The sequence below is a fragment of the Erythrolamprus reginae genome, chromosome 1, assembly GCF_031021105.1.
Source record: "Erythrolamprus reginae isolate rEryReg1 chromosome 1, rEryReg1.hap1, whole genome shotgun sequence".
Classification (NCBI taxonomy): Eukaryota; Metazoa; Chordata; class Lepidosauria; order Squamata; family Dipsadidae; genus Erythrolamprus; species Erythrolamprus reginae.
The window spans coordinates 143,577,711-143,649,140 of NC_091950.1; the positions used below are offsets into that span (position 1 = coordinate 143,577,711).

Here is a 71,430-nt window from a genome sequence, read left to right on the forward strand (position 1 = left end):
TGTGCATTCTAGATGGGTTGGCAGAGCCTCTTGCCACCAGCGTTACCAGTTCTAAGAACCAGTCTGAACCAGGTGCTGGTTTGACACACTTATTCATCTCCGTACCCTACCTTTTATCCCCAGAGATAGGGTGGGGCGTCGCTAGCAGCTCTTCCTTCCCCAGGATTGGCTCACGCCTTTCCACTGCTCTCCTCTTCTCTGCCTTCTGCCTATTTGCATATCAGAGCACTGGACCCAGCTGTTCCTCCTCTTTCTCATCAAATAGCTCCAAACCTGGAGGCTGTTGACTACATCTGAGCGATGATGGATGGTCCAGGCTCTGCCTCTCTCTCTGCCAGCTCCATATCATCTCTCTCCCCAGAGCTCTTGGGTTGCCTTGATGCTGACCCTAACTGTTCTTCTGATTCAGTTGGTGAGGGGCCGGTGGATGACAGGTCACAACACACTGACTATGCGAAAGAAAATCTTGTTGGAGTGGTCCATATCTCCAAGCTGGGTACTCCCTGGAGCTCCAGTTCTTGAAGGTCAGGAGGAAAGAGGTAGACCTGCACCAACATAAAGTGCTTAATCAGTTCAATAATTTATAATAATTTTAATAATTTATTGGATTTGTATGCCACCCCTCTCCGTAGACTCAGGGCGGCTAACAACAATGATAAAAACAACATGTGACAATCCAATAATAAAACAACTAAAAACCCTTATTTATAAAACCAAACACACACACGAACATACCATGCATAACTTGTAATGGCCTAGGGGGAAGGAATATCTCAACTCCCCCATGCCTGGCGTTATAAATGAGTCTTGAGTAGTTTATGAAAGACAGGAGGATGGGGGCAATTCTAATCTCTGGGGGGAGTTGGTTCCAGAGGGCCGGGGCCGCCACAAAGAAGGCTCTTCCCTTGGGGCCTGCCAAACGACATTGTTTAGTCGATGGGACCCGGAGAAGGCCAACTCTGTGGGACCTTATCGGTCGCTGGGATTCGTGCGGTAGCAGGCAGTTCCGGAGGTAATCTGGTCCAATGCCATGTAGGGCTTTAAAGGTCATGACCAACACTTTGAATTGTGACTGGAAACTGATCGGCAGCCAATGCAAGCCACAGAGTGTTGAAGAAACATGGGCAAATCTTGGAAGCCCCACGATGGCTCTCGCGGCTGCGTTCTGCACGATCTGAAGTTTCCGAACACTTTTCAAAGGCAATGCTGACCCCACTCCCTGAATGGGATCCATTGAGAGCATCACTGGCAGAATATTTAGTGGGTGTCTCTGATTGTATCTAGGGCAATGTTTTTCAACTGGTGTTCTGCAGAATCCAAGAGTTCTGCAAGGGCCAGTCAGGGGTCCCACAACTTAATGAGAAAAAAAAATTACCAGGAGCAGAAGCAGCCCTCGCCGCCCCCTCCACCTTACTTCGCTGTTGCCTCCTCCCCCTCCTCCTCCCAGAATGCTTATTCAGGGACACTGTTCCCTTTAAGGTGCACGACCATGCAGCCGCCCACCCAAAAATAAACTCCCACACACCATTTTCAAATACTGCTTCTCCCCACCCAGCAACTGCAACCAGCAACCAAGCTGTCGGGTCAGAGCTCCGTGCCACCCAGCTGCTCTGGCTCTCTGGACCATGCCCACTCCTGCCAATCCTCCATTCACTGTTTCTTTTTGGCATGGGTGCCGCCCTGAGAAGAAGAGGTGCAGGGAGCCCCTGCCCACCATCCCCGGGCTGAAAGGACCTGAGCGATGTCCACATTTTCTTCCCCCTTCTATACACTGCTGCTGGCTACATGAGGTAAAGGGGGGGGAGTGAGAAGGGGAGGGAATGAGAGAGAGAAAGGGAGAAAGAGAGAGAAATGAGAAAATGATGGAGGGAAAGAATAAGGGAGAGAGAAAAAGAGGCAAATAAGAGAGAAGGGAGAGAGAAATGAGAGAAAGATTGAGAGAGAGAGAGAATGGGAGATGGAGAAGAGGGAAACAAATGAGAGGGGAAGAGAGAGAAAGAAAAAGGAAGAGGAAGAGAAAAGAGAGAGAAAAAAAGAAATGAAAGTGAGAGAAATGAGAACAAAAACAGAGGAAAAACAAATGAGAGAGAGAGAAGGGGGAGAGGGAGAAGTACACAGAAATGAGAGAGACCTGGAGGGAAAGAATGAGAGAGAGGAAAAAGAGGGAAAAGAGAGAGAGAGAGAGTGAAGTGGAGAGAAAGAAAGAAAAGGGAAAGAGAGGGAGGGAAAGAGAGAAGTGGAGAGGATGGAAGGAGGGAGGGAAGGAAGGAAGAAAGAAAGAAAGGAGAAATGGAGGGAACAAGGAAGAAAGGAAGAATGGAAGGAAGGAAGGAGAAATGGAGCGAACAAGGAAGGAAGGAAGGAAGGAAGGAAGGAAGGAAGGAAGGAAAGAGAAATGGAGGGAACAAGGAAGGAAGGAGGAAGAATGAAATGAATGGAGGGTGGAGGGATGGAAGAAGGAAGGATTTTTTGGGGGGAATTTTTAAAAAACTTTTCTCTCAACATACAGTGGTACCTCTATCTACAAATGCCTCTATTGATGAACTTTTTGAGATACAAACCTGGTGTTTAAGATTTTTTTGCCTCTACTTCTGAAGCATTTTCTACCTATGAACCCTGACTCCTCTCTCAGCTGCCGCTGCTGCGAGCAGTGGCTAAAACAAGCGCTTTTAAGTTTGCAGGCTCTGAGGATTGCAAGGGAACTGGAACAAGGCTTTTCTGTGTGGGGACTCTACCTCCCCATCCCTTCAGAGGTGAGTGGAAGAAGTGGTGGGCGAGAGAGGATTTCTCCATCTCGCTGCAAAAATGTGGGGAGCGGTGGAACTTTCGGCTCCTGGACAGGCAGGAAAACCCAGAGCCACTGCCTTCCCACCCTGCTGCCTTGCTCGTCTCCCCCCCACCCTCAGCCAACAAGCCCACCCTGCCTGCTCCAAAAGCTGCACCAAGGCCACCCGGGAGCCCCCACTGCCAGGATGGGTTGGCAGGGTGGGGCAGAGCAGGGGCTTGAGCTGCTGCCAGGATGGGTTGGCAGGGCAGGGGGCCCAGCCTCCAGCTGCCTCCCCCATGCAGCCCAGGTCCACCAGCAAGAGCTTCATCTCGGTTGTTTCTTCTGAGGGTGGCCTGCTGTCTTCTTTCCTGGGTGCAGAGATGACGCCCCTCTGCCGCCTCCTCTCTGCTGGGCTCCCAGGGGGCCTCTGTGCGACTTTTGGAGTGGGCAGGGTGGGTGCTGTTGGCTGAGGGTGGGTGGTTGGGAGACCGGCAATGCAGCCAGGTGGGAAGGCAGCAGCTCCGGGCTCTGTCCAGGAGCTGAAAGTTCCACCCTTCCCCACACCTGGCTTTGGTCAAGTAACAATCCAAAATAAAAATTGCTGGACTGAGATTGTGCATACATTTCCCCCATGCCATTTATAGACCAAGCGGGCTTCTGGCAGGATGGGGTGGCGGGTGATGGATGGCTGGGGCTCCCATGGACACATTTTGCAGGGAGATGGGGAAATCCCCTCTCACCAACTGCTTCCTCAGTTTGCCACCTTTTTTTTAAAGTCTTAAAGTTGTGGATTTTCCTAATGTGTTTGCATGTATTATTTGCTTTTACATGGATTCCCATGGTAAAAATTGCTTCTACTTATGAAGGTTTCTACTTACGAACCTGGTCATGGAACGAATTAAATTCATAAGTAAAGGCACTACTCTACTTACGAATACAGTGTACCATCCAATTTTCCATGAATAAAATGCAGTATTTTGTTAGTAACTAATATCAATCATCAAAAAAGTTGCAAAAGTTTTTTTTTCTATAATTTTGTCATCTAGTTACATATATTACTGTTTTTATCGTGTTGTGAGCCGCCCCGAGTCTTCGGAGAGGGGCGGCATACAAATCTAATAAATTATTATTATTATTATTATATTTTCTTTTAATTAAATTCCCTCCTTAATGTTCCTTCAAAAAGTACAACACCAATTATATTTCTAACTTATTAACCATTGTGCCAAAGTGCTTCTTTCCTTTCTTCACACATTTTTCTATAAACCAAGAAAACCTTCTATAGCCAATCAGATATTAACAAAAGAAAATTAAAAACAAAACATCCTGTAGTTTTTAGATTGAAAAAAATTGGGGGCTCGCCTTGAAGGGACATAAACAGTACCGGTACATGGAACAGGTTCCACCAGAAATCTGACGGTACCAAAGGGTTCCCCTGAAGACAAAAGGTTGGAAAAAACTGATCTAGAGCAATATCTTTTCTATTATTGGGGGGGGGGGCAGTTAAACACCCCAGGTAAAATTTAAGGTTACCTCAGTATGGAGATCAGTGGATTCTCCAGAGAGACTATGTAGTTGAGGCCACAGCAGAAGCGTTTCACAAAACACAGATGGGCAACAGTTAGATACAAGCTTCTTAACTGAAATCCCCTCCCGCCAGTGGTCTCAAGTGAAAATTAAAAAATAGAATGAATGAATGATTCTGCAGGACCTTTCTCCCATCTTGACCAACTTGACCATAGGCATATGCAAATGACATATTTCTAAAAGTGAATAATAAATCCAAGCAAAAGCCAGATTGTGAGGGACGGGGGAATAGCTGAGGGTGGCACTTGACTTTTGAACATCATGACAGAGGATACATTGAGTCAAAATCCAAGCAGTTTTCTTGCCTTCTTCCATGAAACATTTTTGACAGGCTAGCCAAGAGTCCCAACTGGCTGAGGAATTCTGGGAGTTGAAGTCCACAAGTCTAAAAGTTGCCAAGTTGGAGACTCTTGCCCCAGACTGGTGGTTTTTAGGCAGGTAAAGACTGTGAATCCCTGGCAGGATGAGATCAACATTCTTTATGGAACATTATGTAAAACTGTATGTGCTGAAAATATTGCAGTTCATTAATATGGGGGTGGAGGAATAAGAAAAGTGAAATAAATATTAGCTTCAACAAAATAATTAGCAATCATAGAATTTTAGGATTAACTTTATTGATTCCACAGTATAGCCGCCCCGAGTTTTCGGAGAGGGGCGGCATACAAATCCAAATAATAAATAAATAAATAATAAATAAATAGTTATGTAACTACTGCAAAATAAAAAAATATATTCTGCACAATCTTAGTTATTAAAACCTTACCTGTTGTATTTTAAAAGCAAAAAGTCTAAATTTTATTTGATGTATTATTAAACCTCTATGCCCCCCATCTCGTTGCCACAACTCTAGGCATATTATAATTTAAAGGTACTCATACAATTTAAATCATTATTTTCCTTTTGGGAGAAAGATTCAGCACTAGCTCAAGATTGATGGAAGTCTTTTTCTTCTGATCACTCTCCTTATGGAAGCTTGTACTTCCTTGTTCCTTATGCTGTAGATCAATGGGTTTAACATGGGGATGACCACTGTATAAAACACAGAAAACAGCTTGCCTTGGTTTGGTATAAAACTACGGGTGGGTCGCACATATATACAGAAGAGGGTGACGAAGAAGATGGAAACAGCAGTGAGGTGGGTGGAACAGGTGGAGAAAGCCTTCCGCTGACCCTCCACTGACCGGATCTTCAGGATGGCACAAACAATATATATGTAAGAGATAACAATGAAAATGCCGCTGATGGAGCCCTGAGCGAAGGACATGAAAAAAAGGACCATTTTGTTGATTTGTGTGTCAGAGCAGGAGAGGGATATGACAGCAGGGATATCACAGAAAAAATGATTGATCTCGGATTTGCAGAACGTTAATTGGAAAGTCATAACTGTATGTGTCATGGCATTTAATAGTCCAGCAAAACAAGGTGGAACTAAAAGTAGCAGACAGGTTTTCCTAGACATTATAACCATATAAAGCAATGGATTAGAAATAGCTACATACCGATCATATGCCATGGAGGCTAAGAGATAAGCCTCAGCAGCCACGAAGAAGGCAAAAAACCACATTTGCGCTGCACATTTGCTTAAGGAAATGCTCTTGCTTTCTGTTACAAAATCTATCAACATCTTTGGGGTGACCACAGAAGAATAGCAAAAGTCAAGCAATGACAGGTTACTAAGGAAGAAGTACATGGGGGTGTGAAGTCGAGAGTCTATCTGGATTAACAGGAACATCCCAAAATTTCCCAGCAAGGTAATGAAATAAATTATGAGGAAGAAAATGAAGAGCACAATCTGTAATTCGGGTGACCCAGCAAATCCAAGTAGTATGAATTCATACACTAAGGTGCAATTTGTCTTTGCCATTTATCCTTGCCTGCAAATAAATGTAGAAAATAAGTTCAGCTATACATGTTCCCCCGAAACAATGAAGACAAAACAGGTTTCATTCCCCCAGATAGCACACAATGTTTTTCTCATGCAAAAATTAAATATAATTAAAAATAAACAAAAATTTCATCTCTTACTTAAACATGATTTCAGAAAGAATTGAAACTTAATGATGATTTTTTAAAAATCAGACTACTATCGTACTAAGCATGCCAGTTAACCTTTCCATATTTTGTTAGTTCTATTGTTTATCTCCCCCTTGTTCTGAAATCATATCTCATAATCATGTTGATTCAATAATTTTGCATTATTCCCCCCGCCCATTTATCTCAATTATGAAATGATGCTTTATTTATTTATTTCTCATTGCTGACAGCTATCCTAGCACTTCTTACCTGAGACTAAATTGTATTTTGCTGAGAGAGAAAGCCTCCAGCAGTCATGCATGGGCTTCAGAAAAAACTTCTTAGGATAGATATCTGGTCTTGCAGCACAAAAAGACATCCTTATATTTGCTTGGGTCTTTCAGTTTGCTTGCTGGAGTGGAGTGGGGAAGTGTATTGCCACCATCAGATGGTAACCAGCAATTTTTTTTTTGTTCCCATGAGTATAAAGATTACTTGCACCGGAGAAAAACGTGTTTAATCTGAAGATGCTTCAATTTTTGCCTGTTAGTGCATTATTAGCTTTTTTTGCCTTGGAATCTGTGGAACAGGTCAGATCTCAAAGAGTCAGGACAGTTGTCCTTATGGTTGACATACAGAAAGTGGGTTATAGTAAGAGATTATGTTAGGAATCACCAACTTGGGATCTCTAAGACAGTGTTTCCCAACCTTGGCAACTTGAAGATATCTGGACTTCAACTCCCAGAATTCCCCAGCCAGCATTCGCTGGCTGGGGAATTCTGGGAGTTGAAGTCCAGATATCTTCAAGTTGCCAAGGTTGGGAAACACTGCTCTAAGATGATCTCCAGGGGATCCCCTCCAGCCCTTTTATTCTGAAATTCTCTCAGTAATTTTATACACACTTTTCACACCAATGTCCTTAAACATTTTTTTTTTAAAAAATGTTTTCTGGGAAACGTTGAACAGGTTTTTATTTTACAAAGCCATTTTGAAATGGGAAGGGCACATTCCTGCTTTCTTTCTTAAAGCAGATATTCCATAATTTGGCCAACAGCTAAAGCGGCTCCTCTGCCTAAGGGAGTTCAGCATTGTGCAAGATTTTCTCCTTTAAAACACGGGTGGTGGTTAATTATGGAGATGAGATTGAGATGTAATGGGTGAAACCAGGGATGAAATGCTCCTGGTTTGTTTGTGCCTGGTGGTCATCAGAGAGCCAATCATGAAGGCAGCGGAAGGCTCCGCCCACCCAGTTGGAAGCTACCATTTGGGTTCGTTTACCCTAGCACAGAATATTTTGTGTGTATACGGAGGGTAAAATAATTGAAATGGTGCGGTCCAGGTGGGTGGATGGAGCCTTGATCTAGCTTCGCGAATGGCTCTCTGACAACCAACATTACGATCGTGATCATGAGCAAACTGGGAGCATTTCACCCCCAGGTGAAACCATGTGAGAGATATCTTTGCCTACAAGTTTTGTCAATGTTACTCTGTCTTTAGTCAAGGGAATCTTACTTTGCAATTTGGAAGAAAAAAAGTCTAGTCAAGTCTTTCTTCACAGCCAAATTTTTTTCATCTGCATTTAGATTGGTTGGAGTGGAGAGTCATGTAGGGCATCAAATTTAAAAGATGCCAAACCTGTAAAAATTCCAATGTGTGTCGATTTCCACAAGAAAGGTAATAATGAAATGTTTGAATATCCAGATCTATATAGATCTGTAATAGGCAGTCTTTTACACCTAGCAAATTATAAAAGGTCGGATATATCTTATACTGTATGCTGTTTGTGTTGAGTAGGAGAGTTTCAAAGTCAACAATATGAGATTGGTAAGGAATTAAAAGAGTGTTAAAAGAGTATTAAGATACTTAAGAGGTGTTCTGTCTGGGTCCCCCCAGAGGCCAACCCCAACCAAAAAGAGTATCCAGACACACTGGTAAAAAGCAAAGGCAGTTTATATACTTCAAAGCAAACACAGGTAACAAAAACTGTTCTTACAGACAGGAACACTATGAAGCTTCACAGAGGTTTCATGAAGGCCAGGCAATAAAACAGGATTCTTGCTGGCAAAAACAACGCTGGAGATAATAAAACCCACACCTCCCCCAAGTCTTCCAGACTTCTAGGCCACAAGCCAAGATCAGAGACGCCGAGAATCTAAGCAAGGTCACAGGACTCCTAGTTGATAACTCTCCACAAGACTGTAAGGGTGGGCCTGCTGATCCAAACCCAGCTGTTGCCAATTCAGGGATGGAAATACCTTTCTAATTGGCCCCGTCTTTGAGCTGCACGTCGCTGCTTCATGTCTATTATAGCCTGTGCGTCTTCATCCAATGAATCCAGGCTACTAGCTGGGGAGAGCCCCCCCGGGGGTCTCAGGCTGCTCTCCCTCCTCCTCTTCCTGACGTTCCTCTCCCCCGTCTGCCTGGTCCCCCCCCTCCTGTTCACTGTCCTCCTCCTCTGGGCATGGATCCCGCAGAGCTCCAGACAGTCCCTGAGGAGCCTCAGGCTGAATCACAACAAGAGGTACTTCAGAATATGGTTTTAATATTTCACCTAAGTGTTGTGCTTGGCTCTGGGCCAGCTCCTGCAACGGGGAATTTGGATGTTGGCTTAGGAGAGTCCTCAGGTTCCCAGAGACTTGTCTTACTGCCATCAGTTTTGGATAGTGAGGATTACATGCCAAGGTTAGATGCTGGGGAAGAAGATGAAGAATCAGATAGAGAGATGGATGTAGCCAGCCCATTAGTTAATGACCCCATTAGTGGGTCATTGGACTTGGAGGAGGAGGATCGGTGGATAGATGCCAGAATGTGCAGGCTCATAGCTAGAAGGGACCAACTGCGTAGGTATCGTTGGATATAAGGGAGAACACCTGTGGCTGAGGCAATTAGGCTAATGGGGCTGCTGTTAAATTGCCAGCATTGCAGGAAGTGCATGTGGGAGATTATCCATTTGGAGAAGGAGACGTCGTGTTTGCATTTTGTTCCTGGTTTTTCACAGACTCTTGGGGATATTTCACAGCTAAGTAAAAACTTGTGGACTGATTGGAAGAGGTCTGGCTGTGATGCTTCCACAGCTGCTCTTATCTGCTTTGCTTGTTTTAGTTCTCGCAACTTTCAAGGACTGTTATCTGTAATTTGCTCAGTTTAAAGTGTGTGTGCACAGCTTTATTTTGGATAAACGGCTTTTCTGTTTACTTTACAACAGCGTGCGTGTTTGAATTTACATTTCTGACTTTATTGGGGCTTGTAACGTGAAGCCCGGCATAACACTAACCAAGGAAATGAGCTACATTGTATGATAGTTCATTTTTGAGTCTGGAAGACAGGAAATTATGTACAGGTTATGTAATAAAATATGCAAATGTGCCATTTGTTTGGAAATTAAGAAAGCAGACTTCCATAAGTTTGTCAACAGCTGAATCGGAGTTTGCAGCATTATCCAAAGCATGTTGTGAGTTATTGTTAAAGGATCTTGGTGAAAACATTGTGAAACCTATCACTGTGTTTGAAGATTCACAGACCTTTATATACTTGGCTGAAGCAGAAAATTTAAAAGCCAAAATGAAGTAGTATATTGCTGTAAAGTACCAGAATGTAAAACAATGAATTCAAAATGGAGGTATCACACTGTGTTCTATAGAATCAGAGTTTAATACTGCAAATGGATAAACAAAGCCATTGTCTGATGTAAAACACAATAGTCTGAACTATATATATCACTGCACTTGAATATTAGAATGGGTGTCAAAATTTAAATGAGAGGTAATGTTGCAAGTACAATGGAAATGCTGTAATTACTGTAAAGTAGAAGGAATGCTGAGTCATGGTGCATCAACAGAATGATGAAATCTGTTCTATGACCTGATATTGTAATACACCTTTGTATGGGTGTGGTTTTGGTATGTTATGTTATGGTTCTGTGTAGTTTGCTGGGATAGGGTGTTTAGGTGTTTGGTATAGTGGTTTGTTTTGTAATATAGTGTAGAGTAAATAGTTTTTGTTACTACTACTGAAGAAATAAAAAAACCTGCTGAAGAATTTCCTGTTGTAGTGTCTTTATTAAGGAAACTGTGTAGAGACTGGTATCCTCCACATTTCCAAAGCAAGTTCAAAATAACTCTGACAGAAAGTAGATAAGGGTCAATCAAGGAAAACCTAGGTTCAGACACTGTGTTCTGACCCAGCTCTCCAAACAAGACAAACCCTCTGAAGTTAACCCAAAGATTCCTTTCTTAGGAGCCCCAGCAGCCCCAGCAAAAGGTTTCTCTCCCAAAGCGGACTAACAAGTCCGGATGGGTGGAAGATGAATATGTCTGCCACAGTAACGGCAGTTCTAAAACCCTTTACTATTGGTTCATGTGTGAGCTCGTACTTGATGCTGCTGTGCATGGCAGGTGGGTGGGTTCTAAGAAACAGTCTAAACTGGGATCAACTCAATGCTGGTCTGCCACATCTATTCATCTCCACCCCCTGGGGAAGAAAGAGCCACCACTGCTAGTGATGCCCCACCCGATCTCTTGACAGAGAAATCCTTAAGCAGTCAGGTATGCATGGGCTACAGAAAAGGACTTCTTAGGAGGGATCTCTGGTCTTGCACCAGTGGAAATCCATGGGCCAATCCTTGGGAAGGAAGAGGCCACTGCTGCTAGTGATGCTCCACCCTAACTCCCCCTGGAGATTAGAACTGCCCCCACCCTCCTTGCCTTTCGTAAACTTCTTATTTATTTATTTTTTATTTTATTTATTGGATTTGTATGCCGCCCCTCTCCGCAGACTCGGGGCAGCTAACAACAGTAACAAAACAGTATAATCCAATACTAAAAACAGTTAAAAACCCATTATATAAAAACCAATCATACATACAGACATACCATGCATAAAATTTTAAAGGCCTAGGGGGAAAATGTATCTCAGTTCCCCCATCCCTGGCAGTTTACGAAAGGCAAGGAGGGTGGGGCAATTCTAATCTCTGGGGGGAGTTGGTTCCAGAGGGCCAGGGCCACCACAGAGAAGGCTCTTCCCCTGGGTCCCGCCAAGCGACATTGTTTGGTTGATGGGACCCAGAGAAGACCCACTTTGTGGGACCTAACTGGTCGCTGGGATTCATGCAGCAGAAGGCGGTCCCTGAGGTAATCTGGTCCAGTGCCATGAAGGGCTTTATAGGTCATAACCAACACTTTGAATTGTGACCGGAAACTGATCGGCAACCAATGCAGACTGTGGAGTGTTGGTGTGACATGGGCATATTTGGGAAAGCCCATGATTGCTCTCGCAGCTGCATTCTGCACAATCTGAAGTTTCCGAACACTTTTCAAAGGTAGCCCCATGTAGAGAGTGTTACAGTAGTCGAGCCTCGAGGTGATGAGGGCTTGAGTGACTGTGAGCAGTGACTCCCTGTCCAAATAGGGTCGCAACTGGTGCATCAGGCGAACGCCCCCCTCGCCACAGCTGAAAGGTGTTTCTCTAATGTGAGCTGTGGATCGAGGAGGACGCCCAAGTTGCGAACCCTCTCTGAGGGGGTCAATAATTCTCCCCCCAGGGTAATGGACAGACAGATGGAATTGTCCTTGGGAGGCAAGACCCACAGCCACTCCGTCTTGTCTGGGTTGAGTTTGAGTTAAAACCCACCTCTGCTGCCAGGCATGGGGGAATGATACATCTCTCCTGGGCCTATACAGTTTATGCATGGTATGTTTGTGTGTATGTTTCTTTTTAAATAAGGGGTTTTTAATGACTTTTAATTATTAGATTTGTTATATATTGTACTATTATTGTTGTGAGCCGCCCCGAGTCTATGGAGAGGGGCGGCATACAAATCTAATAAAACTAAACTAAACTAAACTAAATCTGGCTGTGATCCAACCACAACAGGCACATGCATCTTACATATTTATAACAGACAGCAATAAATCTAAACAACAACATGGGGGGGGATAGCTGAGGGCTGCACTTGACCTTTAACATCATGACAGAGGATACGTGAGTAAAAATCCATACATCCATGCAGGTTTTTTTGGCAATCACAAAAAAATATGGCTTCCCATTGCCTTCTTACAGGCGGACATTTCTTTCCTCTAGATCTGGGGTCTCCAACCTTGGCAACTTTAAGACTTGTGGACTTCAGGTCCTAGAATTCCTCAGCCAGTCGGGTGAATTCTGGGAGTTGAAGTCTACAAGTCTTAAAGCTGCCAACATTGGAGACATTTGCCTTAGACCGGTAGTTTCTAGGCAGGTAAAGATTTTCATTCCCTGCCAGGATGAGATCCACATTCTTTATGGAACATTATGTAAAACTGTATGTGCTGAAAATATTGCAGTTTATTAATATGGGGGTGGTGAAATAAGAAAAGTGAAAAAAATATTAGCTTCAACAAAATAATTAGCAATCATAGAATTTTAGGATTAATTTTATTGATTCCACAGTATAGTTTTGCAACTACTGCAAAATTAAAAAAAAATATTCTGCACAATCTTAGTTATTTAAACTTTACCTGTTGTATTTTAAAAGCAAAAGGTCTAAATTTTATTTTATTTTATTTATTATTAAACTTCTATGCCATCCATCTCGTTGAGGCAACTCTAGGCAGCTTACAATTTAAAGGCACTCATACAATTTAAATCATTATTTTTCTTTTTGAAAAAAGATTCATCATTTAGGGAGACTAGCTCAAGATTGATGGAAGTCTTTTTCTTCTGACCACTCTCCTTATGGAATCTTGTACTTCCTTGTTCCTTATGCTGTAGATCAATGGGTTTAACATGGGGATGACCACTGTATAAAACAAAGAAAACACCTTTCCCTGGACTGCTAGAAAGCTACGGCTGGGTCGCACATATATACAGAAGAGGGTGACAAAGAAGATGGAAACAGCAGTGAGGTGGGTGGAACAGGTGGAGAAAGCCTTCTGCTGGCCCTCCACTGATCGGATCTTCAGGATGGCACAAAATATATATATGTAGGAGATAACAATGAAAACGATACAGAGGGAGCCAAGAGTGAAGGACATGAGAAATAGGACCATCTTGTTGATTTGTGTGTCAGAGCAGGAGAGGGATATGACAGCAGGGATATCACAGAAAAAATGATTGATCTCAGACTTGCAGAAAGTTAATTGGAAAGTCATAACTGTATGTGTCATGGCATTTAATAGTCCAGCAAAACAAGGTGGAACTAAGAGTAACAGACAGGCTTTCCTAGACATCATAACTGAATAAAGCAATGGATTAGAAATAGCTACATACCGATCGTATCCCATGGAGGCTAAGAGATAACCTTCAGCGGCCACAAAGAAGGCAAAAAACCACATTTGCGTTGCACATTTGCTTAAGGAAATGCTCTTGCTCTCTGTTACAAAATCAATCAACATCTTTGGGGTGACCACAGAAGAATAGCAAAGGTCAAATAATGACAGGTTACTAAGGAAGAAGTACATGGGGGTGTGAAGTCGAGAGTCTATTTGGATTAACAGAAACATCCCAAAATTTCCTACCAAGGTGATGAAATAAACGATGAGGAAGAAAATGAAGAGCAAAATCTGTAATTTGGGTGACCCAGCAAATCCAAGTAGGATGAATTCATACACCAAGGTGCAATTTGTCTTTGCCATCTATGCTTTTCTGCAAATAAAAGTAGAAAGTAAGATCAGCTATAAATATTCCCCACAAAAAGAAAATGAAGAAAAAACCCCCAGATTTTATTCCACCATATAGCACACAGTGCTTTCCTCATGTAAAATAATAATAATGAAAATAATAGAAAATAAAAAATCCCAATTTCAACTCTTACTTAAAAGTGATTTGGGTAAGAATTGAAACTTGATATTTTTTAAAAAAAATAAACTACAATACTACTAAACATGTCAGTTAATCTTTCCAGATTTTGGTAGTTCTATTGCATGTTAATCTTCCCCTTGTTCTGAAATCATATCTCATAATCACTTTAGTAAAATATTTTTTCATTATTCCTCCCGCCCGTTTACCTTAATTATGAAATGATGCTTTATTTAGATTTCTTTCTTTCTCATTCGTGACAGCTATCCTAGCACTACTTACCTGAGGCTAAATTGTATTTTGCTGAGAGAGAAATCATTAAACAGTCAGGTGTGTATGGGCTTCAGAAAAGGACTTCTTAGAATGGATCTCTGGTCTTGCAGCACAGAAAAGCTTTATATTTGCTTGGATCTTTCAGCTTGCTTGCTGGAGTATGTGTGTACGCGGGAGTGTATTGCCACCATCAGATGGTAATCAGGAAAATATTTTTTTGTTCCCGTGGGTATAAAGATTACTTGCACTGGAAAAATGTGTTTAATCTGAAGGGGCTTCATTTTCTGCCTGTTAATGCATTATTAGCTTTCTTTGCAAAATACACCTGTGCCTTGGAATCTATGGAACCGATCAGATCTCCAAGAATCAGGACTGCCGTCCTTATGTATTTGAATGGTTGACATCTGGAAGATGAGTTACAGTAAGAGATCCTGCACTGTTAGTAATCATCAACTTGGGATCTCTAAGATGATCTCCAGGATTCGCTCCAGCCCTTTTAGTATTAGTATTAGTATTTATTAGATTTGTATGCCACCCCTCTCTGAAGACTCGGGGCGGCTAACAACAATATAAAAAGACAATGTAAACAAATCTAATATTAAAAGACAAACTAAAAAACCCCCAATTTAAAGAACCACTCATACAAACAAACATACCATGTATAAATTCTATAAGCCTAGGGGGAAGGGAAATTTCAATTCCCCCATGCCTGACGACAGAGGTGGGTTTTAAGGCAAGGAGGGTGGGGGCAACTCTGATATCTGGGGGGAGCTGGTTCCAGAGGGTCGGGGCTGCCACAGAGAAGGCTCTTCTCCTGGGTCCCGCCAAATGACATTGCTTATTTTATTATAAAATTCTCTAAGAACTTTTATATACACTTTTCACAGCAATGTCCTTAAACATTTTTTAAAAAAATGTTTTCTGGAAAATGTTGAACAGGCTTTTATTTTACAAAGTCATTTTGAAATGGGAATGGCACATTCCTGCCTTCTTTCTTAAAGCAGATACTCTGTAATTTGGCCAACAGCTAAACCCTAGCCAATGGCTGGATGGACTCTATTACCCCAACTTTCCCCATCTTTTCCTCCTATCCCTTCTCTCTTTGTTACCTTCTTCCCCTTTTCCCTCTTTTTTCCTTCTATCTTTTCTATCGTTTCCTTCCTTTCATGCTTTTTTTCTTTTTTCTTTTCTTTCCCTTTCTTCTTTATTGTCAATAATAGTAATACAACTATATATTTTATATGTTTTATATATTCTATGCTTTTCAATAATACTAATACCACTATGACTTTACTTGGTATGAATATCAATCCATATGCATTATTGACTTCCCTTTTTTTTTGTTCGTTACTTCTTTCTGTCATATTTGTAATAAAACTTAATAAAGATTATTTTTAAAAAAAGAAAAGAAAAGAAATGGGAATGGCATGTTCCTGCTTTTTTTCTTAAAGCAAATACTCCATAATTTGGCCAACAGCTAAAGCGGCTCCCCTGCCTAAAGGGGTTCAGCATTATGACATATTTTCTCCTTTAAAAGAAGGGAGGTGGTTAATTATGGAGATGAGATTGAGATATGATTGGTGAAACCAGGGATGAAATGCTCCTGGTTTGTTTGTGCCTGTCGGTCGTCAGAGAGCCAATCGTGAAGGCAGCGGAAGGCTCCGCCCACCCACTTGGAAGCCACCATTTGGGTTCTTTTACGCTAGCACAGAATATTTTGTACGTACACATTTTGCATATATGCAGAGGGTAAAATAATTGCAACGGAGGTGTCCGGGTGGGTGGGTGGGTGGGCGGAACTGGGAGCGTTTCACCCCTAGGTCATCCCCATCTTCAAAAAAGGAGACCCCTCTCTTGTCGATAACCACAGACCAATTTCACTGCTGCGTCCGATGCAAAGTCATGGAATCAATTATAAACAAATCAATTACTCTCCATCTAGAAACTAATAATTTGCTCTCTAACAAACAATTTGGATTCAGAAAAAAAACTATCCTGCAAACTGCAGCTCCTCCACTGCAAAAATATATGGAAAACTCATCTAGATCAAGGGAAATCTATAGATGCAATTTATACCCAGTCCTAAGCCATGAAAATTTTAAACCCTGAACTGCACTGTGAAACAAATGGGGGCCAATGCAGCTTGTAGAGCAAGGGTGTCACATATGCCAAATAACTAGCACCAGAAATGGGCCACATTGTTTATCAATTGAAACTTCCAAATACTCTTCAAGGGCAGCCCCACATAGAGCAATAGTCCATTCAATAGCCCAGCCTGGAGGTCACAGGGAGATGTGTGACTGGGATCATGGTCCCCCAGTCCAGCAACAGGAGCAACTGACATACCACCTAAAGCTATGCAAAGGACCTCCCACCCATGGCTTCCATTGGATTCATGAAGCCAGGCTTCAGAACCCATGGAGGTTAAAACTGATTTATAAGGCATGCTAAGCTATTAGTTTCTTTTTTTCCCTTAGTGCAGTTCTTCTCCATTATTTTCTGTTGCACATCTCCTAGGAAAAAGTAAACATTTCACTGGAGCTCCAGTTCTTGAAGTTCAGGAAGAAAAAGTTAGACCTGCATCAGCCTAAAGTGCTTATTCGGTGCTATATTGATCTCAATCTCTGAATGGGATCCGTTGAGAGCAATGCTGGCAAAACAGTTAGCCATTTGTATCTGATTGTATACAGGGAAATATCTTTTCTATTATGGGGGGGGGGGGACAACCCAGTTGGACATCAGGACCGCTAAGGAAAACTCAAGGTTACCTTAGTATGGAGATCAATAGACTCTCCAGAGAGACTATGTAGGTGAGGTCACAGAAGAAGAGTTTCACAGAACATGGATGGGCAACAGGTGTGTTCTGGTGCAAGCTTAGGAAAGCTTTTCTCAATCAGATAAAACTCCATGCAAATGGGTAAAACATACAGATTACATTTATTGTCTGGCATCCTCATAGACTTACATATTCAGTCTAAGGTTCTTCAGAGAAAATATATTCACAATCTGTCCCATTACATGTAGGTGAAAAGAGACTAAATTCTCTGCAGGCTTTGCATAGTCCTGTTGGAGAGCATGGCAGGGTTACCCAGTTGCCTAAGTATAGCTTGATGGCCAATAAGAACATACAGAAGGGATTATATGTCATGAAGTACATTACCAGAGTGTAATTTCCAGCTATGTTCTCCTAATATAACCTCTTAAAGAAACAGCTCTTAATCTTTAGTGTGTCAGCACAAGGAAGATACAAGCACAAGGCGGGTGTGGTATCAAGTGAAAATCAAAAAGAGGATAAATGAATGAATCTCCAGGTACTTTCTTCCATTTTGATCAATTTGACCAAAGACATATGCATCTTACCTATTTATAACAGAGAATAATAATAATAATAATAATAATAATAATAATAATAATAATAATAATACGTTCCACTGGAACTTGTGCCGGAACTGCCATTTACCAGTGGCAAAGAACTGGTGGGATCATAAGCCCGAAAAAGTGGTCGAAAATGAGCAAGGAAAACTATTGCGGGACTTCGGACTTCAGACTGACCGAATTCTGAAGCATAACACACCAGACATCCATATTGTGGAGAAAAAGAAAGTATGGATCATCGACATCGCAATCCCAGGGGACAGCAGAATTGAGGAGAAGCAGCTAGAGAAATTAGTGAAATACAAAGATCTAAAAATCGAGCTGCAACGACATTGACATATGCCAGTGAAAATGGTCCCAGTGGTACTTGGCACACTGGGCGCAGTGCCAAAGGATCTCAGCGCACATTTGAAAACCATTGGAATTGACAAAATCTCCATCTGTCAATTGCAAAAGGCCGCTTTACTGGGATCGGCAAACATAATTCGCCGCTACATCACGCAGTCCTAGGTGCTTGGGAAGCACCCGACCGGTGATGAAATATGAAATCCAGCATAGTGATCTCGTTTGCTGTGTTGTATTGACATAATAATAATAATAATAATAATAATAATAATAATAATAATAATAATAATTATTAATAATAATTATTATTAATAATAATAATAATAATAAATAATAGTATTCACAGAATAATAAATAATAGTATTTATTAGATTTGTATGCCACCCCTCTCCGAAGACTGGGGGAATTCTGGGAGTTGACGTCCACAAGCCCTAAATCTGCCAAGGTTGGAGACCCCTGCCCTAGATTGGTGGCTTCTAGGCAGTTAAAGACTGTAACTCCCTGCCAGCATGAGATCAACATTCTTTATGCAAAATTATGTAAAACTGCATGTGCTCATCTCTCAGGAATGAGGAGACTGCAGTCCATTAATATGGGGGTGGTGGAATAAGAAAAGTTAAATAAATATTACCTTGAACAAAATAATTAACAATCATAGAAGCTCAGGATTAATTTTATTGATTCCACGGTTCCGTTTTGTAACTACTCCACAATAAAATATTTATTTTGCACAATCTTTGTTACTAAAACCTCACCTGTTGTATTTTAAAAGCAAAAAGTTGACATTTTATTTTGTTTTATTTAACTTCCATTAAACTTCCATGCCACCTGTTTTGCTTACGATTTAAAGAGGACTCATACAATTTAAATCATTATTTTTTCCAATACTTAGGAGATTAGCTCAAGATTCACGGAAGTCTTTTCCTTCTGATCACTTTCCCAATGCAATCTTGTACTTCCTTGTTCCTTATGCTGTAGATCAATGGGTTTAACATGGGGACAATCACTGCATAAAATACAGAAAACACCTTGCCTTGGTTTGGTAGAAAACTATGGTTGGGTCGCACATATATACAGAAGAGGGTGATGAAGAAGATGGAAACAGCAGTGAGGTGGGTGGAACAGGTGGAGAAAGCCTTCCGCTGGCCCTCCACTGTCCGGATCTTCAGGATGGCACAAATAATATATATGTAGGAGATAATAATGAAAATGCTGCTAAGGGAACCATGAACGAAAGACATGATAAAAAGGACCATCTTGTTGATTTGTGTGTCAGAGCAGGAGAGGGATATGACAGCAGGGATATCACAGAAAAAATGATTGATCTCGGACTTGCAGAAAGTTAATTGGAAAGTCATAACTGTATGTGTCATGGCATTTAATAGTCCGGCAAAACAAGGTGGAACTAAGAGTAGCAGACAAGTTTTTCTAGACATTATAAGCATATAAAGCAATGGATTAGAAATAGCTACGTACCGATCATATGCCATGGAGGCTAAGAGATAACATTCAGCAGCCACGAAGAAGGCAAAAAACCACATTTGTGCTGCACATTCCCTTAAGGAAATGCTTTTGCTTTCTGTTACAAAATCTATCAACATCTTTGGGGTGACCACAGAAGAATAGCAAAGGTCAAGTAATGACAGGTTACTAAGGAAGAAGTACATGGGGGTGTGAAGTCGAGAGTCTATCTGGATTAACAGAAACATCCCAAAATTTCCCACCAAGGTGATGAAATAAATCATCAGGAAGAAAATGAAGAGCAATATCTGTAATTTTGGTGACCCACCAAATCCAAGCAGGATGAATTCATACACCAAGGTGCAATTTGTTTTTGCCATCTATCCTTTTCTGCAAATAAAAGTAGAAAGAAAGTTCAGCTACAAATGTTCCCCACAAAAAGTGAGCAGGTTTTATATAGCACATAGTTCTTTTCTCATGCTAATAACAATAATAATAATAATAATAATAATAATAATAATAATAATATTAATAATAATAATAATAATAATATAGTAATAGTAATAATAGTAGTAGTCACCATAGTAGTAGTAATCGTAATCGTAATCCTAATCCTAATCGTAATCATAATCAAAATCGTAATCCCAATTTCAACTCTTACTTAAAAGATGGTTTGGATAAGAAATGAAATTTGATATGTATATATTTTAAAATCAGACTTCAATACTACTAAAAATGCCAGTTAAACTTTCCAGATTTTTGTAGCTCTATTGCATATTTATCTTCCCCTTCTTCTGAAATAATATCTCATAATCATTCTAGTGCAGTAATATTGCATTATTCTTCCCACCCATTCACCTCAATTATGAAATGATGCTTTATATAGATTTCTTTCTTTCTCATATCCTAGCACTTCTTACCTGAGACTAAATTATATTTTGCTGAGAGAGAAATCCTTAAGAAGTCAGGGATGTATGGGCTTCCGAAAAAGACTTCTTAGGATGGACCTCTGGTCTTGCAGCACAAAAAGGCGTCTTTATATTTGCTTGTTTTTTTCAGCTTGCTTGCTGGAGGGGGAGGGGGGTAGAGTGTATTGCCACCATCAGGTGGTAACCAGCAATTATTTTTTTTGTTCCGGTGGGTATAAAAATTACTTGCACTGGAAAAAATGTATTTAATTTGAAGATGCTTCAGTTTCTTCCCGTTAGTGCATTATTAGCTATCTTTGCAAAATACACCTGTGCCTTGGAATCTGCCAGGCACAGGTCAGATCTCCATGAGTCTTATGTTCTTCAGCATTTTCTAAAGCCATCTTGAGGGTCTGGTATCTCTTTCTAGTTAGGGATCTAAACTGCATTGGAAGATGTTATAGAGTTATATAGAAATGATCATGAGACATGGGGAAGAGATTCTGCCTAGAGAACAGATAAGAGAGGCTATAGCCTGCAGCTGCATAATGGTTGGAGAAAGAGTCTTAGAAGGGGATCCCACCACCAAACCTCTCAGTCTGTAAAAGAGATGGCAGGTGATTTGTACTTTCAGATAGCAAAATTATGTTCATGACTTCTCACAAAAAAGTAGCATTTACATATTGGGAATGACTGTATTTAAAAATCAACTGGCTCACCTTATCCAAAGGGCTTTAAATGAAAGCTGAAGAGGAGGGAAACCAATTTTTTAGGACCTAACCCATAACAGCAATAATAGCATAATAGCAGTAACACTTATATAACATTCCATAGGACTTTACAGGACTCAGGATGGTTTACAAATGTCAGCATATTGCCGCCAACATTCTGGGCCCTCGTTTTACTGCTCTCAGAAGGATGGTAGGTTGAGTCAACATTAAGCAAGTGAGGATTAAATTCCTGGCTGTGGGCCGAGTTAGCCTGCAATACTGTATTCTAATCATTGTTCCGTAAACCTCCAGACAACCAATCAAACATTGCAATAAGGACTGGTGAGAAGGACCAGACTATTTACAGGACTGTCTTTTGCCACATACTTCCCAGAGACCAATAAGAGCTCATAGAGTTGGTGTCCTTCGGGTCCCGTTGACCAACTAATGCAGGTGGGCAGGACCATGGGGGAGGGCCTTCTCTGTGGCTGCCTTGACTCTATGGAACCAACTACCGCCCGATGTTCATACTGCTGTTACCCTGCTGGCTTTTTGTAAGGCCACGAAGATCTGGCTTTTCTGGCAGGCCTGGGCGCCATAAATTTACATCTTTTATGGCCAATTATATGAATGGTATGCATGTATATGATTATGACTGTCTTTTTATAACAAATGGGTTTTTTATTATGGGGTTTTAGTTGCATCAACTGCCTTGAGGTTATTTTTTTAAAAAATAAAATAAAATAAATAAAGATGGGATGAAAACAAATCTTTAACAAATCATTTTCGGTGTGATATCAGAGCACGATGGAGATGCAACTGCAGGGAAATCACAGAATTAGTGCTTGATCTGGTCCAGTTTAACTGAAAAGATAATAGTGTTTGTATTGTGGAATTTAACACTGCAAAGAAATAGGATAAAATTACCAGGAGAGTAAAGCCTTTTTTCTGGGCCTCAATTTTCGCCACTTTGCATTTACTTAAATGGAGTCCCATTTGTGGTATGCATATCAAACTGTCCTCTAGACACAACAACTAAGTTGACCATTCACCAGATTTAAATTGATCCTTTTCAAGCTCTTCACAACTTGGAATTCTTGAATAATGTTGAATAATTGACCTACTTGGCTGATTTATTGCTTATTGATAAATCAAAACCTTTTATGCCATGCATCCGAGAGGGTAGCAAAAAGACTGAGTTATTTACATGGCGGTATTTTCTGTGCCAGCAGACATTGCTATCATATGTCAAAGAAGGAGATGGTAGTTCTATCAATTGGTCAAGTGGATGTTGTTGTTCCCCAATCTCTTTCAAGGTCTACTCAGTCAACACTCAGAAGTTGTTGCAATTCATGTTTCAGAGTCTGGCTTTGACCTGGAATCTGATAACGTTGCTCCAGCTGAGCCTCTGCTTAAGGATGGTCAGCCTCAGGAATCAAGAAGCCAGAATTCAAGTGAGGATGATCAACCATGATAAGCTGGAGCACTCAGATGACAAGGACCAATCCCTAAGACCCAGGTCTAGGCAAAGCGAGATGTCAACAGAGCAATATTTCTCCATGAGGCTTCTCTCTAAACATAGAGCAAGACATACATAACTGCAATCAACTGGCTACAAAGATTTAAATAGTCTCTTTGTCAGGGTTCCAAATAGCATCTGAAATTAAATCAGCGTCCAATTTATTAGCAGAGCCATGTTGGCACATCTGTGAGAACCACAAATCTAAGGCTACCAGGATTTTTCCACCCAGTTTAAATTTCATTCCCTTGTTGCATGATAATCTGCTTTTAAGACGCAAACCTTGACTTAGAGATAAGAAGATGTTTTTGAAGTAGATAGCTTGTTATTTAGATAGGTTATAACTTTGTAATTTAGCCAGTGAGAGTTGGAGTGCATTTCCGTGCCGGAACTGAGATGAGGAGTTCCAATGTGGAAGAAAAAATAAAATAAATGTTATTTTGAGAATTAGAATTAGAATTCTTTATTGGCCAAGGATGATTGGACACACAAGGAATTTGTCTTGGTGCATATGCTCTCAGTGTACATAAAAGAAAAAGATACATTTGTCAAGAATCATGGGGTACAACACTTGATGATTGTCATAAGCAATGAAGAAACAATCAATATTAATAAAAAATTTAGGATACAAGCAACAAGTTACAGTCATACAGTCCTAAGTGGGAGGAAAAGGATGATAAGAATGATGAAAAAAACTAGTAGAAATAGAAGTGCAGACTTAGTAAAAAGTTTGACAGTGTTGAGGGAATTATTTGTTTAGTAGAGTGAAGGCATTTGGGAAAAATTGTTCTTATGTCTAGTTGTCTTGTCTGTAGCGACGTTTTGAGGGTAGGAGTTGAAACAGTTTGTGTCCAGGATGGGAGTGTCAGTAAATATTTTTACCGCCCTCTTTTTGACTGGTGCAGTATACAGGTCCTCAATGGAAGGCAGGTTGGCAGAAATTGTTTTTTCTGCAGTTCTGATTATCCTTTGAAGTCTGTGTCGGTCTTGTTGGGTTGCAGAACCAAACAGACAGTTATAGAGGTGCAGATGACAGACTCAACGATTCCTCTGTAGAACTGTATCAGCAGCTTCTTGGGCAGTTTTAGCTTCCTGAGGTGGTGCAGAAAGAACATTCTTTGTTGTGCTTTTTTGATGATGTTTTTGATGTTAGGTGACCATTGTAGGTCTTGAGATATGATAGAACGTAGAAATTTGAAGGTCTCTTCTGTTGATACCGTGTTGTCTAGTATTGTGAGAGGTGGAAGGATGGAAGGGTTTCTCCTAAAGTCTACCACCATTTCTACAATTTTGAGTGTGTTCAGTTCTAGATTGTTCTGGCCACACCACAAGGATAGTTGTTACTAGCTTGTGAAGCTCTTATCATTGAATCAACTTGCCTGACCCCAGCCTCGTTCCAGAACATGGGGTGGAGCTCCATTTTCGCTACCCCACTGTGACCTCCCCCCCATCCGGGCAGTAGCCCACCCCTGAGTGTCACCCATACCGAGTAGGAACCCACTACTACCCCCTCAATTAAGCAGCATATCAGCAACATAGGGGGAATCATTCTCATGTAGAATTCTAAAAAAATTCTTCCAGTCTTTCCTTCCTTCATTCAAAGTGATTTCATAATTTTAAAATTTGAGGCTTCTTGTTTCTCCCTCACTACCCTCTCTCCCCTTTTCTCTCCATCCAAATCATTGCACCTTTTCATTTCTTCATCGTAACTAATCTTTGTTTTATTTCAGCTCATGTTTTTTCTCTTTATAGACATTGTACCAGTGTATCTTTCTTTTTCTTTTGCAGCAATGGTTCTTTTGTTTGCATGTTTTTCTTAATTAACATTCCCCCACCCCTCTACTTTATTATTTTAAAATAGTAAGTTATTTCTTGGATATACAACACACAATCCTTTATGCATATACTTTCTTGGAAGGAAGTCACCCTGTTTGGTGCCCAGCGCAACTTTCTAATTCTCAGTATGAGGAAGTGTTATTATGCTCCAACACTTTAGACTTTCAAAGGGAGATTGGACTGCCATTTGTCCAAAATGGTGTAGGGATTCCTGCTTGAGTCGGAAGTTGGAGTAGATGACCTACAAGGTCCCTTCCAACTCTAATAAGGATCTTATTATTATTAGATCTCGCTATATAGAGCACTGGTGAGACCACATTTGGAATACTGTGTTCAGTTCTGGAGACCTCACCTACAAAAAGATATTGACAAAATTGAACGGGTCCAAAGACGGGCTACAAGGATGGTGGAAAGTCTTAAGCATAAAACGTATCAGGAAAGACTTAATGAACTCACTCTGTATAGTCTGGAGGACAGAAGGAAAAGGGGGACATGATCGAAACATTTAAATATGTTAAAGGGTTAAATAAGGTCCAGGAGGGAAGTGTTTTTAATAGGAAACTGAACACAAGAACAAGGGGACACAATCTGAAGTTAATTGGGGGAAAGATCAGAAGCAATGTGGGAAAATATTATTTTACTGAAAGAGTAGTAGATGCTTGGAACAAACTTCCAGCAGACGTGGTTGGTAAATCCACAGTAACTGAATTTAAACATGCCTGGGATAAACATAGATCCATCCTAAGATAAAATACAGAAAATAGTATAAAGGCAGACTAGATGGACCATGAGGCCTTTTCTGCCATCAGTCTTCTATGTTTCTATGTTTCTGTGTTTCTAATTTATGCCTGAGCAAAAACCCATTTCTTTCTCACTATCTTTTTCAGCGCTTCCTTTACCTCCTTATTCCTTAGACTATAGATCACAGGGTTTACCATAGGAATCACTATTGTATAAAAAACAGCAGCAACTTGGTCTTGGGCTTCAATATCACTTGTGGAAGGCTTCAGGTAGATGAAAAGAATTGTGGTGTAGAACAAGGTAACAGCCATCAAATGGGAACCACAAGTAGAGAAGGTTTTTTTCCTTCCCCCGCTGGAGTGGATTCTTTGTATAGCAATGATAATGTAGATGTAAGAGATGAGGATGATGAAGAATGAACACAGCCCTATCAGTGAAGAGATGACAAAAAGCAGAATCTGGTTGAGTTGAGTGTTTGAACAGGCAAGCTTCAAAATTAAAGGTACATCACAAAAAAAATGGCGTATGACATTGGAGTTGCAAAAGGGAAGGTGAAAGGTAGTGTTTGTGTGCACCATGCCATTGGCACAACCCACAAGGTAGGAAGCCAGCACCAGGGAAATACAAACCTTCTTGGACATGACAGTAGAATACAATAGTGGGTTGCAGATAGCCACATAACGGTCATAGGCCATAGCAGCTAGCAGGAGACATTCTACACTTGCAAACACAGCGTAGAAGTAAAACTGAGCAGCACAGCCAATGAAAGAAATGGATTTCTTTTCGGCCAAGAAATTCACCAGGGTTTGAGGGACAATGACAGTAGAGTAACAGAGATCTGAGAAGGATAGGTTGCTAAGGAAAAAGTACATAGGTGTTTGGAGTTGGGAGTCAAGACGAATCAGTGCAATCATCCCTAGATTTCCAAGAAGAGTGATCATGTAGATGGCTAGAAACACCACAAAAAGAGAGGTGTTGAGCACTGGATTATCTGTGAATCCTTCAAGGATGAATTCTGACACTGTGGTTTGATTCCATTGGGCCATGGCATTAGTTCAGTAAGCCTGTAACAAAAAGAAGATGGTCAGGTCCAGGCCCACAGGACAGATCAAAATTCAATCAAATCCAGTCCTTCACTTGCTTTTCCAGTGACTGTGAGAGGGATTGTCGAGTCTTAGTAGACAACCAGCTAAACATGAGCCAGCAGTGTGCAGCTGAAGCCAAAAATGCCAATACAATCCTAAAATGCATTAATTCAGGGATAGAATCTAGGACTAGGGAGGTACTAATACCATTTTATAAAGCATCAGTACACACCTAGAGTACTGCATCCAGTTTTGGTCACCATACTTACGTTGAGGCTCTAGAGAAAGTGCAGAGAAGAGAAACCAGGGGGTTGGACTTGATGACTTGCAAGGTCCCTTCCAACTCTAATAATAAATAAATAAATAAACCTGGAAATAAGGAGAAAATTTCTGAGCAATCAACCAGTGGAACAGCTTGTCTTCGGAAGTTGTGAGAGCTCCAACCATTGAGACTTTCAAAAGGAAATTGGACTGCCATTTGTTGGAAATTGTGTAGGGACTCCTGCTTGAGTGGAAGGTTGGACTAGATGACCTACAAGGTCCCTTCCAACTCTGCTACTCTGTAACTGTTACTTTTACTCCCTAATGGGCAAAAGGTTGCTAAAGTAGCTACAACCTTGTAACCGAATAGATATGTCAAGCCCCCCCCCCCCCAGGATTGCATACATTCTTAATTTGGGCTTCTCTCTAAAGGAAAGTTTTGTGATGCCAAAGCTCCACTATTTCTCCAGGTGCACATTCTACACAGAGACGGACTGACTCATAATCCTGTAAATCTGAAAATGTTAAGAACAGCTTAAAATATATAGCTATTATTATTGCTCATTCTCTTTTTATGTTCCCTTTTTGTTGCAATTTATTAGATACGTTAAAACAACCTAGGGACACATATAATAATTAAAGATGTAAATGTGATGCTGAATTATACTCCAGATACATGGAATCTATCATTTTATGAAGAATTCAGCAAAGAAAATTGTCCTCTAGAGATAAAGAAAAAAAGTATGCTCCTGGTATTAAACTGTACAATTGATAGATGGGTTCTTTTATGAGTTTCGAACGTATCTTTACATTGTACAAATAAGAAGATGGAACACCATGTTTCCATATGGTCTAGATTTAAATGTTAATTAATTTTTACTGCAATATTATATGACTCATTTCCCCCCTTCAATTTTAGTTCATGTTTATCACTATTTTGTATAGGTTTTTCTGATTGTATTACCACTGTTGCATTATTATTAGGATATACGTATTACAAAATAAATAAATATTCTCCTGGCAATATGAAATAAATCTTTGCAGGTCTGTCTACATCGTAGTAAACATCAAGACCAAAAAGCATACGTGGAAAAATAAAATGGCTCACAGCCACCATAGTGCTGGCACAAACACATAATGGAAATAAATAGACAATAAATAAACTTCAACCAATCTGCTTTTGCAAAATTTTAGAACACAGCTGCAACTTGTAAATGTTGATCATTTAAAATGTTTGAAAATACATTGCACCTGAAATGAAGAATATCGTTAGAAATATATTATCAAGGGAAGCTTTACTGCATTTAGACTGTGCTTAATGAACTCCTATTAGAAGCTTTTAACATTTTACTAAATCATTACTAGTGACTGGGGTAGAAGGTAATGCATTATTTTTGCTTAAAGCTAAAACTCCCTATCCCAACAGGTATCACTATAGAAAAAGGCACCAGAAAGAATTTCTCTTCAATTGATGTGTGCTGTCACATCCAGGTCCAAATATACGTGCGGACAACACAAAACCTGAGTTTGCAGTGTGGAGAAAATAAGGGGAACACAATGGATATGCTCAGTATATTGGGTGGTAGGAAAAGCAAGTAGGATACGTGACTGCATAGCTAGAGGTATAACAAGCAGGAAGAGGGAGATTGTGATCCCGCTATATAGAGCGCTGGTGAGACCACATTTGGAATACTGTGTTCAGTTCTGGAGACCTTACCTACAAAAAGATATTGACAAAATTGAACAGGTCCAAAGACGGGCTACAAGAATGATGGAAAGTCATAAGCATAAAATGTATCAGGAAAGACTTAATGAACTCAATCTGTATAGTCTGGAGGACAGAAGGAAAAGGGGGGACATGATAGAAACATTTAAATATGTCAAAGGGTTAAATAAGGTTCAGGAGGGAAGTGTTTTTAATAGGAAAGTGAACACAAGAACAAGGGGACACAATCTGAAGTTAGTTGGGAGAAAGATCAAAAGCAACAGGAGAAAATATTATTTTACTGAAAGAGTAGTAGATCCTTGGAACAAACTTCCAGCAGACGTGGTTGGTAAATCCACAGTAACTGAATTTAAACATGCCTGGGATAAACATAGATCCATCCTAAGATAAAAATACAGGAAATAGTATAAGGGCAGACTAGATGGACCATGAGGTCTTTTTCTGCTGTCAGTCTTCTATGTTTCTATGTTTCTAAGTACATTCAAGAAAATGCAGAGAAAATTGGCAGGAATTGCTTCTCATGCAGAAACTAAGAGCTCAAATAACAGGTGGAAATAGGAGTGAGTTTCCTATGTTACTGGTTTGGGAACAGGAGCACATGTGCTTGACACTTCTGCGCATGCACAAAATCTTCTGCGCATGCAGAGAAATGTCTGTGATGATGTCTCGGCGAGTGGGCGGAGTCTCCGGCCACCACTGCTACCGGTTTGCATGAACCGGGGCGAATCGGTAGAAACTCACCACTGGGTAGAAGTTGCAGTTATCTGGAATATTTAAACCATGAAAAGCATCAATTTTTGGAGGTTTTTAAGAAGACAGCCACTTCTCAATGGTTGAACTGGTATTCCTGCACATTGCAGAAGGTTGGATTAGATCATCTGTATGGCTCCCTCCAACTTTACAGTTGTGCTACTCTATGAAAATTGCCCATACTTAACCTCATCTGAAGATATAGATCAGCAAACAATTTCCTTCAGGCAGTGGATGGACTCCAACCCATAGTTTTTCCCACCCCCTATGATCATTCCTGCTGTTTTGTGATGCCACATATTCCCCTCACCTTGACAGGCAGGGATAGGCTACTGTCCGGACGTGGTGGGGACTCAGTGGGGTAGCAAAAATGGAGCTTCACCCTAGAGCACCCAATTTGCACTGAAAGATGTTGAAAGAAAATGCAGGGCATCCTGCATAAGCCACGTCCACAGTGTGGTAGTAAAAACTTTGGTAGCCCTTCACTGTTCTCAGGTATAGCTTAGGTAGGTTAAATCTTGCAGCTTATTTACAAAGGAGAGAGGAGGGAAATTCGTTTTAAAAGGAATGTGCAGCTCTTGACTGGAGAAATATTTCCTGCTATTGTGGAATCAGCCACAGAAGCCTAAGCCAGAGCACAATAGCTTGCTCTCTAAGAAAGAACATCATCTGCAGAAGATGTTGTGGAGTGACATCTGAGACAGCTGGGACTTATTCATAGCAACATAAATCATTCATAAGCATTCTTATGACTGATTATAATATTTTCATGTAACCCTTTATTTTGATTGTATCTGTGGAGAGAGATACTTGTTCCAGCTCTGAATGAGTGATATCTGAAGCCAAAGCTTGTTTTTCACATGAATTTTCACACCGAGTATGAAATATGTTCAGAAGGATCTTAGCTCCTACCTTGTGCTTATCTCGCTATAAATAAGAAAAGTTGCCATACTAATCCATTTAGAAAAAAACAACAGATAAGAGTCTTTAGATAAAGTAAGTGCTGAGGTGTAATGACAAAATGTTACTCATTACTGTGTGGTCTCTACAGGTCTCTGTCCATTTTTCAAAAAAATGCCTTTTTTTTTCATCTGAGAGATCTCATAGGATAAATTCTCCTGAAGACTATGAAAAGTTTGGTGGCATGACAAAATTTAGCACAGAATAACTAAAACTAAATATTCAGACTGTTGTGTAACATAATTATTCCAAAGATTTATGGAATTGTGGCATTTGCTCAATATATATATATTTAAAGTAATATTTTGCACAGACTTACTTATTGTGACACTGACAGAAATTTGCAATTTGTAATTAACCAAATCAAATTAAATGGGCATGTTGTGATTGTTATTGAAAAAAAATCCATGAGCAAGTCTTTGGACTTTACTCTCTGTCTCCTTATCTCATATTCCTTCAGGTCACGCTTTATTTCAAGTAAAGAATTAAAACTGGAATTTGGAATAGATAGTTCTGGGATTGTGAAGGAATTTTTTTCCAATAAGGCCATGCAATATCTCTTCTTCTATTCCTTCTACAAGACTGAACTGAGCTGACAATAGAAGTTTAACATTGACATGAGGGCAATATTTCCATCACTCTTGCAGGCACTACTATACTAATTTAGAATCCATGGCCAGATTTCAGGGTATAACATTCTCTCCTCCAATATTTTGCTAATGCTTCCCCGAAGGAACTACAGCTCTTTGTCTAAATATAGACCCTCTAAATATAGACCCAGTAAATATTTTGAAAAGATGGCCCTTCTAATAATAAAGAAGACCACCAGTTATTTACTAGGAGAATCTAAAACCCCTTTCTGAAGTTCTAACTTTTTATTTTATTTATTTATTTTATTTATTTATTTTGTCCAATACACAATGAGGGTTTTAGTGGGTATATATCTATGTACACATAGTAAAATACATGATGAAGGTTATAGAGGAGATACTCATAGTAAAATATATCTAAGAAATAATAGAAAAGAAGATATGGTAATAGAACATATCAATGAAAGAATAGAAGAAGAGATATAGGAATAGAAGAAAGGTATAGGAGATATAGGAGAGACTATAGGACAGGGGACGGAAGGCACATGTTTTTGCTTGATCTCTGGCCAAGGGAAAGCAAACATTGATGTGGACACAAGTCATAAAATGTACTCTGCATAATCCTGAAAGTGACTTTACGAAGCAGAACTTGCAATTTTTGAAAGCCAGTAGAATTTCTCATGTTGAAACAATTTAAATATTCCTTAACTTTCTTCTATAAACATTTGAACACTGAACATTTATATATAATAAACAAAGTTCTATGTTTATTATACATAAACATAGAACTTTGATCAACTAAAACTCTGTCAGCTTCATGCAAAAAATAGTTGTTGCTTAGGAATGCATTTTAGTTACTCTCTGTTAAAAGGACAGTGTTAATGTCTAACGGTATTATTTTTCTCAATACTTGGAGGAAAGGAAGAATAAGAGTCATTTTCTCTTCACACTGAATTAAAATTATCAATTTATCCTAATAAAGCAATAAAGGCAAATGTTATCATTCTTTTTTTTTTTAATGTCCAGCAATTGGAATTTCAGTAGGTGTTGCTTTCCTCGCCACTGTAGGAGAAACAGCACCTGCCAAATATTCTACACCTCTTCATTTTTGCATCATAACATGCTAAATTCCATTTTTCTATCAAGCTCTTTTATTGAAGACCCTGGCAAAATGACACAAATTAAGGTAGAATTTGCAATCCTCCTGTGCTGCAAATTAATTCTGAACCAGTTTTAATTGGGGAGGATATAACACTTCCCAAGCACAATATAAACCATCTAAAAGTCTAATGGTAAATCTGCGTTCAATGCATGCTGTAAGTTCACATGTCTTTCATTCCATTTTATGGATGAGGAAAAGGGTCTGTTTGATTAGATTGTTTTTTTTAGAGTCAATTAGCAACATTTTACACTTACCATTTATGTCACAGCTTGTCCTCCCACTTTTTTTTTGCTTCTAGAGCATCTCAAAAATATTTACAAAAATCCTGGCCTTACACTCCTTTAATATTAATTCTATGGAAATACATAATTCTTTCCCTCATAATTCTTTCCTGTCTGGTTTAGCTCTGACACTACATCTTGCAAAGGACATCTTTTGTGCTCCTCCCTATTTATGGGCTTTTATCATTAGAGACAAATCTTTATATGGTGGATTTGTGACTTTGGGTCTTCCTCCCTGAGGATTTCCTATCCTCAGCAGCACGGAAAAAGGAATGATGGCTATTAATTTGCTTATTTCAGAAAGAAAGAAATACAAAGTGAATGCTGCATCTATATTTAGGCCACAGAGAAAGACAGACAGGAAGGTAGATAGATATGAAAATGAAATTCATAGGAAGACTAAAATAATATTTTATTGGTAGCATATAATAAATAGAACCTTATAAGTTTGACTGTGCTTTTCTTCCTTTCACTTTTGTATCTAGGGTACTTCTTAATGCTGTTTCTATTATTATTATTAGTTTCAGTATGTTTGCTTCAAAATGACTTCCCTGGCTTTCTATACCACCCAACACACAATCCTTGTATGATACTACAGATAGGTTCTTCCAAATGAGATGAAAGTGGAACGGGGTGGATTCCAAATGTTTTTACTACCTCTCTGTGGGCATGGCTAAATTTTGTGGGTATCGCTTAATGTTGTGAGAGTTGCTTGGCAGTCACGTGACCGGGTGGGAATGGCTTGATGGTCACATGACCAGGTGGGAGTAGCTTCATGGTCATGTGGCTGGGTGGGTATGGCCAATTCAATGTCACTCATGTCAAGGGGTGCCTCGCCTAGCCCCTCCCCTCAAAGCCATTCCTTGCCACGCCAAACTTCACGGTATCTATAGATCTGTAAAAATGTCGTTCACGTACTATAGATGTACTTTCACTGAAAGGAGGAAATTGCTCACATGCTTTGCCCAAGAGTGTGATAGACCAGCGGTCTCCAACCTTTTGCACCTCAGGGACCATCAAATTCATAATTTTAAATCCCGCGAACCACTGGTTGGGGAAGCTCAGCTGCCTTTCAGGCCTACCTATGCGAGCCCAGGGAATAGCTGCAAGGATGGCCTCAGCCATTCCCCGGGCTCGACTAGACTGTGAAGCCCAGCTCCATTCTCAGTAGTTTCTTCCTACCCCCACCCCCCACCATCTGCGTTCACAGCGAAAGGCTAAATTAGCTTGAGGCAGCAGTAACTCAGATAGGCAAGCTTCCTTGTCAGGACTGCATGGTCTTTGACTGGTCTCAGACACGTGGTTTCAGAGGTGGGGTGAGCCAGTGAGCATAAGGTGGGTAGGCAGCAGGGCAAGCATGGTATAGACAGGAGAGGTAAGCTAGTGACTGGTAAGCAAGGGAGGCAGCCCATGCACAGTGCCAGAAAGATGGTTTCTGTGCATGTGCAGAAGAAGAAACATTTTTTTTAAAAAATCAAACTTAAAAAATATATATTAAAAAAAAGATGGTGGCACCCAAGGACCAGCACCGACCGACCTGATTCAGAGACATCATTGTGAGGTCATCAGCAGGTTGCTACCAGTTCAGGTGAACCAGTCTGAACTGGGAAGAACCCACTCCTGAAGTGAACCCTTAGGTTTTGTTTCATTTGTTTTTTGAGTGAATGTTTGGGTGGGATGACCGCTCCTGTTGCCAAAGGGCAGCTATTGACAGTCAAACACAAAGAAATGATAGCTAAGGAATTTGTAGTTAGAACCACAAAAATGGCAGTGCATAAATTCTTGGGGGTTTGTTTTGCTTGCTGCTGGTGCAGCATTGCCTGCAGGTCAAGTTCTTCACATCTCCCCATGTCACTGGACAACGGACGCAATGGGATCAGATTGGTTGCTGTGCCATCTGAAGAATCACATTTGCCATTTCTGGGACTGGATCCAGGAACTGATGCCCCATCATCCTTGGCTGGGTGGATGCAATGTGTTGGAATGCACAAAGGTCCTGTAGGAGCAAGCACAGCAGCATATCCTCATCCCCACATTATCAGGGGGATTGACCCCAACTATGTTTTATCTGGTAATGCCCAATAATATACTAAAGGGGAAGGCAAGCTTGCTTTCTGTTGAAAGTGTCTCTGATAAGTGGTCAAATTTTGAATGGAAACATTCAATTGATTAAATACTTCTTTAACCTGTTGTGTCACCCATGACAAATTAGGTACTCAAGAGTCCTACTTTTTTATTTGTTTAAAATTCACTTCCTCCTGCAGTATCAAATCAATACCAACACTACCTCATGTAGCCACAGGAGTACAGTGGTACCTTTCCTTAAGAAATTAATTCGTTCCATGATCAGGTTCTTAAGTAGAAAAGTTCTTAAGTAGAAGCAATTTTTCTCATAGGAATCAATGTAAAAGCAAATAATGTGTGCAAACCCATTAGGAAAAAAAATAAAACGTCAGAATTTGGGTGGGAGCAGGAGGAGTAAGAAGAGGAGGAGGATAGTCACTGCCGAAGGAAGAAGGTGAGGTAAGGGGAATAAAATAAAATCCAAAACTTTAAGGCTTAAAAAAAAAGAGGGACTCTGGGAAAATGCTTTGTTCTCTCTAGACTGCCAAAGCCTCTTTAAGCACCACCGAAAGGCTCCTTTGGCAGCCCAGCAAAGGCCAAGGTGGCCGGGATTAAAGGGAGAATGGCAGGAAACTGGCCGGGCCTTCGTGCCACTCTCAAATTTCCTGGGAAATTTTTCCAGGCTTGGGTTCTTAAGTAGAAAATAGTTCTTAAGTAGAGGCAAGAAAAATCTTCAATACCGGGTTCTTATCTAGAAAAGTTCTTAAGTAGAGATGTTCTTAAGTAGAGGTACCACTGTATTTTCTATTGTTGGTTTGTTGTGTCTGTTTGGATTGAGGCCAGAGACTGTTCTGGTTGGCTGTTTCCCGACCTACAATCACTTACCCAATGCTAATTCTTCTGACACTTTGGACATTATGTTTTTTGATGAAAAGAGGAGCGAGATGCTGCAGACATACCCCATCCCCGGATTTCTATATTCCCTTTAAAATGACCATGTTTTCCACAGTTATAACACTTTCCTTGATGCTTACTGCCTTGTGATAAAACAACCACCAATAAATTGGTTTGGTAGGAAGCTGTTCCTAAATCTTAACACACTTTAATCATTTTTCCCAACAGGATTTTTATCCAGACCAATAATTGCCCTCCGACTTTCAGAATCAGTGTTGTCTTTTACCATCCTCATCAAAAATTCTTGCTGAGATTCAGGATTATTTATCTGCCACCTTAATGCATCCTGTAGTCTGTTAATAAAATCATGATATGGCTCAGTAGCCTTCTGTCTGATATTCAAGGAAGCTTGATGAGGCTTGCCAGAAACAGGCGCCTTTCCAAATGCCCGATAGGTGCATTTAGAAGAAAGTAAATATTTCAAAAAACAATTTGATTTATTTAATCCTCGCTGTGTAATTAACACAAATTAGTAGATGGAGCAGTTTGTAAGCACTTCAGGGAGATGTTTCCCAAACCAATATTTTTCTCAGTAGAATTATCTTCTCCATCACTCCAAAGAGAGTTGAAGGAAACATGGATGTCTGCAGAAGTGTATAAAGCTGTTGAGTTACTAGAGATTGAAGGAAAATATTTGAATTGTTTTTAGAGCTGAGTGAATTTCAAAAATCTGCAAGCAGAAGCTTGAAAAAAATACAGATATTTTAATGTATGAAGGAAGTTGTTGAGCTGCAATAAAACAAGTGAGTTTAATCATCAAAAATGCAACTGTACGTTTGTTGTAATTTATTGTTTGTGAGAGTTTGCTTTAGGAGCTCATGGGATGACAAGTTATTGTTATTTCAAAGAGAATTGACTGTTCAGAGAAGGTTCAGATCAAGCCTGTATATCATGCATATAACTTGTGCAAGGCCATTTGAATTTTTAAATATGGTGTTTTATATAGCTCATGCTGCATCATAAACCATGCAAAGCTTGGCAATCTGAGAAGACTTCAAAATTTTATCTTTAAAAACTCCCTTTATATATTAGGAAATTGAGACATTCAGAGAGTATCATTGTTATTAGTCACGTAAGATATGAGAGTCAGTATTGTTTGCTATTTAGAATTCATTTGATCATCACAAGAAATGAGGAGCTCAAGTAATCCAAAGATCAGCTCTATAAGCGGGGGGGGGGGGGGGATGCAGTGGGGTAGCAAAAGTGGAACTCTACCCCAGAGCACCCAATTTGCACTGAAAGATGTTGAAAGAAAATGCAGGGCGTCCTGCATAAGCCACGCCCACAGTATGGTAGTAAAATTTTTGATAGCCCTTCACTGTTTATAAGTCATAGAACATGTAGATCCAGCAAAGAATCAACAAACGATATATACAGTTGAAATCAGTAAAACTCTTTCTTTACTTAGTTTGCTAATTCTTTACTGCAGCTTCTAAAAATATCTTGTAAAAGAAAAAGTTAATAAAAAGCATATTTTGCCCTCACATCTTTTTGATGTCTTCCCAGGTTTAGAAGAGAGTCTCTAAGCTTGAAGATTTCAGTAGCACTCCTTTGGTCATTAATTGTCTTCAATAGTTCTGTGGATATATTTATTCATGGGCAGAAGCCAGTTTAACCACAAATTATATCCAATCTGCCCTTTTATGTAGATATTGTAATTACATGAGAAATTGATTCTGATTACAGACTACATTACAAATATTAGAAAAACAAAGGGAAATTGACTGAAATGTTATTGTGATTACATGGGAAATAACACAGAGATGACAGAGTTCATACTCACTGGATTAACAGAGGACTCAAAGTTGCAGCTAATCCTCTTTGGGACATTTTCTACTGTTTATGCCATCACTCTGATGGGAAATCTAAGCATGATTATCTTAATCAGGATCAGTCCTTCTCTCCACACACCAATGTACTTTTTTCTTGCCAGCTTATCTTTTTTGGATATTTGTTTCACCTCATCTGTCACCCCAAACTTTCTAGCCAATCTTTTAAAAGAGAAGAAAAGTATTTCTTATGGGGGATGCTTTACTCAGCTCTACTTTTACGCCCTATTTGGAACCACAGAGTGCTACCTCCTAGCTGTGATGGCTTATGATCGCTATATGGCTATCTGCAGTCCTCTACTCTACTTGATGATAATGTCCCAAAGAAAGTGTGTTCAACTTATAGCAATTTCCTACACTGCTGGTATCATCAATGCTTCTGTGCACACAATGGCTGCAACTATTAGACTGTCCTTCTGTGGCCCAAACCTCATTAAGAGTTTTTATTGTGAGGGTCCTCCGCTTTTTGCTCTTTCCTGCTCAGATATCAGTCTGAATTATCTGTTGGTATTTGTGTTTGTTGGCTTCAATTTAATAACAACAAGCCTGACTGTTCTCACTTCCTACACTTATATCCTGGTCACCATTTTAAAGATCCGCTCTGCCACGAGCCGTAGGAAAGCCTTCTCCACTTGTACATCTCATCTCATGGTCATCACCATTTTCTATGGATGTCTCAGCTTTGTGTATGCACAGCCAAGCTCTAGACCAAATTATAACCTAGACCAAATGGCCTCAGTGTTCTATGTAATTGTGACCCCCATGCTCAACCCATTAATCTACAGCATGAGAAACCAGGAGGTAAGAGGTGCCTTCAGAAATATCCTAGGACGAAAAGTTGATGCTCAACACATATGATTGTTGTTACCAAAATTAAGTATTAGATCAATTTGTTCTAGTAGTAAATGGTTTATATCACACTATCTTATTGAATAAAAACCATTAAGCTATATAAATTTATTTAGGCTCCAATTATAACTTTATATTCACCTTTGAGTTAAAAAAATGCTTGGATCAAGAATAATCGAATATTTTCTTTTTATTTACTTGCTTATTTACTTACTAATTAATTGTGATTTATAAGCCACCCAACTCAGTGAACAACAATATAAAACAAAGTAAAACAATTTAAAAACCCTTAATACTAAAACATTCATATCCATTCAGCCAGGGCAAGATGGAATTATTCAATGGCCCCAGACCTACTGTCAAAGCTATGTTTTCACAGCCTTTCAGAAGGCCAGGAAGGTGGGGATCATGGGGATCTCTGGGGGGAGTTGATTCCATAGAGCCAGAGCCACCACAGAGAAGGTCCTCCCATGTGGTTCCACCAGCAGACCTTGTCTAGCTGAATGACCTTGAGAAGACCAACTCTGTGGGTCCTAACTGGCCACTGGGATGTATGCGATAGATGGCGGTCCCATATGTAATCTGGCCCTAAGCCATGTAGGGCTTTAAAGATGATAACCAGTACCTTGAATTGCCTCCGGAGACCAATTGGGAGCCAGTGCATCTTGCGGAGTGTTGGTGTAATGTAGGTGTACCTAGGTACATCCACAACAACTCACACCTCTGCATTTTGGACATGTGTTTTTATAGCTAATTGTTTACAAATCAAAGGGCAGAACATAGAAGGGAGGAAAAAGATTAGAGAAATCAGTTCTGCAGAGGTAGAAGGAAGTCAGCATTTATATTTTGCTTAATCCAGGCTGATATTTTTGAAGCATCATCACAAAAACAATGACCCATTGACATTTTTATTACCTTAATAAGTTTATTAAATTTAATCAATATAAGGAATTATCAAGAATATGAACAAAGCATTTTTACTGATGAACCTTTGCATGTACCTTTGTATCTCCAATTGTAAAAACAACAACCAAAAATATCTAGAGTCCAATAAATTCAATTTTTTTTAATATGTTGACTTTGTTTTAAATTCATAAATGCTATTCTTAATAAATACATTTAACATTTTTTAAAAGTTGCAACCAATTATTTTATAATTCAGGAGAATACATTTATCTATTCCAAATTTCTGTTACATCATTGGTATTTATTTTTCTCATTGTGGAAAATCATTATTGTTAGGTTAGTCTCTAAAAATATCTTCATCTGGGGCATTCAATTTCCAAGGCAGTTAATATTAAATTAAACAGCATGAATGTGACAAATACTATAGCTGAATATATTGCTATTTACTTTAGTTTTTATGATAGCTAGCTTTTATGATTTTAATTATCTTGCAAGTGTGATGCAAAGCCATTTTTATAACACCTTCCAGAAAGACGTTTATATTCTACTTGTACTGTACTGAAAGCTTTTTCCTATATCTAATGAAGCCACTATATATTTTTCAGAATATGCCTTTAACCTACTTATCTAGTGATTTGATATTATTAGACGTTTCACAAAGTCAACATTTATAGGACTAATTACTGACAATAATACCTTCAGCAATTTTTGTGTCAAAGTTTATTTATTTATTTATTTATTCGATTTTTATGCCGCCCTTCTCCTTAGACTCAGGGTGGCTTACAACATGTTAGCAATAGCACTTTTTAACAGAGCCAGCCTATTGCCCCCACAATCTGGGTCCTCATTTTACCCACCTCGGAAGGATGGAAAGCTGAGTCAACCTTGAGCCGGTGATGAGATTTGAACTGCTGACCTTCAGATCTACAAGTCAGCTTCAGTGGCCTGCAGTACAGCACTCTACCTGCTGCCCACCCCGGCTCATTTATAAGTTGCAACCAGAATGTTTTTATCTTTATTTAACAAAGATCTTGGGAAATTCATTCCTGTTTTTAGGCAAGCTATAATACAAATGCCATGAAATGAATTAGTCCCAACACAAAATAGCCATAGATTTATTAATTTCAGAATCACCATTTCAGTTCTGATCCCATTCAATAATATGTGCTGTTGTTGTTAGCTACAAAGTGGTGCTCAACCCATCACGACCCCATGGACAGACCTGCCTGTCCTATACCATCCCCCAGAGTTCATTTCATTTGATGCCAATTTCTTCAGTGACTCAATAAAAGAACATAAGCTAGTAAATATTTGAACCCCCTAATTGGTGGTGGTGGTGGTGGGTATTGTCAGTCGGGTGATGGGCACATGCACAGTGCACTGTTTTATGTTTGTTTTATGTTATATACAAATGTGCAAAACCAATAAAAATATTATTTAAAAAAATTGCTTCAGTGACTCCATCCAGACACCTCATTTTCTGTTGTCCCCTTCTTCGTTTGCCCACAATCTTTCCCAGCATCAGGGTATTCTCAAGGGAGTCCTTCCTTCTCATTAGGTGGCCAAAGAATTTGAGTTTCGCCTTCAAAATATGGTCTTCTAAAGAGCAGTCAGTGTTGATCACATGACCATTAAGCCACACCCACAAAATAAGCCACACCCACAGCGTGGCAGTAAAAATTTTGGCTGCTCATTACTGCCTCCAACCATAAGTCTAGCACCAATTCTCCCAACAGAGCTTTAAGTTGATTGGCAGGAAGGTCAAAGAGACACCCTCACTATAAATGCCTGATTAGTCGGATTGTAAAAATATGTTCCAGGTGCCAGAATAGAAGCTTTAGTTCCTAACACCATGGGAAATTTGTCTTTTCCCATGGTCTTAGGTGACCCCTATGAAATGTTTGTTTGACCCCCCAAAGGGATCCTGACCCCCATGTTGAGAATCACTGATCTAATTGAATAAAATTTGTAGGAACAGACCTTCATTAGAAGATTAAACAAAATTACTGTAATATAAAGAGGAACAAGATTTATTGTTATGTCAATTCTAAAATTTTACTGGAATAACATTCAGGCAAATAACATCCTGCTTCTCAGTGAATTTGATCAGTTGGGCAGGTTTTAAAACACAGCTGAAGTTTATGATTAACTGTGATCTAAGTAGGTTAGATTATTTTAGAGACCAATAAAAATTAGAATCCTTATCATAGTGCAGTTTTATGGAAACAATTCAGGGCAAAACAAAATGAATTCTTTTTGCTCTGTAATCTAAGCTCTTTAACATTTTTGGGTGCAAGAAATAAAGAAAAAATGTAAAAGCACTTGTAATGTTTTCTGGTACAGATAAATGTTAATCAGTGATGGGCTCAGTCTGATTGGAAGAATGATTTTGTTATATATATGATGGAGAGTGGGTTGGCCTGCAGTTCTGTCTCATCATGTTTAGATACGCTGGCAGAAGAAAGTGTGTCTTCTGAATCATGTTGGATCATATAAAGGATGGCTTAGAGTTCCAACCTTAGCATGTAAAATTGGAAACAGTTTAATTAATTTAATATATAAATGTGGAAAGGAGATATAAACAACTATATTTCCTGACATGTCTTCCACACGGTTGCTATGTCCTCAATCTTGGGAGTAGTTGAGGCAACAAGAGAAAATTTGAAGACAGACCACTATTCAAGCATGCTATAAGCTACTATGACACTTGTTCAAGAATGGCGTCCAACTAATGCTACAGTAGTGTTGCTTTGGATTTGTGGAATGCAATTGGTTTTTTTTTAGTTTCCACAGTAGTAACATTTTTATTGAGATATTATGAGCAGCAACTTCTAAAATGATGTCATCTCTGTTTTACATAAATGTATTTACTATTTATTGTCAAAGATAACATTTTGATAACATAATCCTTTAGATCATTTTCTCCAGAATGTTACAAAGAACTCTGATATTATGGAGAAAAACTTTTTCACCTGAGCTTTATTCTCACCTCCACAATTATTTTCCTATCAACTTCAGAAAGCTCCATGAGACAAATGGCAAGGAACCCTATTATTGTAGAAACCGGTTTATCTAGCTTTTGTAAGCTTTCCTAAAATAATTGCAAGATTTTCAGCTAAAAAGTTGGAGACAGAAAAATGGATGAAGAAGGGAAATACTTTTTAATTTTAATCCCATTTCTTCCATTAAGAAGTGCAGTTTTATGGAAACAATTCAGGGCAAAACAAAATGAATTCTTTTTGCTCTGTAATCTAAGCTCTTTAACATTTTTGGGTGCAAGAAATAAAGAAAAAATATTAAATTGATTGCTTAAAATATTGTAGATAATGTTCCTAAATAAGGAGTGATTGTTTTTTATCTTTAGGAGAATGAGATCAGTAAAAGAGAATATTTGTAGCTCAGGGTTGAAATGAACTGTTTGGGTGATATTTTGATGGACTCTTTACTTTCTACTAACATAAATGATAATTATATTTAAAGGGAAGAATACTAGGAAATCTCAAATAGAAATTAGTCTTGGAAGGTAAAAAGCATTCTAGAAAAAGATCAGGGTAAACAATTTCTATATCCCAGATCAGTGATGGCGAACCTTATTTTCCAAAAGAACATGTGCGTGCGCTGTGGCACATTTGCAAGTCCCTACATACATAATACAGTACCTGGGGAGGGCGAAAACAGCTTCCCTCACCCCCAGGAGGCCCTCTGGAGGCCGGAAACAGCCTGTTTCCCAGCTTCTGGTTGGTCCAGTAAGCTCATGTTTTGCCCTCCCCAGGCTCCAAAGGCTTCCCCCAGAGGCTCTCTGGAAGCCAAAAATGCCCCCCCCCGAGCCTCTGTGCGAGCCAAAAATCAGCTGGCCAGCATACACATGCACGTTGGAGCTGAGCTAGGGCAACGGTTCGTTTGCCAGCAGATATGGCTCTGTCTGTCACCTGTGGCACTCAGGCTATAGGTTTGCCATCATTGTCATAGATAGACTTTATCTAAATCTTCTATTTTATTAAATCAATGCTGTAAGATTATTGGCTTAATATAATTTATTGAGACAATGAGGAGAAATGTGATTCCAAAGAGCTGTTTTTCAGATAGCTCTTTGTTATTATGAAGAATAGCAAGCTCATATCCCTTAAATCCATCATTACAGCAATTGGTAATGATACTAACAACACAAATAGAACACATATAATTTTGAAATTTATAGAACCATAAGGTAAAATTATAGCTCTCTGCTATCTAAATTTGAAGAAATAAAAATATGGACATATGATAAAAAAGAAGTAGTAAACATAAAATGATTAATTAATTCATTTGTATTGCTTTCAAAAACTGACATGTCAAGCTAATTTTATATGAATATTTCCAACTGGAATGAATTCAAGTTAGATTCTATATGTACACAACAGCGAATAAGCCAAAATTGAAGTTTTTGTTCTGAGTACCTAGGCATGCAGACTATAGAATAGAATAACAGAGTTGAAAGGGATCTTGGAGGTCTTCTAGTCCAACCTCCTGCTCAGGCAGGAAACCCCATAGCATTTCAGGCAAATGATTGTCCAATCTCTTCTTAAAAACTTCCAGTGTTGGAGAATTCACAACTTCTGGAGGCAAATTGTTCCATTGGTTCATTGTTCTGTCAGGAAATTTCTTCTTAGTTGTAGGTTGCTTCTCTTTTTGATTAATTTCCATCCATTGCTTCTTGTGTTCTTTGGAGAACAGCTTGACTCCCTCTTCTTTGGGGCAACCCCTGAGATATCAAGACACTGCTATCATGTTCTTCTTTTCATTAAACTAGACATACCCAGTTCCAGCAAACGTTCTTTATATGTTTTAGCCTCCACTCCCCTGATCATATTTGTTGCTCTTTGCATTCTTTCTAGAGTCTCCACACCCCTTTTACATCGTGGTGACCAAAACTGGATGCATTATTCCAAGTGTGGCCTTACCAAAGCACTTTAAAGTGCTATTAACCCTTCACATGATAATACCACTTTATAAAACTTTAGTAAGGCCACACTATTGTGTTAAAAGAAGATATATACATATAGAAGTGGTTTATATAAATACACCTATATACATACTTTTACTAGGATGCAGTTCTTGAAATACAACAATATCTCACGTAGATGTACTTTGTTAACAATTGGATTTACAAATAAATAGACATAGCTTTTTTTGTAGCGCTTTTCTGATGGCAATTCTGACCTCCTGATTCCTCAGGCTGTAAATAAAGGGATTTAGCATGGGGATCACCATTACATAAAATAGGGAAGCCATTTTGTCTGCATGGTGAGACTGTCTAGAACTTGGTCGTGCATAGATAAAGCTACCACATCCGTAGAAAATGCCAATGACCATAAGATGTGATGAACAAGTAGAGAGGGCTTTCCGATGACTCTTGGCAGAGTGGTCCTTTAAAATGGTGACCAGGATGTAAGTGTAAGAGGTAAGAATGGTCAGAACAGTTGTTATTACATTGAACCCAATAAGTACAAACATCAACAGTTCATTAAGGCTAATGTTTGAACAAGCAAGTTCTAATATGGGAGGAACTTCACAATAAAAATTCTTAATGATGTTTGGGCCACAATAGTGCAATTGAGATGCAGCAGTTGTGTGTACTAAAGCATTGATGATCCCGGCAAAATAAGAAAATGCTGTAAGTTGGATACGTTTGTTGAGGGACATAGTGATGAAGTAGATTAGAGGTTTGCAAATGGCTACATAGCGGTCATAGGCCATCACTGCTAGAAGGTAGCACTCTGTGGTGGCAAATAGACCATAAAAGTAAAGCTGAGTAAAGCAACCCACAAAAGAAATAGTTTTATTCTCTTTTAAAAGATTGGAAAGGAACTTTGGAGTTACAGACGATGAATAGCAGATATCCAAGAATGATAGGTTGGTGAGGAAAAAGTACATGGGTGTGTGAAGTGGAGGACTGGTCCTGATTAAAACAATCATGCCCACATTTCCCACGAGGGTGATGGTATAAATAGCAAAAAATATCACAAAGAGGATGAGTTGTAACTCTGGATCATCAGTCACTCCAGTGAGTATGAATTCTGTCACCTGTGTGCTGTTTCCCATTGAATTACAATGACAGTGTGGAAACTGAAAGAATACAGAAATTATCATTACATGTTCTCTTAAACATTTCAAGTACAAATCGATTGACAAAACTTTTAAAAAATAATTGAATCCTATGTATTCAGTGCTGTGGTACTGTGTCTGAATATTGGAATATTGTAATTAGTATATTTTTTATTGGCCAAGTGTGATTGGACACACAAGGAATTTGTCTCCAGTGCATAAACTCTCACTGTACATACAAACAACAAAGTTATAAATCATAAATTAGATTAGATCATAAATCAAAGATACAAACAAGTGATAAATTATAAACTACTTAGGATTGAGAGAAGGAAGATAAAAACAAGGTGGGATTATTCTTTAGAAATAATATCTCCATAGTGGAGCAGATGTCTCCACTATGAGAAATACCCACAATGGGGTCATACATTTGTTGGGTTTTTTTTTAAACCATACTATATCACTGTGATGGAGTATGCACCTGGAGAAGCAGTGGATAGGAGTTTGGGCAATGTAGAGCTTTGCCAGAAAGAGGCTCAGATTAAGAGACTGCACAGCCTGAGCTGGAGGAGGGAGGTGGAAAGACATTCAGAGTAACCCCATCATGGAATCTCTTAGGACAGTTTAGGTCAGTGATGGCGAACCTTTTTTCCTCGGGTGCTGAAAGAGCATGAATGTGCACTATCATGCATGTGTGAGTGCCCACACCCATAATTCAATGCCTAGGTCAATTGTTTTTCAACCATTGTGCCGTGGCACACTAGTGTGCCGAGAGACATGGTCAGGTGTGCCGCGAAGAAGGAAGCTCAGGTTCCTTGCTGAGAGAGAGAGTGAGAGTGAGAGAGAGAGAAAGAGAGAAAGAAAGAGAGAGAGAAAGAGAGAGAGAGAAAGAAAGAGAGAGAGAAAGAGAGAGAGAAAGAGAGTGTGTGAGAGAGAGAAAGCAAGAGAGAGAAAGAAAAGAGAAAGAGAGAGAAAGCAAGAGTGAGAGAGAAAGAAAGCAAGTGAGAGAGAGAGAGAGAAAAGGAGAGGAAGGGAGAGAGAGAGAGAGAAATGAGCAAAAAGGGGAGGAAAAAAGAGAAATGAGAAAATGATTGAGACAGAGAATGAGAAGAAAGAGAGAGAAACAAAAGAGAGAGAGAGAAGTGACACTTGATTTAAAGCATATGATAAAAAGCACCCAAAGAATAAGAGAGAAAAAACCCCCAGCCCTCACCTGTTTTTGGAAATGGTTCAAGAGTGTGTATACACACACACACACACACACACACACACACACAAGGGTGGGGAGGAGACAGGGATGGGAAAAGAGAGGAGAGTGTCTTGGGGTGTCATTTTGTGTCATTTTGGTTGGTGGTGTGCCCCAGGATTTTGTAAATGTAAAAAAATGTGCTGTGGCTCAAAAAAGGTTGAAAATCACTGGCCTAGGGAGAGCTAAAAACAGCTTCCCCTGACCCCCCCCCCCCCCCGAGGCCCTGTAGAGGGCAGAAACGGCCTGTCTCCCAACTTCTGGTGGGCTTAGTAGGATTGTGTTTTGCCCTCCCCAAGCTCCAAAGGCTTCCCTGGAACCAGGGGAGGGTAAAAACACCCTCTCCATCCCCCCAGAGGCTCTCTGGAAGCCAAAAACGCCCTCCCAGAGCTTCTGTGTGAGCCAAAAATTAGCTGGCCAAGACACACATGCACGTTGGAGCTGAGCTAGGACAATGGCTCACGTGCCAGCAGATATGACTCCGCAGGCCACCTGTGGCACCTGTGCCATAGGTTCGCCATCACTGGTTTAGGTTATACAGGTAGCTTTAGTTTGACAAGATTCTATCCATTTGGTATAAGAAAATAAATAATTGGACTCAATTGGATTATACTGTGTCACCTTTGGGCTTGGACCTGAGAACCACACTCATACATCCATGGGAAAATATCCATGGGAAACAGACGGGAGTTTTAATCAAAACAAAACTGAACTAGAAATAAATACATCCCAATTGATCAAAGACTTGATCAAAGATATGGATCAGGTCATCCACCAGGCTAGAAGAAGATATTGACCAAGGAGGTGGAGACTCATATCATGACATATCAAAATATTTCCAATCTATTAGCATTTCTTCATTATTATTACTGGAGAACAGAACAGGGTAGAAAATATTGCAATATAGGCAGACAAAGGGGTGAATCTGTGTGATCCAAACTAAGGGATGTCTAAAAAACATTGTCAACAGCTATTCTTAGAATAATATATATAAATACAGAATTTTCAGTCAATAATACATACCAGAAGAGAACAGTTTTGAAAATGTCATGTTAATAAAGATGTGCTGTTAAACTCACCCAATTATACTAAGCTCAACAACATCTTCCACAGCTAAAAGCATATTCTTCCTGCAGAGTTTACATTTAGTTGTGGATGAATAACGTCCATGTGAAACCATTTGCAAAATTCTTTGAATGTCAGGAAGCAATTCAGTTGTATTTCAAATGCAGCTAAATCTAGATGTTCCAATTAATATGGTAAGCAATTTCCCCTGCCTTAGGAGAACTTAATTCTACAGAAGAAATCCTTGGTATTCCCTAAGTAGTTCAGATCCCAGGCACAATACATAACATTTATTCTAATAATTACCAGGAGAAGTGCATCAAAGCTAAATTATAATGTTTTCACTATATGAGGAAATAAAGCCCTTACAGTCAGTTTCAAAGCAACGATTTCTCTATCAAATGTCACCTTGAACTGACAAGCTGTTTGTCCCACTCGGTTCTGAAATTCCCTGCTGAGTGCATCATCTTACTTTATGAACCCATGAATACCACAGAAATGCCAAAAATATCCTTGCAGCAATAAATTTAAACTGACAAAGTCCAATTTTCCCCATTCTTTTTTTCCCCAGGTTATCCAGTTCCAATGGAGTTAAATCTAAGCAAAATATACATATGGCACAGGGCTAAGTTATCTACGGAGAGGGGCGGCATACAAATCTAATAAATAATAATAAAATAATTATTATTATTGAGGGACTTGCTTCCTTTGTCTCCCCATGCGATCACTTTCCTTTAGACAGCTCATTTAGAGGAGCTGTTTAGGGACGCAATGGCCTGGCATCCTTGCAACATGGCCTGCCTAGCATGTACAGCCTGCACAGCACAAGCACACAACACACAGTGCTGGACATACTACTCCAGCAACACTAAAGTCCTCTGAGTGGGGTTAACTAGGCAATGCTGGTGCAGCCCTTCATGAAAGGCAAGGTTGCTTCTTCATGAGTAGTGTAGCTGACCGATGTTGTGCCTCTGCTATAAGTGTCCTTGTATCCACATCGCCAATAGGCAGAAGTTGATCCCAGTCCTTGCTGAGCCTCCTGGCCAACTTGCTGCAGCTGTGACTTGCCTCCCCCAGCCTCAGCCTCTTGGTCATCTGATCAACCATTGCTGAGGCTGCTCCATCAGACTACCATTCTCTGAGCCCTGAGCCTGACCAATACTCAGTTCCACACTTTCTTCTGCAGATTCAAATTCATCCTCTTCCTGTGAACTTGCACCTGGAGAGAACATATTATTATTATTATTATTATTATTATTATTATTATTATTATTGTTGTTGTTGTTGTTGTTGTTGTTGTTGTTGTTGTTATTTAGATTTGTATGCCGCCCCTGGTAGAACTTATATGTTCCCAACACCCATTAAATCTGGACTCTGATGCATTCTTACAATACTGTAGATTTTGATTTTTACACAACCAGAAGCAGCAATACTGTTCACAAGTTTTGTTCCCAACACCCATTAAATCTGGACTCTGATGCATTCTTACAATACTGTAGATTTTGATTTTTACACAACCAGAAACAGCAATACTGTTCACAAGTTTCAGTTGTGAAAAGTTTTCTGTGCGTGATTCTTTTTTGAATTCATGAACCCCTGTAACTTAAAACCTCTCTGTGTGTAAATATAGAATGCATAAATATATAGAAAAACTTGGATGCATCTGTTCCTACCAACATCTTATCACATGTGAATTTTTTTCCAGAGTGATACAAAACATTATTCAATTTGTTCTGTATATATTTAGGATATATACCATAGTTACAATAAGTTATATATTTAGGATATATATACCATACTTACAAGAAGGATATTGTTGTGACATGGACTCTTCTGGAATTATATTAATTATAATTAATATATTAATTATTGACTACAGACACATCCATCTGACTGACTTATTCCTAGCAATGGCAATTAAAAAGAAGAATGGGCAGGTATATTGGAGGATATGGGAATTCTAAACCATCCTTCATATGATTGCACTTTCTTTTGCCAGCATACCCAGTCTTTATCACATAAAATTGCAGTCCATTCCATTCTCTATCATAAATACTTTAGTAAAACCTGGTCATTCTTTCAATCATACTGAGGATATCATCAAGATATTAACATTTGTTATCATACTGCTCTTTGGATAAAATACATTAGCTGTCAAAGAAACCTTTAAATATTTGAATGCCTAAATAATGGTTTTTAGAGACTAAATCAGGGGTGGGTTCTAACTTATCCTGCCACTGGTTTGCTTCCTCCCATGCTATGTGGCTGCACATGGATTGTGTGCCACATGACTGTGGCGCAGTGCCGAAAACTCACAAACTACCCCCTCCAAAAAAACCTGAAGACAAGATGGTGGTGTATGTACAGTGCTGGAAACTCAGCTTCTGTGCATGCACAAAAGCAAAATTCAGCAAATTTCACCCCCAAATTCCCCCACCCCCCAAAAAAAAATTAAGAAAGAGATGGCAGCATCCATGGACCAGCACTGGTCTGTTTGCTACTGGTTCTAAAGAATTGCCTGGAGTTCATCCCCCTTCGACTGCATGGGGAAGAACCTCTGTTGCCTAAAGGGCCTTCTGGGATGTATTGGTGGCACACTTGGGACCTCTTTCAAGCCTTGCCCTGGGTGGTGGCTCTGGCCTTGGTTTTGGGGACAGGGTTGTGCATGCTGATGCCATGTGGCCCATACCACCCACATCTGTAGCATTTCACCAGGCATCTTGGGAGACCTGGCCTTGGGGCTGGCTATGATGTTGTGGTTCCCCATCGGTGTTGCCTGGTCTGCTTGCCCTTGCCCTTTGGTGTCTGGTTGCTTTCTCATGTCATTTGCTCACAGCTCGCTGTCAATTTTTATAGCCACTCGGAACGACTCATGGAATCTGTTCGGGATGTCCCAGTAAGCAGTTACCAGGTAATTTGCATGTCTAGGCTTTTTCTGAGAAAATGCACCAATAGCCACTCTGGTAAAGGAGGTAGATTTCCAATGACTCTTCTAAATCCCCAGATGTGTTCCTTAATTAATGTGTTGGCCTCTTTTCATTAGGTTTCTGAGCTCATCTGTTGAGTACAGTTCCTCCTCCACCTCTTCAAATCTGACCTCTAGCAGTTGTAGGAAGTCATCTATGTCTTGCAGTTGAGGGGATTTTTTCTTATGGAGGGCTGCTAGCCATTCCTTTGCTTCTCCCTCTAGTCCCTTTGTGATGGTGTTTACTATGGCTTTGGGGGATGGGTAGAGGGGTCAATAGTGTTCTAGGGGGACCTCAGCTGAGTCAAGTAATAGAGCTAGCTGGTCTGAGTCTCCATAGAATTTCCTCATCATTCATCACTGCTCCTTCCTCCGCCTATTGGCCCTTGAAGGCATGTGCTCGATGCAGCTGGTCCTCTTCCTCAGCTTCAGTTTGGAGAGAGGAAGGAAGTTGTCAGCCCTGAGTGGCCTGCCTGTTATGTGGGAAGGGCATTGGCTGCAGTCCAGGGCTTTTCCTCCTTCTGATAGGTGAGGAGAGGTGCCTGTGTTCTTGCGTGCACCTCTCCCCAGCTGCCCCACCCCTCTCTTCCGGCTGACATGATGGCTCCTCTTCCCAAATGGTGCCTTGGTCAAACTCTCCCTCAGGTGCTCTATGGCGCTCCCCAGGGGCTTACCCAAGAGATTTGGGAGCCTGACTTGTTCCCAGTCTCATATCCAATCCACTCCTCCCAGATCACTAAGGGGCTTTCTCTTTTCCTGGGCATTGGAGTGGGAGAACGCAACCTCAGCTGCTTTAGGGGTTAATTTCCATTAGTACTCATCCTTTTTTGCTTTGATCACCAGAGCAGCCACCTTAGCTTTGATGTCTGGGAGGGGCTGCAATCCAGCTGCAATTGGGCTGCTGGGCCCTGGAGTTCCTTGCTTTCCAGTAGCTTGCAGCAGGCTTTCTTCAGATAGCCTACCCTCTTCCATGGTTGCCTGGTTTCGTCTCCAAGCCTCCCAGTTTTTAGGGAGCAGCTTGGGAATGTGGGATTCAGGGGGTCTTGCAATCTTATTGATTTAGGAGTTCTGACTATCTGTGAAGTTTCCGAAAGATGCCCTAATTAATTCATGTGCCACGAGCCAAACTTCAAAAAAAAAAATAGCTATTTATTAGGAGTGACATTTCAGCAATATTCCGATGCAGTCATAACTGAGCTCATGTAGGTTACGTGCCTTAATGATCCTGTTTCCTCCCTCCTCCCTGGACATATCATAAATCACATTCTCCAATGAACCATGTTGGAGGGCTATGAAACCCACACCCTCGACTCAGGTAATCTAGGACACAATCAGTAAAAGAAACATTTGCAGAATGTAGTTTCAGTTAGTGCAATCAGCAATCCATCAGCTCTCCCCACTCCTGTTTATGGCAATTTATTATTTTATTATTATTATTTATTAGATTTGTATGGTGCCCCTCTCCGAAGACTCGGGGCGGCTCACAACAGTAATAAAAACAATATAGTAGTGGAACAAATCTAATATTAAAAACATATAAGACCCTATCATTATTTAAAAAACCAAACAGCACATTCATACCAAACATAAAACAAAGTATAAAAAAGCCTGGGGGAAAGGTGTCTCAACTCCCCCATGCCTGGCGGTATAAGTGAGTCTTGAGTAGTTTACGAAAGACAAGGAGAGTGGGGGCAGTTCTAATCTCCGGGGGGAATTGGTTCCAGAGGACCGGGGCTGCCACAGAGAAGGCTCTTCCCCTGGGGCCCACCAAACGACATTATTTAGTCGACGGGACCCGTCGACTAAAGCTTTGCAAGTTGACACATATAGTGTTGATCTTACATTGAAGATGTAGTAGATGGATCAATCAGTAACAATCCTTTGCTCTTATTCTTGATAGCTTGTTATGGGTTAAACAGTCTTGTTATAGTTCTAATATGAGGAAATTAAAACGTAAATGTTCTGTCCCAGCATTGAGCCTCCCAAAATAAAATGCACACCACTGGATTAACTACTAAAGGTTTTTATTTATTAAAATTATTTATTTATTTATTAAATGTGTATGCCGCCCCTCTCCGTAGACTCTTAATAAGAGTGTATGCAGTTTGAATCTTTTAGAAAAGAAGGTAAAATCTAGCAAAGGCTTCACTTCACTGATTATAAAGTCTTATCAGCAGGCCAGAGTCCCAAGAATAGGTAAACATGACAGTAATTACTAGATTGCAGCAATGTTCAATATTGTAAACTTACAGAGGTTGGCTGGGAGCCTGGAGCTAATTACTGCAGCCAGGAATGTGGTCCTTTTAAAACATAAGCTGGAGACAAAAGCTGCAACAAGATTTCTGAAACTAACTGTGTTGTCCTCTTTAAATAGCCTGAGGGTATGGCCCAGTAGCCAGCAATGCTACTCATGAGGAAGCCTCCTCCTGAGTAACCACTCATGCCTCCTACAGGCCCTGTGAATCCTAGCATCAAGAAGAGGTTCCTTCTCTTCTTCTGAGTCACTCACCTTATGAAATGCAGAAGGCCCTGGTAGCTCTTCAGCCTCTGACACCATATCCTCTTCACTGTCAATTTCAGGTGCCATGAGCACAGATCACTTATACCATGCCTCCACTGTCTCTGAGTCCTCTGGATCCATTACTAATTGTGCAAAACTTGAACAGTGAATGTTTCATTTTTCTTGTAATTGTACTCCAAAAAGGTCAGCCTGGATTAATCCCCATCACCACCAAACCCCCCTCAAAGCTGACTTTCTTCTAACTCTCAAGAACTAACTCTACTCTTTCCCCCCCCCTTCTGTTCTCTGCCTTTTTGTATGTAAACGGGTAAAAAGCAGAGCTTGTCATTCCCTTTTAATTGACAGCCACCATCAAGAGATGATAGCTATTAAAAATGGGATAATTCTTCTTTAGAGATAAAACTTTATTTCCTGAACTCAAAAGTAGATACATAGTTATTATAGAACCCTAAGAAACTGGACAGCATGGTGGTTTAATATTTAATGACACACAATGGTAAATGGTAATTTTCTTCTTTAAACCTGAGCAGTGGTTCCTATAAGTATGATATTTGTTGAGCATGAAATTTCCTTTCTAGGATATTTCTGAACGCACCCCTTACCTCCTGGTTCCTCATGCTGTAGATTAATGGGTTGAGCATGGGGGTCACAACTACGTAGAATACAGAGGCTATTTGGTCTAGGTAAATATTTTGTCTAGAGCTTGGTTGTACATACATAAAGCTGAGACATCCATAGAAAATGGTGATGACCATGAGATGAGATGTACAAGTGGAGAAGGCTTTCCTACGGCTCGTGGCAGAGCGGATCTTTAAAATGGTGACCAGGATATAAGTGTAGGAAGTGAGAATAGTCAGGCTTGTTGTTATTAAATTGAAGCCAACAAATACAAATACCAACAGATAATTCAGACTGATATCTGAGCAGGAAAGAGCAAAAAGCGGAGGACCCTCACAATAAAAACTCTTAATGAGGTTTGGGCCACAGAAGGACAGTCTAGCTGCAGCCATTGTGTGTATGAAAGCATTAATGATCCCAGAAATGCAGGAAATTGTTAATAGCTGAACACACTTCCTTTGGGACATTATCATCATGTAGAGTAGAGGACTGCAGATTGCCACATAACGATCATAAGCCATCACAGCTAGTACATAACACTCCGTGGTGGCCAAAATAGTATAAAAGTAAAGCTGAGTTAAACAACCCTCATAGGAAATAATCTTCTTTTCTTTTAAAAGATTGGATAGGAATTTTGGAGTGACACATGATGAATAACAAATATCCAAAAAAGATAAGCTAGTAAGAAAAAAGTACATTGGTGTGTGGAGAGAAGGACTGATCCTGATTAAGATGATCATGCTTAGATTTCCTACCATGGTTAGGGCGTAAACAGCAGAAAATGTCCCAAAGAGGACCAGCTGCAACTTTGAGTCCTCTGTTAATCCAGTGAGTATGAACTCTGTCACCTGTTTGACAGAGTGATTATATGTGACCTGTTCCATGTAATCACAGCAACATTTCAGTCAATTTCCCTTTGTTTTTCTAATATTTGTAATGTAGTCTGAGGTCAGAATCATTTTTTAACTTCCTAGAAAAAGAAACAGAAGTTGGAAGACTTTTGATGAAGAGATCAAGTATGGTAATAAAATAATAATATAATATTCAGTAAATTAAGGGGACCCGGGAGTGATGTAAATAGAAATAAAAGGAACACTTAAACAACACAATATGACTCCAAATAAATCAACATTCTGTGAAGTCAAACTGTCAACTTAGGAAGCAACTCTGATTGACAATAAATGTCACATGTTGTCAGCACATTCAACTTTGTACAGAACAAAGAATTCAATGAGAATATTTCATTCATTCAGATCTAGGATGTGTTCTTTGAGTGTTCCCTTAATTTTTTTGAGCAATGTATATACATATATAATTTTGTTCTTTATATTTTAAAATGAATACTAAAGTAAGAACTAAGATAATTCAAATGTGTATAATAAAAGATCCATCATGTACTGTACTTGTGTCTATGTTACATGTATGCCTTGTCTATTTTTTTATATTTGTTGTTTAAATAAAAAAACTTTTAAAAAATAAAAAAAATATTCAGATTACAGGAAACAATATTCAGTCTGGAGAGATACCTGAAAATTGAGTCATGGTAATAGGAGTTATTTTCTATTGGTTTGAGATGTTCTGCTGCTCATCCAAGCAGTTTCATCAGTTAGAGCAAATTAGTTAGGCAGAGGATCATTGGAATGTAGCAATATGTCACCTCGGTAACTTAACATCTTCACTGATATATTGCCATGCACTTTGGCAAGAGTTGCTTGCATGCGTAGCAAAATGCTGAAACCAACAAAAATAAATTCAGTTGCCATAACTTAATTTTCAGATAACTTGGATGACTGAGAATCTTCATTGACAGTTAAACAGTCATTTTCTTTCAGATTAAAACTATATTATCATACTTTGAGTATAAGGTGCTATGCAATGAAATAGCAAGAGCAATTAGAATGCATTAGGCATGTCCTAATATATATGATTAAAACAGTTCCAGCCCATTAATACATTTCTCCACAAGACTATTAAGACCAATTAACAGCCATGAGAGTGCTACTGAAATCTTTGAGACCTCGCACAAATTTCAGAGCAAATATGACTTGCACTTACATTTCCTTTCACAGGATATTTAAGAAGCTGTTGTAAATCAGTCCATTGGTTCATTGCTGGATCCACATGCACTTTGACTTGTGGAAACTGATTACTTGTTAGTAAATAGTAATAGTTCTCTTTTTTAATCTCTTTTTAATCTTGATTTTGTCATGTTAGTGCCAGCTATGTATTAATTGTTAGTCTTACTTGCTTTTTTATACCATCCATTACTAAAACTTTTCATTTTACAACAAACGTTTACACCTTTATAAAGGTAATATTTGTTTTGTTCCATTTCAAAGTACCTTATCTTCTATGCCAAATGAATAGATTTATTCCTCACCAAACTTTTACATTTTCTGATATATTAAGAGTGGTTATTTTTAAAAACAACAACAACAACTGGAGAATCAGATTGTATGCTTACCATGCAAAATTGATCTTGCCATTCAATGCTCTTTGAAGTAACAATAACTTATCATCCCATGAATTTAAAGCAAACTCTCATAAGCAATAAAATGCAATTGTTGTTTCGTTGCTTTTTTATTATCAGATTCATTTTTTTTCCCCTGGTTAATCACATCTTTCAAATGTTATAATATCTATCTTTTTCAAGCTACTGATTGCAGGTTTCTGAAACTTGTACTAACATCCTTTTGCTCCTCTGAAGAAATTAAGATATTTTCCTTCAATCTTCAGCAACTCAACAACTTTATACAATTCTGCAGACAATAATATTTCCTCAAATTCTCTTTGCAGAAAAGAATTATACTGAGAAAAACACAATAGTTTTGGGAATGTCTCCCTGAAGTGCTTCAAACTGTTCTGTCTTAATTATACAATGAAGATTCAGTAAAACAAATTACAATAATTTGAAGTATTTACCATTGGAAAATGCAACATTAAATAATCACTTTTGTCCACTTACTGTTCTGTCGGGCTCTCTGGTAGACTCCTCCCAAAAATTCACAGGTACAAATTTCAGACACACATACGTTTGAAAATTCAAAACAATGTTCTTTATAATGAAAAGTCCCTTAACCTAAGCCCTCTTTTGGTATAGCAAAGAGCACTCGTCTCCAAACAAACTGGTAATTTGTACAAGTCCCTTATCAGTTCTGTGATACTTATCTTGCAGCTGTGAGGCAATTCACAGTCCTTCTTCTTTCACAAAGTGAAACACACTTTGCCCTGGTTTAGTTTCAAAGTGAGGAAAAATCAGCACACAAAAGGTCAAAGTCAGTAAAGCAGTCACGAAACACAACGATCAGATAATCCTCCACAATGGCCAAACCCACAGGCTGCTATTTGCAGCAGAGGCGGAGTAATGACACAGACACAGAGCTGGATTTAAAATGGGTCATTTTTATTAATTAAATTTGCATAATTTATTCAAATAAATTAGCATAAATTAGCATAAATTAACTATAACCCTAACAAGGACCCGCAGGCTCAAACAATTGCTTCTGGGGCGGAAAATGACATCAGAAAAACTTCCGGGGCAACTTATGGGCGTAGCTTCATGCTGATCCATGTGAGGGGCCACACCCTCACCTGACTCACTGCCATGCACCTGCATGTGGGAGGTCCCACCTTCTAACCCCTACAAGAGGAAGGAAATGGGTGGGACCCAAAGACAGGTTCCCCCCAATTGCTCAGGTCGCTTCCACCATTAGCCTTTGGAGAGAACCTGTCAATCATCCCCAAAGATGCCCAACGGAGAACACGCAGTTGCTAAACCACCACCCAGTTTTCCGCCCCTAACCTGCCATGGAGTGGGGGTCAGATCTCTATCTTGGCCCCCCGACTCCCCCCTCTAACTGCACCAGCTCGCGCAGTGACCGCTGCAGGTCCTGTAAGAAGATGGTGTTCCCCTGATCTGACAGGTGAACACCGTTAGCCCGGTAAAGCTATGGCTGATCTATGGTGATGTGGGGATGGGCAACCACTACCCCACCCAACTCTCTGACCATCCTACCCAAAGCCTTATTCACTCTCCTCCTAACACGGTGAATGGCCCTAGGAGAAATGGCATCCCTCCAAACGATCCTCGGGAGGATCTCAGACCATACCACTTGCATGGTTGGCCACACAGTGCGAAGAATACGCAAGTCTTCACGAGCCTGGCAGATCAGAGCTAGACCCCCAAGCATACACAGGTCATTGCCACCTAGGTGCAAGACCAACCACCTGGGTGCGGCCACCATGTGTTGCCCTCCCAGGAGCAGTGGAAGAAGCCCTTCCCACTGCAGACCTCTTCTCCCCATCCAGACGATGTTGACCCATCGGCCCAATGACAGCTGGGTCCCCACGGCGGTTCTTGCTGCAGAGCGGCCAGCCCAAAAGGTCATACTGTGGCGGCACAGCAACGCCATCGGTCTCGCACTGGCGGGGCTATCTAGAAGAGGGCAGAGAAAGGTTACCTAGCCTGAGATCCTGCCATAGTCCCTCAGCTGTCTGTACATAACCCAAATAGGCCGCTGACCTCCAGTGGCCAATCTCACGGATCCTCTGACCCAGGAAACCAGACACTGCTGCACTAGTTGCAGCGCCGATACGGAATGAATGCATTCCATAGCCGGCGGGGTCGATGCCAATCCTGACCAGAGCCCTAGTCACTAAAGCCCAAAATTGATAGCGGGTCAGAGGGGTACCGTCCTGGTGCTTAAAAAGGTACCCCTGCCCCGCTCCCCTAAGACTACAGAAATTATAAAGAGCTGCCACCGGGCACACAGACTGATCGGTGGCAGCCGTCAACTCTATCCTGACACCCCTACATAACTGATCAATTTTGGATTGTCTCACCAATAGAGAGACACCCCTTTCGCTAAAATGCAAGTCAGAAAACTGGAAAGCACGGAGAGACCTGTAAGCCTGGGAGGAGGCCAGAGCCTCGCTGACTCGAAGGGCCCCAAAAAACATGACACAGGCCATACAGAGAGGCACACAGGCTGTTCCAAGCTCGATTAATGAGCGACAGCTGCTGTACCGTTAATGCCTGTCTGCTATCCGCTGGGGGGCCCGGTCGCTCCCTCACCCAACCTTCCAGCATCTTCCGAATGCGGAAGTCGCAAGAAAGGTCCAGAAAGCCACTGGCCTTAGATAAAAAGGTGAGGCCTGCCAACCTGGACCTAACTGAAAGGCCGCGCTGCCTAAGCAGCACGCAGAACTCCATAAGGTGATCCACTGGGAATGGCCAAATGTGAGGGTAACCCCTGGTTTGCCTAAAATCCCAAAACTCCTTACCTGCATTCTGATATGACCTCAAGGTGCCTGGTGCCACTGAGAGGGCCATGGCCCTGTTAGCTTCAGTCCTCCACTGCTCGAGAGCCCGCCCAGGCTCCAAAGGTGGTCCGGGAAGGCTTCCAGTGATGCACAAGCCCACAGAGCCAGGGTCTGAAACCTAGACAACTGACCACGGGACAAGGCGTCAGCGATCCTGTTGTCTAGACCGGGGACATGCCGAGCCAGAAACAGGGCATTTAGAGACAATGACCTGTGCACGAAATGGCGGACAAGCCGCATGACCCTGTCACTTTTAGAGGACAGGGCATTCACAACGTGGACTACAGCCAGGTTGTCGCACCAAAAGTGCACAGTTTTGCCCCTAAACTGTTCTCCCCACAGCTCTAAAGCTACTATCAGTGGGAAGAGCTCCAGGAAGGTCAAATCCTTGACCAAGGGAGAGGCCCTCCATTCCGGAGGCCACATGGAATGGCACCACTGGTCACCTAAGATAACCCCGAACCCCCGGGTCCCTGCAGCATCCGAGCATAACGGCAACTCAGCTTCCAAAAGAAGCTCGTGCCTCCAAAAGGACAGACCATTGAAGTGGGCCAGAAAACCCCACCATACACGCAGGTCATCTTTGACCCCAGCGCTCAGGTGGGTACGATGATGGGGCAAACGTAGCCCCTTCATCGCAGTATATACTCTCCGGGAAAAAGCCCTGCCGGGGGCTACCACCCAGCAGGCAAAGTTAAGAAGCCCGGCGAGTTCCTGCAGCTGATGAAGGGTTACCTTCCAACTACCTAAAACTATGTCAAGCTTGCTCTGGATCTTGAGCAGCTTGTCTAGGGGCAATCTACAAGATTGCTCCTCCGAGTCCAATTCAATACCCAGAAAAGTAATCCTCCTACCCCACACTTCCTAACCATGGCTACCTCCACGTCAAAAGACGCATAGCGGACCAAGCAAAGCTCATCAGGAATGAAATCATTCACTGATTCTCCCCTCGGGAAGGACAGGTAGTGAATCAACCTAAATTCACCACTGGCCTTCTTATGAACCACCCCCAAGGGAGAGACCCGAAGAGTTGGCGAGGGTGGGCACGGGAAAGGTCCCAGTACCCTGCCCTCAGCCACCTCTTTCTGGATTTTAGCCCTAGCTATGTCTTCATGCTCCACAACCGATCTAAGGTTGTCAGACATGAAGGCCTTCCTAAGTCCCACGTATGGAATCCTAAAACCCTCTGTGAAACCTTGTAAGAGAGCAGCCGCTCTCCCACGAGGGTGGTAGTCCTTCAACCACTCTTTCAACATTCCCAGCCTAATTGGGCTGGGACCCTTTCCCCCCAGCAGGTGGGGGGTGCTTAGTCTGTCCCCCCCTTCTTATCCTTACCACCTTTGGGCTTAGTACAAACGCTGGTGGCGTGGGAGCCCCCACAGTTCCCACACGCGTGTCTGAATCTGCAGAAGGGACGAAAACACACCCCCTTGGCTGCAAATTCATGACACAGAGGGGCAGCTTTTGCCGCATCTCCCCCAGCTGCCTGAACCGGAGGAGACACCGCCGGCTCGCCCTCCATGAAGTGGCCACTGTCCGTGCAGTCGCCACCCCCAGTCCCGGACATGTGGGTTGCGGCAAACCATAAATAGGGGACAACCACGTCCCAAGGAAGTGTGGGATCAAATGCTATCCGCATCCTAAAAGCCTCATCATAGTTACGCCAAATTGTGCCCTTGTACTCGAAATGAGCATGGGCAATCAAATCAATGTATTTAAGCATAGAGGCAGCCCGAGTGGGCTCCCTCTGTATCACTACCGAGGTGTATGTAGGTATGCATACAGCCATGAGCTGAAGCACCTGCTAACCTTAACCTTCTTGGGTTTGTCCACCTTAACTTTGCCCTCTTTCTCCTTCTTAGGGACTTCCCTGTTAAGGAGGGAGAAAAGATCCACATACTCCCCCTTCCAAATACATTCCCTGACAGTGGGATGAAGGTGAAAACCTAAGGGCGTGGAGGGCAACCCCCACGGAATGGCGGCCGCCCCGGACTCAACCGGTGGTGTTGAAGGCTTCTGCCTTTTTGGAGCCATCAGAGTCAAATGAGTATCAGACAGCAAAATTAACCCAAATGGGAATGATCCTCGGTATCCCAGTAAAGTTTAGATGGGAAGTGAAAGGCTCACCCCTAGGCCCCCAGGCCTGAAGGCTCAAAGGCTTTGCTAGGCCCGCTAGGCCGCACCCCCCTGGACCCAAGCCACCCCAAAGGTACTGTAAAAAAAAAACCCTGGAGGAAAGGCCCCTGCCCAGGAAGATTCCCCCTTGCTCCCAAGGGAAAGGCTCCGAAGCTCTCCGCCCCCCGACTCCAAACCAGAAGGCCTCCGATGAGGCCTAGGTAGCCGAAATGGCTGATGCCACGAGGCAGCCTAAAATGGCCACCGTAGGAAGCGAATCCCAGCCGGATGTTCGCTTCGATGTTGTCCAGGGTGAAAAGGAGGCCCTGGAGCCTGCCCAGCCCTTTTATAGGGCTGGCAGGCTCTGCCCTGGATGACGTCATCGGGTAGGCCGAAGCCTCCCGAAGTTGGCCGAGATCTCGCAAAATCTCGCGAGATCTCGGCCTTTCAAGATGGCGGCTGTGTCGAGGGCCGTGTCTCCCTGGCCCTGCTGCAAAACGGGCTGGGGATAAATCACCGGCCGGGTATTATAGCAGCCTCACTAATTACCACAGCCCCACCCAACCACAGGTGGCCTCATTTTCTTTGATAATAATCTCTCAGTTGTTGTTGCCTATGCATCGCTCTCCGCATGCGTGGCTGTATCATTAACTCTTGTTCTGAATCCAAGGAGGAGCTAGATAATTGATCTCCTTCTGAGCTGTCTGCCCCACTCTCCTCCTCCCTGTCACTCATGTCTTCTTGGTCAGAGGAGCCTTCATCAGCAGATTCCACTGGGGGGCAAAACAAGCCTGCAGCATGTGGATGTCTCCCCCACATCCACAGTTCTTGGGGCAGGAGCTGGGTCAGAGCTAACCACAACACTTACTAATAGTATTTTATCATACATTTTTTCCACACAATGATGTTTCTCATGTAGACAAAGAGTGCCTTTCAAAAATATGTGTTTTATTATTTAAATAGAAAAAAATAGAAAAAAGATTAACAAAACTGTGTTGAAGGCCTCCCAGGAGATCACATGTTAGGTTTAGGTTTATTGGATTTATATGCCGCCCCTCTCCGCAAACTCGGGGCGGCTCACAACAATAATAAAAAACAGTACAGTACATAATACCAAATCCAATGCCCACATGTGTCTGAAGCCAAGCAGAGGTGACTACTTCCTTGGCAAAGAGCCTGAGTACATCTACACTTAGGATGACAGTGGTCTTTACCTTTTTCAGGAAGGCATCATTGGACTCAACTATGTTGGATAATATATTGGATAAGGTCCCGATGGCCAAGCATTGCAGATTGGTGGGGCATCATGCGAGGGCCTTCTCTGTAGCGGCTCCTGCTCTGTGGAAGCAACTACAGCCAGAGACTCATACTTCCCCCCAACCTCCTGGCCTTCCAAAAGGCTGTGAAAACATGGCTCTGCCTGCAGGACTGGAACTGGGAGCTGCTGAACAACTAACCTCAGCCAAGAGATATGAATGTGATTGCTGAATTTTTATGAAAATAAATACTTAAATTTACTAGATGAAATATACCACATAGTGATATTTGATAGATAAGTTTATTCTTTTTTCTTCTTTTCTTTTTTGAATTAGCATAAATTACAATTATATAACCGATGGAAAATATTGAAGTTTGAAATTTTTATGATAGTATATAATACATAGAGATATATCATTGATATGTTCACTTTTCTGTATTTGCAGCAGAGGCGGAGTAACGACATGGACACAAAGAGCTGGATTTAAAATGGGTCATTTTTATTAATTAAATTTGCATAATTTATTCATTAAATTAGCATAAATTTAACTAAACCCTAACAAGGACCCGCAGGGTCAAAACAATTACTTCCAGGGCGGAAAATGACATCAGAAAAACTTCTGGGGCAACTTATGGGCGTAGCTCCATGGTGATCCAGGTGAAGGGCCCCGCCCTCACCTGGATCTCTGCCATGCACCTGCATGTGGGAGGTCTCACCGTCTAAACCCCTACAAGGGGATAGAAATGGGTGGGACCCAAAGACGGGATTCCCCCAAATGGTCAGATCGAGCTAAAGGCACCATGACCTTTGGAGAGAACCTGTCAATCATCCCCAAAGATGCCCAACGGAGAACACGCAGTTGCTAAACACCACCCAGTTTTCCGCCCCTAACCTGCCATGGAGTGGGGGTCAGATCTCTATCTTGGCTCCCCGACTCCCCCCTCTAACTGCACCAGCTCGCGCAGTGACCTCTGCAGGTCCTGTAAGAAGATGGTGTTCCCCTGTTATGACAAGTGAACGCCGTCAGCCTGGTAAAGCCACGGCTGATCTATGGTGATGTTGGGATGGGAAGCCACTACCCCACCCAACTCTCTAACCAGCCTACCCATAGCCTTATTCACCTTTCTCCTGACCTTGTGAATGGCCCTAAGGGAAATGGCGTCCCCAGAGGATCCTTGGGAGGATCTCGGACCAGACCACTTCCGTGGTTGGCGAAGCTTTGCGAAGAACATGCAGGTCTTTGTGGGTGTGGCAAGCAATGCCAAACCCCCAGTACACACAGGTCATTGCCACCAAGGTGCAAGACTGACCACCTGGGTGTGACACATCTTGTGCCGCCCTCCCAGGAGCAGAGAGAGAAGCCCCTCCCATCACAGGCCTCTTCTCCCCATCCAGACAATGTTGACCCATCGGCCCAAAGACAGCTGGGTCCCCCGGGCGGTTCTTGCTGCAGAGCGGCCAGCCCAAAGACCATACTGTGGCCACACAGCAACACCGTCGGTCTCGCCCTGGTGGGGCAATCTAGAAGAGGGCAGAGAAAGGTTACCTAGTGTGAAATCCTGTCCTACTACCTCAGCTGGCCGTACATAACCCAAATAGGCCGCTGACCACCAGCGGCCAATCTCCCGGATCCTATGACCCGGGAAACTAGACACTGCTGTGCTAGTGGCAGCGCCAATACGGAACGAATGCATTCCATAGCTGGCGGGGTTAATGCCAAACTTGACTAGAGCCCTAGTCACAAAAGCCCAAAATTGGTAGCGGGTAAGCGGGGTACCGTCGTGGTGTTTAAAAAAGGTACCCCTGCCCCACCCCCCTAAGACTACAGAAATTAGAAAGAGCTGCCACCGGGCACACAGACTGATTGGTGGCTGCCGTCAACTCTATCCTGACACCCCTACATAACTGGTCAGTTTTAGATTGTCTCATTACTAGACCCTCCCATTACTAAAGTACAAGTCAGAAAACTGAAAAGCGCGGAGAGACCAGTCGCCTTGAGAGGAAGCTAATGCCTCGCTGACTTGAAGGGCCCCAAAAACATAACACTGGCCGCCACCTGAAAAGGGCGGGCCTCATACAGGGAGGCGTACAGGCTGTTCCAAGCATGATTAATAAGGGACAACTGCTGTACAGTTAATGCCTGTCTACTGTCCGATGGGGGCGCAGGCAGCTCCCTAACCCAACCTTCCAGAAACATCCAAATGCGGAAGTTGCAAGAAGAGTCCGGAAAGCCACTGGCCTTAGACTGAAAGGCCAGGCAGCCAGCCTCGACCTGTTGGTTCTAACTGAGAAGCCGAGCTGCCTAAGCAGCACGCAGAACTCTATGAGGTGATCTACTGGGAAGGGCCAAATATGAGGGTAACCCCAGGCTTGCCTAAAGTCCCAAAACTCCTTACCTGAGTTCTGATATACCCTCAAGGTGCTGGGTGCCACCGAGAGAGCCATGGCCCTTCTTGCTTCCATCCTCCACTGTTCGTGAGCACGCCCAGGCTCCAGAGGTGGTCGGGGAAAACTTCCGGTGATGCGCGAGCCCACGGAGCCAGCGTCTGAAACCTGGACAACTGACCACGGGACAAGGCGTCAGCGATCGCGTTATCTAGCCCGGGAACGCGCCGAGCCAGAAACAGGGCATTTAGAGACAAAGACCGGTGCATAAAATAGCGCACAAGCCGCATGACCCTGTCACTCTTGGAGACTCCTGGGAGGGGCAGGGTGGGCAACCAGTTCAGTGAACCAGATTAAAATTAACATCCAGTTCACCTGAACTGGTCGTACATAACCCAAATAGGCCGCTGACCACCAGCGGCCAATCTCCCGGATCCTATGACCCGGGAAACTAGACACTGCTGTGCTAGTGGCAGCGCCAATACGGAACGAATGCATTCCATAGCTGGCGGGGTTAATGCCAAACTTGACTAGAGCCCTAGTCACAAAAGCCCAAAATTGGTAGCGGGTAAGCGGGGTACCGTCGTGGTGTTTAAAAAAGGTACCCCTGCCCCACCCCCCTAAGACTACAGAAATTAGAAAGAGCTGCCACCGGGCACACAGACTGATTGGTGGCTGCCGTCAACTCTATCCTGACACCCCTACATAACTGGTCAGTTTTAGATTGTCTCATTACTAGACCCTCCCATTACTAAAGTACAAGTCAGAAAACTGAAAAGCGCGGAGAGACCAGTCGCCTTGAGAGGAAGCTAATGCCTCGCTGACTTGAAGGGCCCCAAAAACATAACACTGGCCGCCACCTGAAAAGGGCGGGCCTCATACAGGGAGGCGTACAGGCTGTTCCAAGCATGATTAATAAGGGACAACTGCTGTACAGTTAATGCCTGTCTACTGTCCGATGGGGGCGCAGGCAGCTCCCTAACCCAACCTTCCAGAAACATCCAAATGCGGAAGTTGCAAGAAGAGTCCGGAAAGCCACTGGCCTTAGACTGAAAGGCCAGGCAGCCAGCCTCGACCTGTTGGTTCTAACTGAGAAGCCGAGCTGCCTAAGCAGCACGCAGAACTCTATGAGGTGATCTACTGGGAAGGGCCAAATATGAGGGTAACCCCAGGCTTGCCTAAAGTCCCAAAACTCCTTACCTGAGTTCTGATATACCCTCAAGGTGCTGGGTGCCACCGAGAGAGCCATGGCCCTTCTTGCTTCCATCCTCCACTGTTCGTGAGCACGCCCAGGCTCCAGAGGTGGTCGGGGAAAACTTCCGGTGATGCGCGAGCCCACGGAGCCAGCGTCTGAAACCTGGACAACTGACCACGGGACAAGGCGTCAGCGATCGCGTTATCTAGCCCGGGAACGCGCCGAGCCAGAAACAGGGCATTTAGAGACAAAGACCGGTGCATAAAATAGCGCACAAGCCGCATGACCCTGTCACTCTTGGAGACTCCTGGGAGGGGCAGGGTGGGCAACCAGTTCAGTGAACCAGATTAAAATTAACATCCAGTTCACCTGAACTGGTCGTACATAACCCAAATAGGCCGCTGACCACCAGCGGCCAATCTCCCGGATCCTATGACCCGGGAAACTAGACACTGCTGTGCTAGTGGCAGCGCCAATACGGAACGAATGCATTCCATAGCTGGCGGGGTTAATGCCAAACTTGACTAGAGCCCTAGTCACAAAAGCCCAAAATTGGTAGCGGGTAAGCGGGGTACCGTCGTGGTGTTTAAAAAAGGTACCCCTGCCCCACCCCCCTAAGACTACAGAAATTAGAAAGAGCTGCCACCGGGCACACAGACTGATTGGTGGCTGCCGTCAACTCTATCCTGACACCCCTACATAACTGGTCAGTTTTAGATTGTCTCATTACTAGACCCTCCCATTACTAAAGTACAAGTCAGAAAACTGAAAAGCGCGGAGAGACCAGTCGCCTTGAGAGGAAGCTAATGCCTCGCTGACTCGAAGGGCCCCAAAAACATAACACTGGCCGCCACCTGAAAAGGGCGGGCCTCATACAGGGAGGCGTACAGGCTGTTCCAAGCATGATTAATAAGGGACAACTGCTGTACAGTTAATGCCTGTCTACTGTCCGATGGGGGCGCAGGCAGCTCCCTAACCCAACCTTCCAGAAACATCCAAATGCGGAAGTTGCAAGAAGAGTCCGGAAAGCCACTGGCCTTAGACTGAAAGGCCAGGCAGCCAGCCTCGACCTGTTGGTTCTAACTGAGAAGCCGAGCTGCCTAAGCAGCACGCAGAACTCTATGAGGTGATCTACTGGGAAGGGCCAAATATGAGGGTAACCCCAGGCTTGCCTAAAGTCCCAAAACTCCTTACCTGAGTTCTGATATACCCTCAAGGTGCTGGGTGCCACCGAGAGAGCCATGGCCCTTCTTGCTTCCATCCTCCACTGTTCGTGAGCACGCCCAGGCTCCAGAGGTGGTCGGGGAAAACTTCCGGTGATGCGCGAGCCCACGGAGCCAGCGTCTGAAACCTGGACAACTGACCACGGGACAAGGCGTCAGCGATCGCGTTATCTAGCCCGGGAACGCGCCGAGCCAGAAACAGGGCATTTAGAGACAAAGACCGGTGCATAAAATAGCGCACAAGCCGCATGACCCTGTCACTCTTGGAGACTCCTGGGAGGGGCAGGGTGGGCAACCAGTTCAGTGAACCAGATTAAAATTAACATCCAGTTCACCTGAACTGGTCTCAACTGGCTGAATCCCACCCTGCACCATGCCATTTCAGTCTTGGTTGAGGATGGGGAGTGAGAGAAAGAGAGAAGTCATCACATTGTGATGTGATTCAGGGCTCAGTTCTTTCCCACTCGTGATTGGCATCCACATGAGAGCATTAGCTGAAATCATGCATTGGCAAAGAGCAAGATATTGCTGAAGTTATTACTATCAATAATTTGTCCTTTAAATGCTGGCTTTGTGAAGCTTCTGGCAATATGAAATAACTGGTAAATAGATTAAAGAGTACATTCTGAAAAATATATAATGTACCTGGTAACCTTATTAGACATAGGAAATGCACTTGATATAGCACAAATTTAATTTGTGGAACATGTTATGAAAGTGGGTTCTCATCAAACTTTCAAGGCCTTTGAAAGACTCTGAAAACTACATCTAAGTAGCAGTATATACCACTAAACTATTTGTCATACTCATGTACTGTGAAATTTAGGATGAACTGCCTTGGAAAATTCTATGGATTTGAATGCCCCAGATTAAGATATTTTTTAGAGATTAAAACAGCAATTCCATTTCATCCGCAATAAAAATAAATATTAATGTGAACAAAATTGGTACAGAGGACTAGATTTTTCTGTGTTGTAAAATTGTTGATTTCAATATCAATATTAAATGTATTTGTTAAAAAAATATTTATGAATTTAAAACAAGATCAATACATTAAAATCTTATTTTGGTTATTGTACTTAACCGATATTTAAGAAAACTGGTTGTTGATTTTACATTGGCTATATAATGTAAATGTATTACCTGGCCTGAGTTTTGTATTGGTTAAACAGTCGCATTGGTTAAACAGTCTCCGCCTTTTCGTCTATAAACCGCTAAAAAGGACAGCTTGTAATTCTCTTTTAATTGACAGCCGCCATTAAAAATGGGATAATTCTTCTTTAGAGATAAAATTATATTTATTGATCTCAAAAGTAGATATATAGTTATTACCAGAGCCCCAAGATAACTGTACAGCATAGTGGTTTAATATTTACTGGTACACAATGGTAAAGAAAATATTTTCTTCTCTAAAACTGAGCAGTGGTTCTTAAAAACATGATATTTGTTAAACATGAAATTTCTTTTCTAGGATATTTCTGAAGGCGCCTCTTACCTCCTGGTTCCTCATGCTGTAGATTAATGGGTTGAGCATGGGGGTCACAACTACATAGAACACTGAGGCTATTTGGTCTAGGAGAAGATTCTGTCTAGAGCTTGGTCGCATGTACATAAAAATAAGACATCCATAGAAAATGGTGACAACTGTTAGATGAGATGTACAAGTGGAGAAGGCTTTCCTTTGGCTTGCAGCAGAATGGAGTTTTAAAATGGTGACCAGGATATAAGCGTAGGAAGTAAGTACAATGAAGCTTGTTGTAAATAAATTGAAAGCAACAAATACAAATATCAAGAGATAATTGAGACTGACATCTGAGCAGGAAAGAGCATAAAGAGGAGGACCCTCACAATAAAAACTCTTAATGAGATTTGGGCCACAGAAGGACAGTCTAGTTGCAGCAATTGTGTGAATGGAAGCATTAATGAATGCAGCAATGCAGGAAATTGTTAATAGCTGAACACACTTCCATTGGGACATTATCATCATGTAGAGTAGAGGACTGCAGATTGCCACATAGCGATCATAAGCCATCACAGCTAGGATATAACACTCTATGGTCGAAAAAAGGGCATAAAAGTAAAGCTGAGTTAAACAACCCTCATAGGAAATAATCTTCTTTTCTTTTAAAAGATTGGATAGGAATTTTGGAGTGACACATGATGAATAACAAATATCCAAAAGAGATAAGCTGGTAAGGAAAAAGTACATTGGTGTGTGGAGAGAAGGACTGATCCTGATTAAGATAATCATGCTTAGATTTCCTACCACGGTTATGGCATAAACAGCAGAAAATGCCCCAAAGAGGATTAGCTGCAACTTTGAGTCCTCTGTTAATCCAGTGAGTATGAACTCTGTCACCTGTTTGACAGAGTGATTATATGTGACCTGTCCCATGTCATCACAGTAACACTTCAGTCAATTTCCCTTTGTTTTTCTAATATTTGTAATGTAGTCTGTGATCAGAATCAATTTTTAACTTCCTAGAAAAAGAAACAGAAGTTGGAAGACTTTTGATGAAGAGGTCAAGTATAGTAATAAAATAATAATAATATAATATTCAGTAAATTAAGGGGACCCGAGAGTGATGTAAATAGATATATACTGCTCAAAAAAATAAAGAGAACACTGAAACAAAACAATATAACTCCAAGTAAATCAAACTTCTGTGAAATCAAACTGTCTACTTAGGAAGCAACATGGATTGACAATAAATTTCACATGTTGTCAGCACATTCAACTTTGTACAGAACATTGCATCGGAAGTGGAGTAACAATGCGGACACAGAGCTGGATTTAAACTGGGTCATTTTTATTAATTAAATAAACTTATTTAATTCAAAACTAAAATTGGACCCGCAGAGGTCAATGCAGCAAATCCGGCCAACAGTAAGTTGCCGGCTCGGCAAAGTATTCAATGAGAATATTTCATTCATTCAGATCTAGGATGTGTTCTTTGAGTGTTCCCTTTATTTTTTTGAGCAGTGTATATACATATATAATTTTGTTCTTTATATTTTAAGGTGAATACTAAAGTAAGAACTAAGAGAATTCAAATAGAAGATCCATCATGTACTTGTTTCTATGTTACATGTATGTCTTGTCTATTTTTTATATTTGTTGTTTAAATACAAAAAACTTTTTAAAAATAAAAAAAATCAGTTTACAGGAAGCAATATTCAGTCTGGAGAGATATCTGAAAATTGAGTCATGGTAATAGGAGTTATTTTCTATCTGTTTCAGATGTTTTGCTGCTCATCCAAGCCGTTTCATCAGTTAGAGCAAATTAATTAGGCAGAGGATCATTGGAATGTAGCAATATGTCACCTCGGTGACTTAACATCTTCACTGATATATTGCCATGCACTTTGGCAACAGTTGCTTGCATGCGTAGCAAAATGCTCAAACCAACAAAAATAAATTCAGTTGCCATAACGTAACTTTCAGATAACTTTGATGACTGATAATCTTCATTGACAGTTAAGCAGACATTTTCTTTCAGATTAAAACTATATTATCATACTTTGAGTATAAGGTGCTATGCAATGAAATAGCAAGAGTAATTAGAATGCATTAGGCATGTCCTAATATATATGATTAAAACAGTTCCAGCCCATTAATACATTTCTCCACAAGACTATTAAGACCAATTAACAACCACGAGAGTGCTACTGAAATCTTTGAGACGTCACACAAATTTCAGAGCAAATATGACTTGCACTTACATTTCCTTTCACAGGATATTTGAGAAGCTGTTGTAAATCGGTCCATCGGTTCATTGCTGGATCCACATGCACTTTGACTTGTGGAAACTGATTACTTGTTAGTAAATAGTAATAGTTCTCTTTTTAATCTCCTTTTAATTTTGATTTTGTCATGTTAGTGCCAGCTATGTATTAATTGTTAGTTTTACTTGCTTTTTTGTACCATCCATTACTAAAACTTTTCATTTTACAAGAAACGTTTACAGCTTTATAAAGGTAATATTTGTTTTGTTCCATTTCAAAGTACCTTATCTTCTATGCCAAATGAATAGATTTATTCCTCACCAAACTTTTACATTTTCTGATATATTAAGAGTGGTTATTTTTAAAACAACAACAACATCTGGAGAATCAGATTGTATGCTTACCATGCAAAATTGATCTTGCCATTCAATGCTCTTTGAAGTAACAATAACTTATCATCCCATGAATTTAAAGCAAACTCTCATAAGCAATAAAATGCAATTGTTGTTTCGTTGCTTTTTTATTATCAGATTCATTTATTTTTTCCCTGGTTAATCACATTTTTCAAATGTTATAATATCTATCTTTTTCAAGCTACTAATTGCAGGTTTCTGAAACTTGTACTAACATCCTTTTGCTCCTTTGAAGAAATTAAGATATTTTCCTTCAATCTTCAGCAACTCAACAACTTTATACAATTCTGCAGACAATAATATTTCCTCAAATTCTCTTTGCAGAAAAGAATTCTACTGAGAAAAACACAATAGTTTTGGGAATGTCTCCCTGAAGTGCTTCAAACTGTTCTGTCTTAATTATACAATGAAGATTCAGTAAAACAAATTACAATTATTTGAAGTATTTACCATTGGAAAATGCAACATTAAATAATCACTTTTGTCCACTTACTAATAGTATTTTATTATACATTTCTTCTGCACAATGATGTTCCTCATGTAGACAAAGTGCGCCTTTCAAAAATATG

At 41.1% G+C, this 71,430-nt stretch overlaps 8 protein-coding genes across 8 annotated transcripts; 1 reads left to right on the forward strand and 7 right to left on the reverse strand.

The window, feature by feature from the left end:
• Window positions 1-5,276: 5,276 nt before the first annotated feature.
• On the reverse strand, window positions 5,277-6,221 carry LOC139165033 (olfactory receptor 5G9-like). Its single transcript, XM_070747950.1, has one exon. The coding sequence runs from the start codon at window positions 6,219-6,221 to the stop codon at window positions 5,277-5,279; it is 945 nt and encodes a 314-aa protein (XP_070604051.1).
• Window positions 6,222-13,032: 6,811 nt separating this feature from the next.
• Window positions 13,033-13,977, reverse strand: LOC139165097 (olfactory receptor 5G9-like). Its single transcript, XM_070748079.1, has one exon. It carries the CDS (start codon window positions 13,975-13,977, stop codon window positions 13,033-13,035), a length of 945 nt encoding a protein of 314 aa, XP_070604180.1.
• A 5,064-nt stretch (window positions 13,978-19,041) lies between these two features.
• Window positions 19,042-19,974, reverse strand: LOC139158903 (olfactory receptor 5G9-like). The gene has a single exon (XM_070736244.1). The coding sequence runs from the start codon at window positions 19,972-19,974 to the stop codon at window positions 19,042-19,044; it is 933 nt and encodes a 310-aa protein (XP_070592345.1).
• A 5,435-nt stretch (window positions 19,975-25,409) lies between these two features.
• Window positions 25,410-26,378, reverse strand: LOC139158913 (olfactory receptor 5AS1-like). The gene has a single exon (XM_070736252.1). The coding sequence runs from the start codon at window positions 26,352-26,354 to the stop codon at window positions 25,410-25,412; it is 945 nt and encodes a 314-aa protein (XP_070592353.1). The 5' UTR covers window positions 26,355-26,378.
• A 10,508-nt stretch (window positions 26,379-36,886) lies between these two features.
• LOC139165152 (olfactory receptor 5AP2-like) lies at window positions 36,887-37,828 on the forward strand. Its single transcript, XM_070748210.1, has one exon. The coding sequence runs from the start codon at window positions 36,887-36,889 to the stop codon at window positions 37,826-37,828; it is 942 nt and encodes a 313-aa protein (XP_070604311.1).
• Window positions 37,829-43,855: 6,027 nt separating this feature from the next.
• LOC139165215 (olfactory receptor 5F1-like) lies at window positions 43,856-44,806 on the reverse strand. Its single transcript, XM_070748338.1, has one exon. The coding sequence runs from the start codon at window positions 44,804-44,806 to the stop codon at window positions 43,856-43,858; it is 951 nt and encodes a 316-aa protein (XP_070604439.1).
• Window positions 44,807-53,142: 8,336 nt separating this feature from the next.
• Window positions 53,143-54,108, reverse strand: LOC139165275 (olfactory receptor 5J3-like). The gene has a single exon (XM_070748473.1). It carries the CDS (start codon window positions 54,106-54,108, stop codon window positions 53,143-53,145), a length of 966 nt encoding a protein of 321 aa, XP_070604574.1.
• Window positions 54,109-61,040: 6,932 nt separating this feature from the next.
• On the reverse strand, window positions 61,041-69,117 carry LOC139165342 (olfactory receptor 5AP2-like). Its single transcript, XM_070748562.1, has 8 exons — window positions 68,186-69,117; window positions 68,077-68,105; window positions 66,694-66,858; window positions 65,505-65,669; window positions 64,486-64,617; window positions 64,316-64,388; window positions 63,506-63,653; window positions 61,041-61,163 (listed from the first exon to the last, which is right to left on the reverse strand). Exons 1-8 carry the CDS (start codon window positions 69,115-69,117, stop codon window positions 61,041-61,043), a joined length of 1,767 nt encoding a protein of 588 aa, XP_070604663.1.
• Between the last annotated feature and the right edge of the window lie 2,313 nt (window positions 69,118-71,430).

Excerpts from the sequence above, each read along its gene's own strand:
- LOC139165033 (XM_070747950.1), bottom strand. The coding sequence starts at position 6,221 with ATGGCAAAGACAAATTGCACCTTAGTGTATGAATTCATACTACTTGGA.
- LOC139165097 (XM_070748079.1), bottom strand. The coding sequence starts at position 13,977 with ATGGCAAAGACAAATTGCACCTTGGTGTATGAATTCATCCTACTTGGA.
- LOC139158903 (XM_070736244.1), bottom strand. The coding sequence starts at position 19,974 with ATGGCAAAAACAAATTGCACCTTGGTGTATGAATTCATCCTGCTTGGA.
- LOC139158913 (XM_070736252.1), bottom strand. The coding sequence starts at position 26,354 with ATGGCCCAATGGAATCAAACCACAGTGTCAGAATTCATCCTTGAAGGA.
- LOC139165152 (XM_070748210.1), top strand. The coding sequence starts at position 36,887 with ATGGGAAATAACACAGAGATGACAGAGTTCATACTCACTGGATTAACA.
- LOC139165215 (XM_070748338.1), bottom strand. The coding sequence starts at position 44,806 with ATGGGAAACAGCACACAGGTGACAGAATTCATACTCACTGGAGTGACT.
- LOC139165275 (XM_070748473.1), bottom strand. The coding sequence starts at position 54,108 with ATGGAACAGGTCACATATAATCACTCTGTCAAACAGGTGACAGAGTTC.
- LOC139165342 (XM_070748562.1), bottom strand. The coding sequence starts at position 69,117 with ATGGGACAGGTCACATATAATCACTCTGTCAAACAGGTGACAGAGTTC. Across the intron at positions 66,859-68,076 it reads AAATATTAAACCACTATGCT|TTGTCCAGGTTTCAGACGCT; the intron begins GTACAGTTATCT and ends TCCCGTGGTCAG. Across the intron at positions 61,164-63,505 it reads CAGCGGCCTATTTGGGTTAT|CCCGTTTTGCAGCAGGGCCA; the intron begins GTACGGCCAGCT and ends ATTTATCCCCAG.